Source organism: Lactuca serriola, chromosome 3, assembly GCF_051521515.1.
Source record: "Lactuca serriola cultivar US96UC23 chromosome 3, Lser_US96UC23_V15, whole genome shotgun sequence".
NCBI lineage: Eukaryota > Viridiplantae > Streptophyta > Magnoliopsida > Asterales > Asteraceae > Lactuca > Lactuca serriola.
This window is the reverse complement of record NC_136410.1, coordinates 163,746,427-163,818,515: the sequence shown is the minus strand read 5'-3', so window position 1 is coordinate 163,818,515 and position 72,089 is coordinate 163,746,427. Positions and strand designations below refer to the sequence as shown.

Genomic DNA, 72,089 nt, shown 5'->3' with positions numbered 1-72,089 from the left:
GGACGGGACAGCGGGTCGGACGGGTCGGAGCTTCGGACGGGTTAGATTTCTTCGGATAGTGCGACGTGGATGATCCGAGACCCTCGATGTCAGTACGCGGGGCGTACGAAGGTACGCAGGGCGTACTTCGGTCCAATCCGATGACTCCCCTTCGGATATTACCGGGAATTTATAATTAAATTCAAATTTATTATAAATAAACTTCAAAAATTCATATCTCCCTCATACGAACTCCGTTTTTGACGTTCTTTATATCCACGCGAAGGTGAGACCATGATCTACGACTTTCGTTTAGATTCCGTTGGCAAATTCCGAAATTATTTTTATTATTTATTTATTAAAATGACGTGATTAAGGAATTTCTTCAAAATTTCATAACTTCCTCATCCGAAGTCAGATTTGGACGTTCTTTTTATGTACGCAAACCTTGATATGATTCCTACTACTTTATTTAATCCGAACAAGATTTTAGGAAGGTTACATTTTGACCTAAATTTGATCGGTTTTACATTACATTGACTCGAAATATCGGGTTGTCACATATAACAATCAAGGTATGTTCTTAAACCTAATTACATGTGAATTCTGATTTCCATATACTAGAATTAGGGTTTATAGTCTTGGATTCAAAGCATGTACAATAGAGAAACCTAGATCCAAGCATTAGGGTTTGTATGAGCACATAGGATGTCTTATGACCAAAACCCATCAATAACTTCGGATCCATAGCCTTAAAGGGACCTCATGACATAAAGGTGCCAACTTTGTGGCCATGGGAGTCCCATGCGTCATAAAAACCTCTTTTTAGGACCATTTGAGCCAAATACCCCATGCATGAACGTCAAGTGTGTAACTTTACGTGTACTATGGACCCTAGTATAGCTTCTTAAGATCCAGATACATCTTATCTGAACCTGGGTGGAGGGAATACCGAGTGTTGTGCGCCTCGGTCATGACCAAGTCTCGGAAACCACCATGTTTCGGTGTCCAGATCCGGTTCATGAAATATAAAGCTCCGTCACCCTTGGCTTCTAAATTCTTGTCCATTCCTCTAAGGGATTCACTTGACACATTTTCAGGTTTCATGGCCTCAAGTTGAGCCGCCTGAATTTGCTTAGTCAGGTGTGAATGGATGGTTATCGATAATGACTTGACTTTGCGACCAGAATATTCCTTCCGACTTAGGGCGTCTGCTACTACGTTGGCTTTACCCGGATGATAACGAATATCGCATTCGTAATCACTGAGTAGTTCGACCCACCGTCTTTGTCTCATGTTGAGCTCCTTCTGATCGAAAATGTGTTGTAAACTCTTGTGATCGGTAAAGATAGTGCTCTTCGTTCCATACAAGTAATGTCTCCAGATCTTCAGAGCAAACACTACTGCTCCTAGTTCAAGATCGTGGGTCGTGTAGTTAACCTCGTGTGTCTTCAATTGTCTCGAGGCGTAGGCGATGACCTTACCTCGCTGCATCAGAACACATCCGAGCCCTTGATTCGATGCATCGCAATAAACTACGAAGTCTTTTATTCCTTCTGGAAGGGATAGTATTGGTGCGGTGCACAAGGCTCGTTTGAGCGTTTGGAACGCTCTTTCTTGTTTCTCTTCCCAGTCAAAGGCCACGCCTTTCTGGGTTAGGGTTGTAAGAGGCTTCGCTATTCGTGAGAAGTTCTGAATGAACCTGCGGTAGTAGCCAGCGAGACCTAGAAATTGACGAATTTCTGTAGGCATCTTCGGTGCTGACCAGTTCTCAATGGCCTTAATTTTGGATGGGTCCACGTGGATTCCCTCTTCGCTTACCACGTGTCCTAAGAATTCGACTCTTCGGATCCAAAATTCACATTTCGAGAACTTCGCATAAAGTTTCTCTTTTCGTAATGTCCCTAGAACTTGTCGTAGGTGATCGCCATGTTCTTTCTTACTTCGGGAGTAGATTAGGATGTCATCAATGAAAACGATGACGAACTGATCCAAGTAGGGTCGGCATACTCTATTCATCAGATCCATGAAGACTGCGGGCGCATTGGTCAATCCAAATGGCATCACCACGAACTCGTAATGTCCGTAACGAGTTCGGAAGGCGGTCTTCGGCACATCCTCCTCTAGCACTCGTAACTGGTGATATCCGGATCTCAGATCAATCTTAGAAAAATAGCTCGCCCCTTGCAGTTGGTCGAATAGATCATCTATGCGTGGTAGAGGATAACGATTCTTGACCGTCAGTTTGTTGAGTTCTCTGTAGTCAATACACATACGGAAGGATCCGTCCTTCTTCTTAACGAACAAGACCGGTGCTCCCCAAGGTGAGAAACTCGGTCTTATAAAGCCCTTGCTGAGCAGTTCGTTAAGTTGACCAGAGAGTTCCTGCATCTCAGCTGGTGCTAAACGGTAGGGCGACTTGGCTACTGGGGTAGCTCCTGGGACTAAGTCGATTCTGAACTTGACTTGTCGCTGCGGAGGCAACCCGGGTAGTTCTTCTGGGAAAATGTCGGGGAAGTCGCTCACTACTAGGAGGTTCTTTAGTTATTTCGTTTCTAGGTTCGTGTCGACGACGTGAGCAAGGAATGCGTGGTATTCCTTACGCAGGTATTTTTGTGCTTGAACACTTGATATGATGCGAAGACTTGCACCTGGTTTGTCGCCATAGACTATAAGAGTTTCGTTAGACGGAAGGTTTAGACGGACTGCTTTCTCAAAGCACATGATGTCGGCACGATGAAGGCTTAACCAGTCCATGCCAATGATGACGTCGAAACTTTTTATTGAGACTGGCATGAGGTCGATTGGAAATGAATGGTTATCTAGAGTTAGGGTACAACCTAAGTATATGCTACTCATATTTTCAGTTTTTCCATTAGCCATTTCTACTGTGAATAGTTCTTTGAGTGCGTGCGGTGGTTGATTAAGCATGCGAGCAAATTTATGGTTTACGAAGCTTCGCTCCGCTCCACTATCGAACAGAATGCATGCATAGGAGTTATCGAGGAGGAACGTACCGGTCACCACTGTCGGGTCAGCAACTGCTTCCCCGTGGCCAATATCTAGTACCCTCCCTGCTCCTCCCGCATTCCTCGCTTTGGGGCAGTCCCTCTTAAAGTGGCCTGTTTCACCACATCCATAGCAGGTTGGGCTCGCGCCAGAGCCAGGGACTTGGTTGATAGGTTGTGCCGGGAACTTACAGAATCGGACGGTATGTCCTTTCCTGTTGCAGTTAGAGCACTGCAATTCACGGCAGGGGCCGTTGTGGTGGTAGCTGCATTTGTTGCACTTGGGCGAACTTCCAGCATACCGACTCACCGGAGCAGTAGTAGTAGCAGTAGGGGTTACTACGGCATGAATTGCCACCAATTGCTGCTTTTTGGCAGCCTGCTGCTTCTTCCTTTCATCCCAGAATTTCCGCTTAGTATCGGCGGGTTTGGAGGGTTCCGGGATGGCTAGGGTGGTTGTGGTTGCAGGGGTTTTGACTCCATGGTCAATGAGTCGTTGTGCCAATCGTTTGGCACTGTCGAAGGTAGCAGGGTTTGACGCTAGCACATTCCCCTGATACGGAGGCACTAGTCCCCAAATGTACCTCTCGATCTTCTTCCCCTCGGTGGGAACCATATTGGGGCAGAGGGCCACCAGCTCGCTGAAGCGGGCAGTATAAGCGACCACATTGGTGCCCTTCATTGACAGGTTCCAGAGTTCCTGCTCCAGTTTCTGGATCTCACCCCTCGGGCAGTATTCCTCAGTCATGAGGTCTTTCATTGTTTCCCAGCCCATGTCGTTGGCTACGACGAGAGTTAGGGCTTTGACGTGGCCGTTCCACCACGTTAGGGCTTTACCCTCAAAGGTGCATGCGGCATATTTCACTTTGCACGCAGTAGGGCATGAACAGATTTCGAAGACTGATTCAGTCTTCTCGAACCATTGTGAGAGAGCAATGACTCCGCCGGTGCCATAGAAAGGCTTCAGCTTGTAGTTTGTAAAATCCTTGTAAGAGCACTCCCTTGAGCGCACAGGGATTTCGATCGGAATAGATTCCACAGGGGTTCCACCTCTGCTGGCATCAGAAGAGTGATACTGAGCCATGGCAGTTGCCACTGCTGCAACTACGACAGCATTCAGGGCTACAGTATCGATGACCGGAGGCGGAGGAGGTGGTGGAGGTGCAGGATTATTCCTATTCCTGGGAGATTTGCGAGGAGGCATCCTTCAGCTAAAAGTTTATAAAGATAAGAAAGATGGTAAGAATCAATTTGTAAGCAACGTGAGAGTGACATATGGACTAACTAAACATAGTCCAACAGTTGAAAGAGTGCTTGAAACCACAATAAGAAATATTAGAAGGAAAGCATAAGTGTATAGATTTTTCCCAGATAGATAGATCTCAAGAATACTGGCATTACTGATGTAATAAGTTCAGGGAAAATCGACCTAACAGTAGGTCATACATCATACCGTATAGAAAAGTTTGATAGTCCTTAGATTTCAAATTTTGAGTAAGGAAAGTTAGAAACATTTTACACACAAGTGCTACTTGGAGACCAGATGTTAAAGGCTATCCTTTAATTAAAAGACGAAGATGTACTAGACATCAACCAACGGCGATGGGAAAGTCCCAGGCGAGTACTGCGGTCGGCTACTTGACGAAACACCTCTTGAATGGGTCGATCCTGAGTCCTCTGACGAGCTCGAAGTTCCAATATTTCAGCTCGTGAGGCAGCCAACTGCTACTGCAGGGTTTTATTTGTCCTCCGGGTCCGTTCCATGTCTTCTTCAAGACGGCGGATGCTGACTGTGTTGATACCTGAGTCGGCATCAATCTCTATGACCTGGTCGACGGCTACTCTACCTTGCTCGACAATACGAGCTATTCTGCGGATAAAGACAGGCAGAGCCCGGTCAGTAGAGCCACCATTGCTGACGTTGTAAAAGGTTCGGTCCCCAAAGTATTGTAAGGGTTGACCCTGATCATTACTCCAGCGGTTCAGGTTGTTGATTTTAGGCTCGGAGTCGGATCCATCTGAAAAGCCTTCTGCAAGGTGATCACCCAAAGGGATTGGATGATCAACTTCGGGCTCTTCATCGATCCACCCGGCATTGCCTTCATTGGGAAAGTACGGGTCGCCATGATGGATATCTAGCCATCAAGATCGACGCGAGAATAGAGGTATAAGAATATAGTATACGTGTAACTAGTAGCGCAAAATACTCCTATAGTATTTTAAGTTTAAGTTCTTTTGATCTTCTTGTGGTATTGTTGGTAAGTTTTTAGACTTGTTAACCTATCACAACCATTCTAAGGCATGTGCTAATCATTCCTAGGATCAGCATAGTTGATCAGGCTATGCCATTCCCAAGACTGACCATACATCCCCGAGCTCACTTGTGATATTTAACAATCGTAATACTTTTGTTCTTGTCATTGTGACGCTTATTTTAGTATGAATGCAGACTAGTATACTTAGTTAAATATTTTATTATTTAAAGTATAGACTCTTGGTCAGAGTTTAATCCCTAATGGGTTTATAGTTTAGTATATCTTTTATGGGTTGATATACTCAATTCACTATAAACAATGCTCTGATACCAATCTGTCACACCCCAAAACCAAGAACGGCGGAAACGTTCTGGGGCGGAGGACGTCATGTAAGGTAATCATAACACAGTAAATGTAAATAGGCAAACAACATCATCCATTGCATTAAATATAAAATTTTAATACATGCGTGTTCTGTATAGTTTTAGACACCAAAAATATAACATAAATCAAAATAATAAAATGATGAGTCTTGAGTACGCTCCATCATCTCAAAAGCTGGCATCGGTACCTGTCTACTGATGACCTGAGAATACAAGTTATTTTGAAAGAGTTTATCAGCATTAAGCTGGTGAGTTCATAAGCATTTTAGTGTCAATGTTTGTTGTCAAAAACGTTTGAACCTGTCTCAATGTATAAGTTTGTAAAAGTTTGAATCTCTCAGAAAATCCTATATTTTCTATAAAAGTAACCTTCTACCAAGGCTAAACTGTTTTGTAAACTCGTCTGTTGTAAAAGTGTGTAATTACCCAAGTATAAATATAATTTGTACATTAATGCTTAAGTGAGATTATCACCAAAATATGTAATGGGTAAATCATTGTAGAACTGTAGCTTTGTATAATAAGAACTACTGTTGTACTAATTACTACTACCTTAAACCGGATTTATATTAAGGTATAATGTGATAATTGCACCATACTATCGACTGATAACAACGACATAAAGAACGGTCGTAATAACGGAATGACGTTTGGCACCCGCAGACCTGCAGGTCCGGCTGTAGCTAGCAGCAAGGTGTAGGATAGTCAATCCAATATAGATCTTTACGCAAACTCAACGCTCTCCCTCCAAGAGAATTCTGGCTACAACTCGGGCCATGACATTTAAGGCATGTTCCGATACAGTGGATCACATTTGTTATCGTATTCTTGCATATTTGATGAAATGTTTCTTGTTCTAGTATAGTTGTATATGTTCTCGTAGTATAGTTGTATATATTCTCTTCCTAGTATAGACTCATGAATGAACTGACTCATTGATCTAGCAGTTGTAATAGTATGATTTTGTGTTACCCCGATGGTAACTTGTTAACAGTGCGTTTAGTACGTATGATTATGGAAGTACTTTTATGTCTATATATGTATATTTGATATATAATTAATATGGAAACGACCTTCGGATGGTCACCCAAAATCCTATCAGACCACATCCAAATCGAGGAAAAGGAAACAAGGTGGGTAGCCTTCCTAAGTCTTTTAAACATTACTTATATAACTACACATATACGGGCATGCAATTTATAATATAAAAGCATAAATAAGTATTTATAAGGCATTTGAAACATAAGTATTATTTTTAAAGAAAGATTGACTTGATGTCAATCTATAAAACAATTTGAAGGCGTAGATTTGATTAAAACAGTTTAAGTATAAGGAACATTTGTTTAAATCACAGTTGCAGTGTAAATTCGAAAAGTAAATGGGTTTGGAAAACATTTAGAAGTAAAACAGTTTGATAGATAGTTTGAATAGTGATAAAATCACTGGTTTCCCTAGTTATTAATCACATGTGATTAATGCAATCACATGTGATTGAAACGATAACTATAAGTATTTAACTTGTATTCCCCCCCTTGAAAGCATATAAAAGCATTTAGGATATTTAAAAAGGTTGATTAAGGGGTATGAAACTCACTTGATTGATTGAAGAAAGTGAGATGGAAAACCGGGCAGAGTTTTCTCTCGGAAAACGGATTTTTCTCGGGATTCTCAGGAATCTCGGGAGTAAAAATCGACCCTCGGGACTTGAGCAAAAAGACCAGAGCTTCGGGTTATAACGGGCACGGAAAACGAGACAAGGTTGTGAGAGAGAGGAGAGAAATGAGCAACATTTTTGGAAAGCCTCGCATCCTATTTATAGGAAGGCTGAACCGCCTCCGAACGCGGGGCGTACGCTCGTACGTAGCGCGTACGCGTACGTCACGCATGACCGAAGCCTCGACTGCCTCGGTTCGGATGGGACGGGTTGCTGGGTACGCGGGTCGGATGGGACGGCGGGTCGGACGGGACAGCGGGTCGGACGGGTCGGAGCTTCGGACGGGTCGGACGGGTTAGATTTCTTCGGATAGTGCGACGTGGATGATCCAAGACCCTCGATGTCAGTACGCGGGGCGTACGAAGGTACGCAGGGCGTACTTCGGTCCAATCCGATGACTCCCCTTCGGATATTACCGGGAATTTATAATTAAATTCAAATTTATTATAAATAAACTTCAAAAATTCATATCTCCCTCATACGAACTCTGTTTTTGACGTTCTTTATATCCACGCGAAGGTGAGACCATGATCTACGACTTTCGTTTAGATTCCGTTGGCAAATTCCGAAATTATTTTTATTATTTATTTATTAAAATGACGTGATTAAGGAATTTCTTCAAAATTTCATAACTTCCTCATCCGAAGTCAGATTTGGACGTTCTTTTTATGTACGCAAACCTTGATATGATTCCTACTACTTTATTTAATCCGAACAAGATTTTAGGAAGGTTACATTTTGACCTAAATTTGATCGGTTTTACATTACATTGACTCGAAATATCGGGTTGTCACATATAACAATCAAGGTATGTTCTTAAACCTAATTACATGTGAATTCTGATTTCCATATACTAGAATTAGGGTTTATAGTCTTGGATTCAAAGCATGTACAATAGAGAAACCTAGATCCAAGCATTAGGGTTTGTATGAGCACATAGGATGTCTTATGACCAAAACCCATCAATAACTTCGGATCCATAGCCTTAAAGGGACCTCATGACATAAAGGTGCCAACTTTGTGGCCATGGGAGTCCCATGCGTCATAAAAACCTCTTTTTAGGACCATTTGAGCCAAATACCCCATGCATGAACGTCAAGTGTGTAACTTTACGTGTACTATGGACCCTAGGAGGTCAAATCTATGTTTTGGATGCATTAAGACCAACTGAAATCGACTGAATAGTTTTGGACATGGGGGGACTCGGCGATTCGCTCATACGACTCGACGAGTCGGGCCGCAATTTCCCCCAAACCTCTTCTGTTAATGGACAATGTGTTGAGTTGGAAGAACACTCAGCCAATCGGGTTCATTATGGACCTGAAGATTATGGAACTCGGCGAGTTCAAGACTAAGCCCCAACTGCATGAAGAAGAACTCGAAGAGTTCATGGAGAACTCGACAAGTCCAGGACAAGATGTACCATCTTGCATGATGAAGGACTCGAAGAGTTCAAGGATGAACTCTGCAGATCAGTTGTAGAAGGTCCCGACTTTGTTTAAAGGAGAACTCGGCTAGCTCTTGAAAGAATCGACGAGTAGGGTCGAAGTTTTAGCTTTCTAAGGATTATGGAACTCGGCGAGTTATTGGGTCAACTCGACGAGTTGAGTCAACCAGATGTTCACTTTGACCAAGGTGTTGACCTTGACCTTGACTTTGACCTGAATCGACCATAAAATGATAATTAAGGAAGATTGTTATGTGTAGGAATTAAGGGGAGTTGATTCCAATAGCAAGGATAGTTCATACACTTTACGACACTGAGGTGAGTTACCTTCCAATAGAAGTGGGTCGAAGGCACCAAGGTCGGCCCACTAATAAGAGTTATAGTAGAGATAATTGTCTTCGTGATAATTATTTGGTATATTGTTATATGTTTTGATTATGTTCTAGTATGCTATGATGTTATGTGATATGTGATAGAAGGGGTAGGATAGACCCCAGTACCGGTCGATAGGGTCGAAGGGGTATACCAACACCCAGATAAGTCAGGCATTGTATGACTTGTATGTTTATGCACTAGGATGCTATGTGGTAGAGTAGGGGGTGAAATAGTCCCCACTACCGGTCGAAAGGACCGAAGGGGTAGGCCAGCACCATGATACGCTAGGCAAGGTTACCAGTTGACAGGACCGAATGGGTAGGCTAACATCCTGATATGCTAGGCAAGGTATCAGTCGACAGGACCGAAGGGGAGGCCAGCACCCGGATATGCTAGGCAAAGTACCTGTTGACTGGACCGAAGGGGTAGTTAGTACCCAATGATGTTATGTAGTATGTGTTATGTATGGTACGTGGTGTGATGGGGGAATTCACTAAGCTTCGTGCTTACAGTTTTCAGTTTTGTTTCAGGTACCTCTTCAGCGAAAGGGAAGGAGCTTGCACGGTAGCTGCGCATCACACACACACACAGGATTTTCGTACTATGCCATTCTTGGGATTGTACTATGATGTTATGTTGTTTTCATGATATGATTTGGAACATGTGATTATAGTTTCGATGAAATGATATGACTTGACGATATTTTCTTATAAACGATTTTCTAAATTGTTATATCAAAAATGAAATTTTTGGTCTTGAAAATTGGGATGTTACAGCTATTTATATATTCTAAATAATATTTAATTTGAGATCTTATACCGATTCAAGAAAATAAGTTCATCTAATTTATATTTACTTGACATTTATAAAATGAATGTTTTCTTCGTTTATCGTTCTTACATTCATAAAATTGCATTTTATTTTATAAAACTCTCGACATCAAAACCTATGGAACTCACCAACAATTTTTGTTGACGTATTTTTAAAATGTGTGTATTCTCAGGTAAATAAGAAGCCGAATGTATGGCGTCGGTGCTAAGGAAATATTATTTCCTTATTATTAAATAAGCGTGATATTTTTCTTTTTCTATCGTTAAATGTTAAAGTATTGTAATGCTTTCTTTTTAAAAATTTGAAAGATTGTAATACATTAATTATTGTACTTTAAATGTTGAACATATGTGGTTGAATGTGATTCAATTTAAAACGTCGCGACTCTGGCATTTTCCGCCGTTGGTCGGGTGTGACAAAAAGGAAGTGGCTTCTTTGGGATCAGAAGTGTGAGGAATGTTAGAACCGGGCTTTCCTTTAGGTCCATTGCTTGACGACCCAACATGAGATTTTCTTTTACAATTCTATTTAGGAGGACCTTTCCTCTTCTTCCCCTTTCCCTGTCTAATAGCCAAAACGGGAGCAGTAGCAGGAGTGGAGGGTAAACCTTTTGCTTTCATTGCTGCTTCAGCTGTCCGTAGTAGCTTGTGAAATTGAGCCAATGTGGTCTCAGTGTTGTTCAAATGATAAGCCATAATGAGCTGATCATAACAACTTGGTAAAGAGTTTTGGACTATTTCAATAGCCAACTCCTAATCAAAGTGCACATTTAGCCTAACAAGGTGCTCCACGTATCGTTGCATTCTCTACACGTGGCTACAGACAGATTCTCCCTCTTTCGTTGCATGCCATGAGGGATTTGACCACTTTGTACTTATCTTGACAAGAAAGCTTGTGGAACTTTTCCACAACGTCCTTGTTCATCTCATAAGTCCAGTAGTCCTTATAAAATCTCTGCAACTCAGGGGTCATAGTGGTTACCATGATGCAAGAAACTTTTGTTGCATCATCGTAGTCTTTCTTGTAGGAGCTAGTTTTTCAGGAGTGGCCTTCTCTTTGTCGATTTCATTTAGTTCCTTCTCAAGGTCATACTCCTTGTTCTCGAATCGAAGGGTCATCTTTATGTTGCTCAGCCAGTCATTATAGTTGGTGCCATCCAATGTCATATTTGAGAAGATCGACAACAAAGAGAAGTTATGGTGGTTGGAGGAGGAGGAAGTAGATGCATTGGCTGGAGTAGACATTTATAAAAGAAGGTAGTTGTAGTTAGACAAGAATAATCCTTAATATATGTTGGGTTTATTAGATTGCGTCATGGGCTCGGTCCTTAGCCCAGTTTGATTGCCGGTATTGGGCCTGTCCAACCGTGCATATTTTTGTACTAGGGTTTAGTATATAAGCTGCATGCATGCAGACTTAGAGGTTATTGCTTTCATTGTTTATTTTCTCTAAAGTTTTGTAAACCCTAGCTCGCCTCTACAGCGGAAGTTCTTCATCAAGCTCTGCTGAGGCGTGACTTTATTTTGAATCATAAGCATACATTTGATTCTATTCTGTGTTCGTTCTTTTACTGTTCTTGACTTGTTTGATTTCAATATTCATACTTGTGAAATATCTAATCGATCAGAGTTTTATTCTCTTCAATTGGTATCAGAGCAGGAGACTGTGTAATTCATACACATCTATTCTGTTGAAGAAGTTATTAGGGTTTTTAATTCCACATTGATTGATATTTATTGAGTCGCCACTCTATATTGACGTATCTCATTAATTGTTGATCTAACCCTAACGATATATTACAAGTCTGATCTTTTACAGGCTATAGATCAAAAGTCTTTACAATGTCCATGGATGATTCACAAACCAATCCGATCAATATCTCCAACATCATAGGGTCTACAACAAGAATACCAATCTTGTATACACAAGACTATGAAGTTTGGACGCATCACTTTGAAGATTACGTGATTGGATCGGAGGATAATGGATACTTAATCTGGGAAGCGATTACTGCAGGCCCATTCACTCACTCAAGCCCATCTAAGATTGTTAAAACACAGAAAGAGTACAATCAGCTTGTCAATGATGTCAAAGATATTCCTCAAGATGAGAAGGAGAAGTTTCAATGCAACATCAAGGCCCTGAGGATGATAAGCTTTGCGCTGCAGTCGGATACATTTCATTTAGTGAGTTCTTGTGCTACAGCTAAATAGATCTAGGATAGATTGAAAGAATTATATTCCACTGACAAAGATTTGGAACATTCAATCCAAACTCTCTTGCTGTCTGAATTTGGTGACTTTAAGCAGAAGCCTGAAGAGAAACTTGTTAAAACTTTTGATCGCTTCAATCATCTTTTAAGTAAGATGATAAAGCATGGGATTGAAAGGAAAGTTATCGAACAAAAGGTTACTTTCATGAATGGCCTCAGACCTGAATGGATGGCTGTTGTGTCAACAGTTAAAGCTCATGAACAGTTCAAATCTTATTCTCTGGCAAAACTAGTGGGTATTTTGAAATCCCATGAGAGTGCTCTATCTAAGGAAACGAATGTGGTTTCTAGTTTGGGTTCTTTAGCTCTTGTCTCTAAAGAAAAAAGTTCGGTTGAAGAAGAAGAGGAATTGGATCTTGCAAATTATGATCTAACGGGTGAAGAATACGCCATGATGGTGTCCAATCCCAGAAAACTCATTAAGAAGAAATTTCCAACCAACGAGAACCGAAACTGGCAGGGTAGTTATAGCACCGAAAGGATCAAGGAGGAACCGAAGATGGGATCAAAGTCTGAAGAGTCAAAGAAGGAAGCAAAAGTTGGAGGAGACTCAGGATTCAACTGCCATTACTGTGGAGGCAAGAATCATTTTGCTAAAGACTGTATGATGAGAAAGAAAGAAGAGAAGACAAATGAAGAAGATGAGGAAGCGAGCCTCCTAAGAAAATTGGAGGAAATAAAGAAAAGAAAGTCTGCTGCTAATAATACTACCATGAATGCTTTAATTGTGCAGGATACAAACAACAGTGATGAATTTGGTGGCGTGGAGGTCTGGTCCACAGATTTTGAGGATGATGAAGTCAGGAAGCCTACTCATGGAAAGGCTATGCTGGCAAAAGAAGAACATGCAACAGGAAGATGCTTTGTGGTGACAGAGGGTGTGTCCCAAATGAGAGGATATACAACCGATGGGGGAGTTGAAGATGAAAGGGAGCGAGAGGATAGGTGTTTTGCTGCCAAGCCTGTCAGTGCACAGATCAACGAATGTGATGAGTTGATCAAAAAGGTACAAAATATTCTTGCTTCTCTAAAAATTCATGTTACTAATTATGAAAAGGAATTTAATAACTTAAAGTCAAAATTCTCGAGCATAAGTAGCAGTCTCACCCAAACCCGTGTCACAAATTCTAACCTAACTGATCAAATCAGCAGGATTTCATCAAAGAGTGAGGAACGAAGGATGTGGATCGAGAAAAAGGAAAAGGAGTTAATTAGATCTAAGGATGATTCTATTTATTTTCAAAGAGACAATCTTAAACTTCTTAAACAGCGAAATGTGTTTTGTTTAATTGCTAAGAGACTCTATTTTAACGTTACTCAGTTGCATCTTGATTGTGAAATAGGAAAGAAGATACATCGCATGATTTTACCCTTCCTTGAATTAAAGGAGGATGAAATCGATGCTGAAGCCTACAACTGTGAAAGCGTTGTATCTTCTGACGAAGTTTCTCCAGCGTATAAAATAGGTCTAGACAAAATTGAATCCTACATAAACTCCAAAGACCACAAGGACATGCTCAAAAATTTGTTAGACAAAATGATAGATTGAAATTGAGAACCGAAACTGTACAAAAATTTGACTCTTTGAATGCCAAGTTAAGTTCAGAAAATAAAATTGATGTTGAAAACACATCTGAACTTAATGAGGATGATGATCTGAGTGAATTCTCTGTAGAAGATTTGGTGGACTGTTCTGAATTAGCCAAAAACGAACCCAAGTCAAATAAGAACCTAATTTCTGAAAACTCTGTTGAGTTTGCTCGTTCGTCTACTGACAAAACCAAAGTTCTCAAAGCTAAAGTTGTTATATACCAAAAGGTTCAAAATATCCCAAACCAAGTATACACTGTACCGGGAGTCACTCCACAACAAACTGTAGAGTTAACGGCTATGGTAGAAGAAGACAATGCTAGAGGATGTGACGAATTCTTCTGGTCGGCTCCAATAGACAACACAGATAAGACGATGGGTCTTTCTCAGAAAACTTCATGGAGAGTGAAAGGTAGATACATACCTGAACCACTAAATGAGCCTACAAAATATGATGTGCCGAGCACGAGTGGCACAAAACCACCATTGGACGAACCGATGCAAACCACTAGTGATCCCTCTTCGGCAAAAAGTGAATGCTGTGCTCATACTTCGAAAAGAAAGGCCAACATTCACAGAAATCCAAAACAGGTGGCTGATAGAAAGCATCAAAGAAATCTGAGATACAAGAAGAATCTCTCAGAAAGAAAATAGTTTTGGAATTCCCAAAATCCTCACTTTATAAGGATAGAAAAGAAGCACAAATCACAAGAAGACTCAAGGAACCGGAAGGGAAGTTTCGGTCCCACGTCGGGAATAAACCAAAAGAGCAGTTTCGGTCCTCACCACAATATCAACCGAAAAGATGGTTTCGGTCCTTCGACCAATATGAGCCGAAAGAGTGGTTTTGGTCCCTCGACTGAAAACAACCGAAAGGAGAGTTTCGGTCCTTAACCCAATAACAACCGAAAGGAGAGTTTCGGTCCTTCACCCAATAACAACCGAAAGGAGAGTTTCGGTCCTTCACCTAATAACAACCGAAAGGAGAGTTTCGGTCCTTCACCCAACAACAACCGAAAGAACGGTTTCGGTCCTTCATCCCATAGCAACTGAAATAGTGGTTTCGGTCCCCATCCATACTAGTCCAATCAGAAAAATAGGGATTCCAAAGTCACTTCTAAATTCAACTCTTCCCATTCAAATTCTTGTCCTTCAATTACTTCAAAGGGAAAAGGAAAACTCTACCCTAAAGATAACAATCTTCCAAAAGAGAATCAAAAGAATACTAATGTCAACACCACAAACTCCAGTCCTACTAAATTAACTAAAATTAAAGTTTTCACAATTAAAAGAAAAGACGAAACAACTTTTGTTAAACGCACATACATGGTTGATATTTCTCTTACTATTCCCTATCCTGTAAAAGGCTCACAAGGACCCAAGAAACTTTGGGTTCCTAAATCTGCTTAATATTTTGCAGGTTATTCGTGACGAGCAGTTTGACGAAGAATGGTACATCGATAGTGGTTGCTCACGTCACATGACAGGAAGGAAGGAGGAGCTGAGGGAGTTTTGTTCTCTCAAAGATGGTGGCATTGTAAAGTACGACAACAACTCATTTGGAATTATCAAAGGCTATGGAATGATCACTAATGGCGATTTCTCTATAAGGAAAGTAGCTTATGTTAAAGGACTTCAACAAAATCTCATCAGTGTATCACAGCTGGTGGTTGGCACTGGATTAAAAGTATCATTCGACGATGAAGGCTCAGAAATTGTCGAGAAGAGATCAAACAACATTCTGCTGAAGTCAAAGCGAAAGGGGGAAATGTATCCTTTGAACCTCAACCCAATTCGAGGTAAACCAGTTGTGTGCTTGCTCACAAAGGCTCACTCTGATGAAAGCTGGTTATGGCATAGAAGACTATCTCATCTGAACTTCAAGGATATCAACAAGTTGGTCTTGGGTGATCATGTTTGAGGTCTTCCAGTTCTAAAATTTGATAAAGAACATCTTTGTGCAGCGTGTGAAATGGGAAAGTAGAGTAGGTAGAGTCATCCATCTATTATCAATACTAAGGTGATAGAACCATTGGAGTTATTGCATATCGATCTATGTGGTCCATCGTCCATCGAAAGCATTGGGGGAAACAAATACATTCTGGTTATTTTGGACGATCTCTCAAGATTTACATGGGTTTTCTTCCTCAAACAAAAGTCTGAAGCCACTCCAAAGCTTAAGCTCTTTATTAAACAGATAGAAACGCAACTAAGAAAGATAGTTCGTAATGTGAGGAGCAACAATGGCCTGGAATTCAAGAACAAAGACTTTGAAGATTTTCTTGCTGAAAAGGGGACGACTCACAATTTCTCAGCCCCTCATACTCCACAGCAAAATGGCATTGTTGAAAGGAGAAACTGATCTATGTGTGAAGTTGCTCGAACTATGCTATGCTTTGCGTCCTTACCTTTGTATTTCTGGGCTGATGCAATTGCTGCTGCATGTTATACTCAAAATAGATCATATTTGAATAAGCGGTTCTCCATTACCCCTTACGAGATTCTGAACAATCGAAAACCAAATGTGAAATTCTTTCATGTGTTTGGTTCAAGATGTTTCATTTTCAACTCCAAAGAGAATCGAAATAAGTTCGATGCTAAGGCTGATGAAGGAATTTTCTTAGGCTACTCTCTGTACTCCAAGGCGTATAGAGTTCTCAATAAACGCTCAAAGAAAATTGAAGAAACATACTATGTCACCTTTGACGATAGTTATGTTAAGATAATGAAATCAACAGAAGATGCATCGCAAGAGATCTTTCCAAAGAATGGACAAGTTACTATCTCTATCTCGAATCTTTTCGACCAATTCATGTTCCTGTTTGATGAGCCTCTAAAGGCGATTGACTCTGAATCAACTGCAAAAGACAACAAAGTTGATAATCTGAAACAAGTTATCGACGACGCTGCTAAAAAGATGGCTGATGATCAATCCAAAGAAACCGAAAGAGCAGACGAAAGCGAACCTTTAGGTGACCATCCTAATGTCCATGGGGAGGGTCCAACTCCTCATCACAATCAAGGATTTTCATTCCAGGGGGAGAACTCATCGCCAAATACATCAAGCTCTACTGAAATTCCAACCAATGAAGGGGATACAAATGCTGGTCCTGAACAGGAGTCATTCTTCGAGGGGGAGAACACCAATGTCGGTGATGATGACATTCTGTCTGAACTAGAGGAAGAAATCAATGCTAAATTGGATCTTATCTATGATCCAAATTTTCCTCCACTTATCAAATGGACCAAAGATCACCCTCAAAGTCAAATTATCGGGGAATCTTTAAACACAGTGTTAACTCGCTCTCAAATCAAAGCGAAACAGGCTGCACTCATTTCAAAAGTCGAGTTTTGTATGTTCAATTCCTTCGTTTCCAAAGTTGAACCGAAGACTGTTAACTCAGCTCTTGATCATTCCGACTGGGTTCAAGCCATGCAGGATAAGTTAAATGAGTTTGAAAGAAACAAGGTATGGCGTCTTATTCCAACTCCAAAGGATGCTTCAGTTGTCGATCTCAAATGGGTATTCAGAAACAAGATGGACAAAGAAGGGAATGTCATTCGTAACAAAGCGAGGCTGGTGGTCAAAGGATATTGTCAGGAAGAGGGAATCGATTATGAAGAAACCTTCGCTCCCGTTGCAAGATTAGAGTCTGTTCGTATCTTTCTTGCATACGGCGCTCACAAGAACTTTGAAGTCTATAAAATGGACGTCAAATGTGCCTTCCTCAACGGTGAACTTGAAGAAACTGTATATGTTGAGCAACCACCAGGCTTCGTGAACGAGAAGTATCCCGATCATTGTTATATCCTTGACAAAGCTATATATGGCCTCAAACAGGCCCCCAGAGCATGGTATGAAACTCTCACTTGTTTCTTAAAAATGTCTAAATTTAAACAAGGTTCAGTTGACCCAACCTTCTTTTGTAAGCGAGAAGGTAACCACCTTATGATAGTCCAAATTTATGTTGATGAAATCATCTTTGGCTCCACGAATCCTAGCTTAACAGCTGAATTTAGAAAGTTGATGGAAACTAAATTTAAGATGAGCTCAATGGGTCCAATTAACTTCTTTCTTGGATTGAACATTAGACAGGGACCCGAAGGCATTTTTATTAATCAGGAAGCATATACCAAGACTCTGTTAACCAAATTTGGGATGACGGGAGACTCCAGAGTGAAAGTGCCTATGGCCTTTGGAACTAAACTTATGATGGTTTTTGGTCATAAGAACATACTATGTGCTCATACAAACCCTAATGCTTGGATCTAGGTTTCTCTATTGTACATGCAAGTTATCCAAGACTATAAACCCTAATTCTAGCATACAAGTAATCATATTAACATAAGAATGGGTTTAAGATATTTCCTTGATTGTTATATAGCAATAACAATCCCAAATCCTTCTTCTATTGACTTTAGAAAGCTTAGAGTCACAAATGTCACTTCTCTAATGGTTCACAAACACCATAAGCAAGAGGATGAAAAGGAGAGAGGATGGAGGGTGCCCTAAAATGTGTGAAACCCTAGAAAAAGTCTTAGCCACGTTTTTAGGTCATAAGGGATCTATATATATATATATATATATATATATATATATATATATATATATATATATATATATATATATATATAGGAGGCTATTAGGGTTATCTAACAAGGAAACCCTAAATTGGATGCTTAAGCCCTAAGCAACCCATAGATTCCTTTCCTTAAGGCCTTGGACGATTTCCTCATGGGATTTCCCATAGAATTCGTCCACTCCTTAATATAAGGCAATCCATAGCCCAAATTGCAATTATCTTATAATTACAATTCCAGTCCCTTAAGTTTAATTAATCTCTTTTAGTCACAAAACTAATTACCAATTAATTCTTGACTAATATTAATTTAAACAATATGATTTCTCCTTTAATATATTATTCTCATAATATATTAATAAATCATATTTAATCATTTCTCTCCATAATTCATCCTATCAAGTTGCTTTGGTGAAGGCAACCCAAAAGGACCATGCACCATCGGGTCAAGTACATACCAAAATAGTTATGGACTTAGACACTAATCCAACTGTCTCCCACTTGGATAAGTCTAATAACTATTCTGCGTATGACTTCAGATCCTGATTTGCAATCGTAGCTTTCTAAAGCCGCTGTCAACTCTGATCATATCAGATACGCGTGTCCTTTAGATAAGGGATCATATATTCCTCCATTCTAGATATCATATGAGATATGATTTCAAATCATTCTCTTTGTACTTTATCTCGATTCCCGATTTATGACGACTGACTAATTGAACAAATCAAATTAGCCCTAGACCAGCCGAGCATTTACGTTTTTCATCACTAAATCATCGAGGGGCCCAAAGATATCACTTTTATCCTACTTTGGATAAAAGGAACGGATAAACTTTGATACAATGCTTGCTTGCACTCACTCACCGAATCACACATAACAATATGTTTTATAACACCAAGTTACTACTGCGTTTACATATTATCAATGTGCAACCGATTTGCAAGATACGACTCACACATCTCGGTTTCAAGAATATAAGATGTTATCGTCTCACCAATCACTCGTGATACAATTCATGGAGTGATCCAAGTGAGCGGGGGTTTAATCCAATGCTCAAAATCATATTCATAAGCACTCATGAACGTTGCAACAAACATTTGCTTATGTCTAATGCTCTTTAGACAATCCACACACCAATTCACAACAGTCTTCATTCATACCTACTTCCAACATATGAACGACTGTGGCCCGTTCGAATAATTTAACTGTTCTTAACCAATTAAATTATTCAGGAAGTCAAGACATGCAAATGTGAAACACAAGAATAATACTAATCCCATATAGCCTCAAACCTTTGAGTATAAATAAAACACCTTTTATTTATCACCATATTGATTACTCATTATTTGTCATTTCGGGTAATCAACTTCTTACTTGAATTATTACACTTGTCCCATGCTCTTAGAATGCCCGCAATGTTTACCTATGGTTCTTACTTTGTGAAATAGACCAAATTGAGCACATTTCCAATCATTCTCATTTCACAACTCCTAATCCATTTTATAAATGTAAGAATATCAATTCTTGCCACTTATAGAATATGCTAGATTTTATGCAACGATCCTTTTGTAATATCACTACACTAAAGTCACAAAGACTATTGCCAATGAAATTACAAAGTTCTTTATCGGAGATTGTTACAATACAATTCCTTAGATATGATGTCTCTTACTCAAGGAACATTCCTTTGAACATCCTTTTGCATAAAAATTTCTAATCTAGTCATAGATTTTCAATATTCAATTCCCAATATGGACACTCTTCCATATTTTCCATATGACAACTCATTCTTAATAGAATCTTGTCTATTCGTAATAATGTCGATGTGGTCCATCCAATATGGAAACATTTCCATATTTTCCAATACTATACTTCCAACTACTCACAAGTGATCAATCCTCGACGAACTTTGGATTGTCCTTTGATAGTTGTTTAATTATTTTGGTCAAAAAAACGATTCTAGTCCCTTTTCCCTCTAAATGCGCTAAACATTTGGAAAATTTTAGAATGGTCAAATATTATAGCATTTGCAATCGATCCTGTACCCGAAGCGTATGGGACATGATGCAAAATGTCTTACATAAAGATTTGATACTTTATCAATCTTTTGCCATAATGTTTCATTTGCTATGTTCTCAAAATTCGAATTATGAAGAGGAATGCCATAATTATAATCGAAATTTTAAGAACACACTATGTACTTTTGACTAAATTTATTAACATTCCACAACCTAAGCCTTTAGATTTGAAATAAAGCATAATATTCTCTCCCTTAATTATAGCAAAACAACTATTCCATCCTTACAACTTTGCAAAGAATGACTCTTGTTTTCTATAATTTATATTGCCAACTTGCAATACTTTCCTTAATAATCATACAATCATAACATTTATGCTCCCACTATCATGATTATTATTATAAAACATAACACTTATGCTCCCACTAGCTTCGACATGTATTCATAAACATCTTAACTTCCAGAAAAACAATACCTATTGAATTTCTTAAGTCCATGTTTCTAATACTTAACGCTTTGATAATCTTTTATCAAGTCCTCTTAAACTTATACACCTTTGTCTTAGATAGTTCATATGTGTGTCTAAACAATTAAGACTAATTGCCAAACCTCACAATTCAAATCATGGAAAGGGATACCGTAACCATAATCGAATTCGAGAATGCAATTTTACAATCACTATCTTCTTAAAATCTTTATTAGTGAAAGTATTTCCTCATAATCATTTTCATGAAGGAGGAAATCTTATGAAACTTAGATTTAAACGGTGTATGTGTTCCTATCCATGTGAATTTGTTAAAACCAAAGTTTACGGCAAATTCAAACTCATATGGACCGAACTTTCTTAATCTTGATTTCTTGCCATATGGTAGCACAGCTGCCCACCATGTCTTCCAAGTAGTTAAGCAGCTCACCTTTTCTTATCAATGTACTTTCCATTGATCAAGGTCCTTGCCTTTTATGCATTCAAAATGAGAACTCATAGAACTCACATGCATAATTAACTCAATTGGAACAGCACAGAAATAATGTCAACACGATAGGTTGCAAACCTCAACTTGTGTGCTAGTGATGATCGATAAGGTTTATTTGATTTGTTCTTGAAACCTTTCAAGACCATTAAGACTCCCACTGACTCCTTGACATATAAGATTTTCTTGTCAATAACCATTTCTTGACGAACAAATATTCAAGAGTTAGTGTAGCTTTATCAAAACACTTCGTAAATTGGTCCTAGTTGGTCTTTGTCTTATTCAAGACTTCACAAGTTTCCACATTTGATGAATGTTATAAACCTTCTTAATACTTGTCACTTATTGCCACAATCTTAACTTTAAGACTTGTTATTGGAACGTAGTAGGATTGACTTTTTGATTTAACCATTTATTTAATTCTTGATTCATCTTCTTAGACATACAATTGTACTAAGACTCACTTAGAGTATCAATTGAGATATGGTTCTTAATCATTAAGACCTATCATAAAGCATAAAAGGTACTCTCCCTTCTTCTTAGAATGGAGAAACTTTTATCTTTCTGCCTACTTGATTCTTCTTATTCGTTTTGCTATTGATTTAAACTTTTTCAATCAATTCAGAATTACACTTAATCTTATGAGTATAATCATATTCACTAAACTTTTAGTAAACCATGACGAATATCTTGTTATTCTTATGGTGGACTTTGACCAACACACAACTTTGTGTACTCGATCTCCTAGTCCCTCACTTGACACTTTGTCAATGAATTAGTCTAATTTCCAAATATGAAATTTCTCATTCTTCGTGCAACCAAGTTGCATGATTCCAAATTTCTGTCTAATTGAAACTTGGGCGATCAGAAACTCTCCCTATTTGGTAAATTCTCGACTTTTCCATAAACACCATAAATAAGAATCATATCCATTTGTTGTAGAAATATGCAAACACCAATTTTCATAACGATTTCATTGCAAGGAAATAAACAAATAAATAAATAAGTCAAACAAAAATTTATTTTATTTATAAAAGCAGCGAAAAACATTTGTCCTTACAATGAAAAATCCATTGAAAACTATGTATTTCAAAAGGAAAATTTCTAACAACTCTATCATAACTATCTAAGCTCAAAATCTAATCTTCAAGTCCATGCGATCAAGATCCATTCCTTGTGATTAGATTCATCTTGCTCTTTCACCAAGCTTCCTTTCTTTTCACCGATCCTGCAAAACATTCAAATGCAATCTTATCACATCATGTATTAAGAATCAATGAATAGGAACTTAACGGAGTTAGATAGTGGATTTTACCTGAAGCGCAGCCATACTCTTTGACTCTCCCATCTTCTGGACTCTTCAGGCTCTTTGGGCAGACTTGTATCCAACGCCCTTTCTTTTGGCAGCAAACGCAGGTCGGTTCTCCTAGAACGTCCTCGGAAGCATGGTTGGTTGACTTTCCCAACAAATACGCTCCATTGCTTCGCCAAATCATTTCTGATTCAGCAGCAATGAGCATGTAAGTTAGGTCAATGAGGTTGTCGTCATGATCCATCATATAATACTTTCTTTTGAACTCATTATATGATTCAGGAAGTGACTGCAAAACCCAATTCACAGCCAACTCATCTGGGAATGACACACCCAACATTATCAACCTATCAATGTGTGATTTCATTCCTAGAACGTAGGCACATACGGGTTTACCATCTTCATGTTTCATTTCCAATACGGCTTTAGTGATATTGAACCTTTCAATTCTTCGATCTTGTGGGTTAAGGAGAACAATCGGAGGAGGTGGAGGAAGTGAAGCATGATTTCTTGTTCCTCGATCAAATCGTGGAATACCATCTTCATGTGGAATGCTTGTTCCACGGGATTTGGGAAGACCATAGTTGTCAAACTTAGACATCTACAAAACGGGAGAAACAAATTCAAGTTAGTTGATTGATTGAGTCTTTAGTAAATCACCCAAATGAGATACTAAGACTAGGACCCAACACAATATTCTACAACTCGGGAGAGGGATGCCGTAACCCAAATTGCAGAACATTTGAAGGTAAGTGAATGACGATTCACTAATTTCCACCATAAAAAACGAAAATGAAATTAAGTTTTGAATTTATGAAAACTCCTAGATCCTTTGAGATTCATTGGACATTTCAATGGCATGTTTTAATCTCGATATGCCCCTCTTGTTTGTGACTGGGATGTCGAGGTTCGCAAAGAGGGTGTGAATAACCATGCAAACTTACATGGTGCCCTCACATGTTACAGTCACCTATTCGATGTGCCGGTAAACCACACACGCTCCACCGAACTATGAAAAACATTGAGTCACCCATTGCTACCTTTGCTTAGAACCATTTAGTGTGTCGGTAAACCACACACGCTCCACTAACGTCTTCGCAAGGGCACAAAGTGTAATTTCATGGAATTGCATCAATTCACTTTGCCTAAGTAACTAAGATTGGGAATTTGTAAAACATTTAGTTACTTTTGTATTTCATTATACTTATAATGGAAGGTTTCGTCCTATCCTACCCATTCGGCTAACGACCCTCCACTAGTCAAGAGTGCGGTGGGTAAGAGTAGATACCCATTCAATCGCCATTTTATAGGCAATTTCCTTAAACACCCCTTATAGACCAGCTTCGTGAATGAGGCCTACTAACGGTAAGACTGACTTTTACTCATACATATATATAATGTTAGACTTTTAATGTTATATATAGTATAGGGTGTATTTCACACTTTGAAAATACTAGGTGGTCAAATTTAATAATTATACCTTTAATTCAATTAAATTGTAAACCAAAACTATTATGGATTTATTAAACCTCTTTTAATTATACTCCTTAATTAATTAATAAAACCATAAGGGTGTAATTTGAACTTTTTCAAAACAATACTAGGGTCTTAGAATTTAACATCCCTAATTAAACTTTTAATCAACTTTTAAATTCCAAAACTTGAGGGCAAGTTTTGAAACATTTCAAAACATTAGGGTTTAGAATTTAAATATACATCAAAATTAAACTATTAATCAAAATTTAAATTCCAAAACTTGAGGACAAGTTTTGAAACCTTTTTCAAAACATTAGGGTTTCAACTATTTAAATTTCAAAACAACAAAACTTTTGGGTTCAAATTTAAACTATAAAACCTAAAAGGGAAAATATGAAACTTTTCATAACAAGGATCAAATAACAAATAATCTTAATTAACATTTAATCACATAATTATCCATATTTGATTTATTTAATGATTTCATGCAAAACAATTTACCAATTTAACGAAAATAATTAGTCAATTATCACATAAGGAAACAAATATTTTATTAATTGATAAATATCTTCAATTAGATCAAGAATATACTCAAATATATCAAAAAAAACGGATTTATATTGATCTAATATGATAAGGCAAGTATCCTCAAGCAAAAACAGCAAGAAATCCCGTTTTTCCCTCTTTCTGACCAACTGACTCGTCGAGTTAGGCATGGACTCATCGAGTCAGCATGGACTCGGCGAGTTCATCTATAGACTCGGCGAGTTCAGCCCCCAGAATCCCAAAATTTCGATTTTTAAGCTTGAACGTGTGAAACCCTAGAAAAAGTCTTAGCCACGTTTTTAGGTCATAAGGGATCTATATATATATATATATATATATATATATATATATATATATATATATAGGAATGAGTTCTATGGAAAACAAATAACTAGGGCAACATCTACCGGAACCAATAATCAAATGACACGTGTCCATTTCTTTCTTCACAAGTAATGTATTGTGGAAGTTATTGTGGAAGTGATGTGTTGTCATGTTTTCATTGGTTTAAATATGTGTTGCCCTAATCATTCATTTTCCATATAACTATTCCCTATATATATATATATATATACATATATATATATATATATATATATATATATATATATATATATATATATATATATATATATACAGGAGACTATTAGGGTTATCTAACAAGGAAACCCTAAATCGGATGCTTAAGCCCTAAGCAACCCATAGATTCCTTTCATTAAGGCCTTGGACGATTTCCTCATGGGCTTTCCCATAGAATTCTTCCACTCCTTAATATAAGGCAATCCATAGCCCAAATTGCAATTATCTTATAATTACAATTCTAGTCCCTTAGGTTTAATTAATCTCTTTTAGTCACAAAACTAATTACCAATTAATTCTTGACTAATATTAATTTAAAAAATATGATTTCTCCTTTAATATATTATTCTCATAATATATTAATAAATCATATTTAACCCTTTCTCTCCATAATTCATCCTATCAAGTTGCTTTGGTGAAGGCAACCCAAAAGGGCCATGCACCATCGGGTCAAGTACATACCAAAATAGTTATGGACTTAGACACTATTCCAACAACTTACACCCTCATTGGAGAAACCAGCAGTTGATATAACGCTTTATCGACAAATGATTGGGTCTCTGATGTATTTTACAGCCAGTAGACCTGATATCATGTTCTCCGTCTGTTACTGTGCACGATTTCAAGCCAACCCATGCGAACCTCATCTTCAAGCCGTGAAAAACATCTTTCGCTATCTAAAGCGAACCTCCTCTCTCGGTCTGTGGTATCCAGCCAACTCAGGATTCTTTGTTCAAGCATTTTTAGATGCTGATTTAGGTGGTTGTGGATTAGATCGTAAAAGCATCATTGAATGATGTCAATTTCTAGATGGTAAATTAGTCGGTTGACAATCAAAGAAACAAACCTATGTTTCGCTATCCACTGCAGAAGTTGAATACATTGTTGCAGCATCCTGCACATCTCAAGTCGTATGGATACAAAGTGAACTCAGGGATTACGGCCTAAACATGAAGAAAATCCCACTATATTGTGACTCTGAAACTGCAATTAGGATTTGTCACAACCCAGTGCAACATTCGAAGACCAAGCATATTGCACTGAGGTACCATTTCATCAAGGATCATGTCGAAGATGGTAACGTAGAAATTCACTTCATCATAATGACTGATCAATTGGCAGACATATTCACGAAGGCCTTACCTGAAGCAAGCTTCAATAAGATTCTACAAGGCCTAGGAATGATGCAAGACGAATTTGTACCATAATCGCCTTTGCATCCATAAAGGTAACAAGAGAAATAGAGCGAAACGAAATGAAATGAACGTTCGATCTATATTGGGTTCGGTCTATTTCGGGTGAAGTTTGACCATGAACTGAAATGAACCGAGCGTTCGGTTTATTTCGGGTTCGGTCCTTCGGAACTCGTTCGTTTTTTTACAAGGCATTTTGACTGTATTCCTCTGTGCACTTTTTAAATACTTCTTTTATATTTATAAAATCCAAAAATATTTTTCTCTTTCGTTCAATTGGTCAATTCTCACAAAATACATATATATATATATATATATATATATATATATATATATATATATATATATATATATATATTATCTAATGTTTTTTTTCGTTTTGTATAAGTGTGATTCTCGTTGGCGAAATTAAGGCTGGTAAATGGTTTTCTTAGTTAGGAGTCCCTAGAAGCATGCTGCTGTATGTTGACTAAAGCCTCGAAAGATTTTGAGTGAAGCCTTAATAACATGATATATACCAATCATGTTTTCCCAATCCATGCTATCAAATACACTCTAATCATGAGCTACCTTACTCTACTCAAATTGAGTTTAGAGTTTTCTGCTTGGTCCTTCTCTTCTTTAAAGCGGAGGTACATTCGCTTCTTATACCATCTCCATCATCTTTCTCCATTATAATTCGTTTCATCAATATAACCCCTGAGACTCTCAGTTTTAACCACTGAGGTTTATGGTTATACCAAAACTATGTTCATGATCTTAGTTTCATGCCACTATGTACTGAGTGAAACCCAAAGTTCAACACCACTAATGAATTGACGGTGAATTCACATATTCAAGCTCTTACTTGTTACCTAATGAAATCTCTTTTTTCTTTAGAGTGATCTTTATGAGCTTGCCTTTTACCAAGGCTTATCTAACCCTCAAAGATCTAGTTTAATTTTTTTTGAGATTTCCTTACTTCCTTAGTCACTCTAAAGTTTATCCTACCTACTTGTTCAACATATCACAATAATCTCATAAGTACTTCATTCAGTTTCGGTCTTATGTCAAGTATCAAAATTTTGAATTGAAGCGAAAGCCACCCTTTTTAACCTTCAAAAGATGCCTTTCAATACTTCTCAATAAGTTATTGATCGTTATTCAATGGGAAACCACGCAAGCACTTTAATGTCTCTCTTGACTTTGAAGGAAGTGATTTTTGCCCAGAATCAATAGTCTTATGTCTACTTACGACATCACAGATTATCCCTTAAATTTTGCTTTATTTCTTTATCTTTTACACCCTATGCACGAAATTTTTTAATTTTTCAAACTCTAGTTCTGTTCAGATTGGTCAATAAAGTGTTAAAGGCAACAGAGATTCAAACGTATTATGAAGAAACGCTTGGGATAAAGTGGATGCTGACTCAACGGCTATCCAAACGGTTTGGCGATTTGAAAAAGTGCATTTTATGGAATGGCATGTAAAAAGGAAGTGCCCTTTCTCTTTCCTGCGTCATCTTCGGCATGCCAACTATTCACCCATCAGGTCAGGCACTATTTTTGAGATAATCCAAGATTTCAGCCAGATTTTTCTCTCTCTTCCTTGTACATATAAAAGGAATTGGAACGGTACTCTCTCAACCTTTATCACTTACCAAACTCTCTCAAAGAACACCGGTGATTTTCTCCAACTGTTCATCATCTTCTTCAAGCTACTACAATGGCAGACTCGTCATCAGTTCACGATACTTCAGTTCATCAACCTCTTCTCACCATCAAACCCCAACAGAACTTGATCATCGATCTCACCCCGTTTATCTATGAGCCCTACATGCTGTATGTAGTTGAGTGTCTCAAATACTCACCGCTCGTCGACGCGCTGACTAAAGTCGAAGTTGTTCCAATGTCGTGCTTGTCTCCTATCTACTCTACTGCCTTCTACGACAAGATTAAGGAACAAATTCACTTTGAACTCCATGATGAGAAGACCTCCATCTCTAAGCATCGATTATGTGCCCTAATTGGTCTTTCTTAAGATCCATCTCTGGTAAACCCTGACTCCATTACAATTGGTTAATTGTTTTCAATGTTCTATCAGATGGGGTATATCGAAACCCTAACCACCATTACAAATTTCAAAAAGTCTTGCCTTCCTCCTCAATGGAATGGCCTTTTTATGTTGTTGTTCAAGGGACTTTCTGAGCAAAGCGTTGGCTCAGATGGTGCAAGCAAGTCCTTCATGATGGTGTTGTATGGGCTGTACCATGGGATTGACCTAGATTATGGGTCTATTATCTAGCAAAAGTTGGTTCAAAGCTTGGTCTCTTCATCCAGGCATTCTGAGATCTCATGTGGGCGTTTCTGGTCTCTCATCACCAACTGGGCAATGGAACGCCTTCGTGTTCCAATAATGGTGGATTCTTTGCTCTCATCCATTGCTACCTTTCATACGACAAAAATCATTGTCACTGATCCATCCAAGTTTTCTTTTATTGGATCCATTCCTGAAGCAATGCTCGGTCGTATCTCTGCGTCGAGTAACATTCTCCAACAGTACAGGAAGCTTCCATCGGTTGGCCCAAGAGAGCTTACGCCAGCTATGATTCGCTCTATTGAAGAGGCTCACAAGCCAGCCAAAAGGGGTAAGAAGCCTGAAACACAGAAGGAAGGCCATGTCATTAAACCAACTAAAGGGCAAACCCCCAAGAAGCGAAAGTATGATAAGGCTGCAACTTCTTAAGCTCAACCGAAGAAGCAGAAGAAGCCTTCTAGGAGGCTTATTCTTCAATCCTCAAGTGATTCGGATTTAGAATATGTCCCTCCTAAGCACAAGTACGCTCCTCTTTCAGAATCTGAGAGCGAAAGCTCTGATGAAGAGGCTTTGGGCCCCGGTGATACTCCGCCTTGCTCCCCTACCCCCAAAAATTCCAGTTCACTCTAATCCTCCTTCACTTCCACCCGTAACCATCCCAGTATCCATCCCTCCTATATCTCCCATTACCACCACTCAACCATTCACTACAATTCCTATCCCCACTCCCATTTTCACAGATACCACTACTACCACTACTACCACAAAACCTCACTTTACTGTTCCTAATCCACCTGTAACCGAACCACCTGTCACAACCGAACCTCCACCAACTTCAAAACCCTTATCTCCTACATAATCCACTGAAACAACCCTTATTCTAGGCGGTGAGGACTTGGAATTTGATTCCACGTATTTCAGTCCTTACCGAGTGCAGAGCGATGAGGATGACGATGAGCCTGTTACAAAGCGTCATCTCAAGGCAGTAAATGAGAAGCTTGATCAACTGCTTTCATCCTCTTCCTCTGGTGCCTATTCCAAAGCTGCATGGAAGGCCTTGTTTTCCTCTGTCGTTACCTAACACAGTGCCACTTTATCTGCTGCAGCCAAAGCAATCAAAGCCTCTACTTCCCAATATCAACAAGCCTCTCTTTCTGTTGATGCCTCTACTAAGGAGTGCAAGGAAGCGACCGCAAAAGTCGATAAACTAGTCTCCGAAGCTCATTTGTTTTTAGATTCGTTGCAGGCTGCTGCTGTTAAAAACGCTCAAACTGTCAATGCTTCAGTAGAGAACCTTCAAAGGTCTCTTCAATCTGAACGCTCAAACCTTGAAGCGGCATGCCAAGCCATTGAAGAAGCCAACGAAACTCTCCATGCTAATGTCAATGACCGCTTAACTCAACTGGAGGCGGAGTTAGCTGTACAGAATCGCATTATGGATGAGCTAGACAGACGTACTGCACAACTTAAATTGCAAACACACAATCTATTTACTGCTAATGTTGAGATTAATGACCTCAAGTCCGAAAGGGAGGTCATTAGGAGTTCTGCTGCAGATGTTCACTCCATCCTCCTTCATCTCATTGAGGCTCACGATTAGATCATCACTATAACTGTCAGGCGTCATCTGGCAGACAAGCTCAGACCGGCATTGGACATTCTTAGCCGTATCAAGGGTGTTCCGGTGATCGGGGTCCAACCGAAACAAGAAGGAGAGAAAGTGGCAACTCAACCTCCTCCTTCTGGACCAAAACCATCTACTAAACTGAAGGGTAATGAAGCTTCGGTCAGCAATAAGGAGAAAAATAAGAAGAAAATTGGCAAGGACGACACAGACAATGAAGATGATGTCTATGCCGAGAATCCCAAGAAACCCTTCCAGAAGGTTAAGACTTCTGAAAAAGAAGTGGAGGAAAACATCAAGAAACAACAAGTTGAGCTAGAGCTGAAGCGAAAGGAGGCGGAGCTCCTAGAGAAAAAAAAGTCCATGTTTCCTGTGTGGACCATAGACTCGCTTCAAAGATGTGCAATTGATGAGCCAAGCATTCTCTGGCTTGAGCCAATAATGTCCTTTGGCCTTGACAACTCTAAGGATGCACATTTCGATATGCGAATCACTCGAAAGGTATTTATCTTCCACTGCTTCAACTCGACTGCTGCTATTCCGTCCCCAGACCCGAAGGTAGACAGGGATCTTCTAGAGTTTTAATTGGAGTTTGCTTAACCCCAACACCTGACTTGGAGCTCAAAGAAAATTACTACTGTCAAGGTTATGAAGCCCTATTCAGCAGGGAAATTTATTAATGTCAAATTCAGGGTGACTCGAGGAACCGAAGGCTCAGTCTACCACTCTACCCTCGTTGATCTACCAAACCTTAATCCCCATGACTGGATACTCTTCAATAACATTCTTCTGTCGAATCCTCTGGAGTATCAGCCAATAATTGATCATGTCAAGCGTATGCTTGTTTGCTACATACATGAGGTAGCGAAGATGGACCAGGAGATTGCCTCTGCCATACACAAGCGAACAACGATCAAGACTATGGGCAGAGCTGGCAATGTCAATACAGTGATCAAGGGGAAAATTGATTCAAATTATCACATACTTATGTTCCTCAGAGGCGAAGGTCAAAAATGCCTGTTCGCTCTTGTTGACAAACACCTCTTCTCAACGTCTTGCCTGGAGCACATCTTGGAGATCATTCAGAGGTGTGATCAGAACAGTGCTGCCGATAAGAAATTATTCACTGACATGCTGAGGTGGTACATACAGTTTAGACAGACACTTCTTGCTATAATTCCTCATTTGTTTAAAGTAATAAAGACGGTGAAGCCTACTCAGAGGAAATAATCTCTTGCCTCATTTAACGCAAAGGGGGAGATTGTTGGGTCTATTAGATTGCGTCATGGGCTCGGTCCTTAGCCCAGTTTGATTGCCGGTATTGGGCCTGTCCAACCGTGCATATTTTTGTACTAGGGTTTAGTATATAAGCTGCATGCATGCAGACTTAGAGGTTATTGCTTTCATTGTTTATTTTCTCTAAAGTTTTGTAAACCCTAGCTCGCCTCTACAGCGGAAGTTCTTCATCGAGCTCTGCTGAGGCGTGACTTTATTTTGAATCATAAGCATACATTTGATTCTATTTTGTGTTCGTTCTTTTACTGTTCTTGACTTGTTTGATTTCAATATTCATACCTGTGAAAGATCTAATCGATTAGAGTTTTATTCTCTTCAATATAGTAACCCAAAATAAAATACAAAGGCTATGATCCAATTATATAATTCACAACTTAGAAAATGGATGCCGTAATCTGATTGTTAATTTTATGAAGGTAGGTAAATGACGATTCACCAATTCCACCACAAAAGAAATGATAATAAGTGAAATTCCTATGCCTTTTGAGATTCATTTAAACTATTCAACAGAATGTTTATCTTAGATTTTGCTTTGCTATTTGTGTCTAGGATACCGAGGATCACAAAAAAGATGTGAATAACCATGAAAATGTACTTGGTAACCTCATTGTCATTTATCATCCCTTTTGATATGATGTTAAACCACACACGCTCCGTCAACAATGATAATATATGAGATACCAATTACAACTCTTTTTTAGTCCTTATTAGTGTGTTGGTTAACCACAAACGTTCCACTAACGACTTATAATGTACAATTTCATGGGTTAGCACATACTAATTCACATTTTCCCTAAAGTAACTAGATTTAGGAATTTAAATAAAAGGTTCTAGTACTTTTTAATAGCATTATACATTTAATGAGATTTAGTTGTCCTATCAAATTCGTTCTGCTAACGACCATCCACTAACCAATGAAGCAGTGGGTGATAGTGGACACCCATTCAACTACCATTTTATACGTAGTATCCTTATACCCCCTTATAGACTAGTTCCGTAAATGAGGCATACTAGTGATTTGACTGGTTGCTTCTTATACATATAATATATTAACAATTTATAATATATATAAGGTGTATTTTAAACTTTTCAAAATACTAGGTTTGTTTAATTTTAAATTTCAAACAATAATAATCAATTAATTTAAATTTAAAATAAACCAAAATTGATTTAATATTTATCTACTAATTAACAATTAATTAAATATATTAAATCAAATTAGCATGAACTAATTAAATTAATCAAACAATTTAATCATAATCTTAACCCTCAAATTTTTGAAAATTAGGATGTAGGAGTTATCCAGTTTTATAATTATCCATTTTAATCATATTAAACTAACAACTATTTAAAATAAACCTTAACAACGAAGAATTATCAAAAACTTGGGGAGGAAGGCTAGGATTTCAAAACCCTAACCCTAAATTTCGAAATCCAAGGTAAGGGTCTAGGGTTTCGAAAAACCCTAACCCTAGTCAAGATTCTTGGCTTTTAGGGTTTAATTTCTATAAACCCTAATTGATCTAAATCTACAATTATATAAATTTAATTGAAACAAACCAAATGCTCTGATACCACTGATAGGATTTAGGTATAACAAATTGTAACATCCCAAAAATTTTGACCAAAAATTTCTTTTTAAAACATTAATAAAACCATAAGTATCCAATTAGTCCAACCATAATTAAAGATAGATATATCAATTACAGTATCTATTCAAAACATGATCTAATTATCAGAGTAAAAACATCCCAGACTAAAACTTCTTGGTGTGTGCCATGCAATAATCTCGAGCTCTTACCTCCGCTACCGGAAGTACCTGAAACCAAATCTGAAAACCATAAGCATGAAGCTTAGTGAGTTCCCCAACCTACCACATACAATACATAATTACATATTGCAAGCACTGGGCCTCGCCCGCTACGTCGGGCCCCGCCCGACTCCGGACGAATTTGAAATCAAGCCCCACCTGACCCCAGGCCCCGCTTGGTTTCGAGCCCTGCTCGGTAAACATATATGTTTCTACTAGGCCTCTCATTTCTCCAGGCCCCGCCCGCTATACACGTACAAACACTATCACATAATCTTGCTAATTCACAATAAACAATCACTATACTATAACTGCTATATACTCAAGGCCCCGTCCCTACTCTGCTACTAATGAGTTATGAAAACCTGTCCACACTCAACTAGTGATGAGATACGGGCCCTCGCCCACACTCATCTCCCTACTAGGCACATACAAGTATCACACATCTCACAACTATAAACGAACATACAAACATTCCCCGGCCACCCGCCCAGACTCGGACCTTGGTCCGGAATCACATACATATAACCCTTCCTCGGGCACCCACCCGACATCAGACCTTGGTACAGAATAACATATTGGCATACAGTGCCTATTACTAACCCCGAGTCTTCCTACTCATAAACTACATGGGCCGGCATTGTGTCCTTAGACCCATTCACACAGTGAGGAGACCCGCCTCGCACTGCTGAACCCCGTTGATACTCCTCTGGCTGTTGACTGGGACTTCCCAAACTGCTGACCCTTCGGCTTACCGAACTACCAATACCAAACATCACTTAGTCCAAAACAATAATGCTTCTTAAGGTAAAATGACCATTCTACCCCTTGTCCAACTGGGTCCATATCTACGACCTAAAACTAAGGCCCAATACTAAGAAAGCTTCCCAAGCCCACTAGTGGCCCACTAATGGCCCAATTTGCTAAATCGAGCCCAATCCCTCTAATGGGACTTACCCTAAGCCCAAACATCTACTTCACCCACATCATCCGACTTCTGTTGGCCCAATATGGCCAAAAGTCCAAAGCATGGCCCAATCCGAGGCCCAATAACATGAAGCCCAAACTGACAGAGTACACGGGGCATACATTCACGTATACTAAGTGTACCAGCCCATGGTGTGTACGTTGGGCGTACCTGCACGTACGCTCAGCGTTCTCTCCCTGTTAAGTCACTTTCCCATTAAGTACTTAATACTCTACTCCAGAAGCTACAAATACAGATCCAAGTCCTTTTCCATGTCTTAGTCCATAAAGTCACTGACTTGGTGAGTTAACTTGGCCCAAACAAGCCCAAACTCCCAAGAATGATATTCCTCTTCCATAAAGAGGGCTAGATCTAATGCATGAACCCATTAAGTCATTCAAGATGGATACTTTACTACTTATGGGACCCTTTTTGCTCTGAGGGTGGCAACCCTAAGGTTACAAACGAGATTTCATAATAAAGGTCCATTCTTGGGACCAAAATAACTTCAAAACCACACTACACTAGATCTAAGCATTCTTAAGTAAAGTTATGAACTTTATACCTCCAAAGAGTTCCAAATGATGATGCTATTCCATATCTGTAAGCTCCAACTTCCCAAGTTCTTCCTTTCCAACTTCCTCTTTTCTTCTTCCAAGCTTACACCACGAAAATGAGCTTCTTAAAGTAAAAAATCACCCAAGGATGAAGAGATGAGGTGTTCTAGGGTTTCTCTGAGGTTGGGGGAGAGATAAGGAGGCTAGGGTTTGAGCCATTATGTTCTTTATATATTGGTTGGCCTTAAAGTTAGGGTTTATGGACACTGGACTTATGCTGGGCGTATGCCTAAGGCACCCACGACCATTTCCCTTTTATAAGCTGAGCGTACCCACGCGCCTTCCACTTTGCATTCATGGTCCTTCCTTGTCAACTTAAGTCATTCAAGATGGAGACTTTACTACTTATGGGACCCTTTTTTCTATGAGGGTGGCAATCCTAAGCTCATAAACGAGATTTCATCATAAAGGTCCATTCTTGGGACCAAAATAACTTCAAAACCACACTACACCAGATCTAAGCATTCTTAATTAAAGTTATGAACTTTATACATCCAAAGAGTTCCAAATGATGATGCTATTCCTGATCTATAAGCTCCAGCTTCCCAAGTTCTTCCTTGCCAACTTCCTCTTTTCTTCTTCGAAGCTTACACCACGAAAATGAGCTTCTTGAAGTCAAAAATACCCAAGGAGGAAGAGACGAGGCATTCTAGGGTTTCTCTGAGGTTGGGGGACAGATAAGGAGGCTAGGGTTTGAGCCATTATGTTCTTTATATAGTGGTTGGCCCTAAAGTTAGGGTTTCTGGACACTGGACGTACGTTAGGCGTACTGCCTATACGCTGGGCGTACGCCTAAGGCACCTGCGACCATTTCCCTTTTATATGCTGGGTGTACACACATGCCTTCCACTTTGCATACATGGTCCTTCCTTGTCAACTTTTTCCATTATGGACCATTAATGCCTATAACTTCCAAGTGTCATATCTTCCTTATTCGAGGTCTGTTTCCAACGAACTTTATATCCACGAAAAGGTGGCAAGAAGCCCTACGCTTCTAATGACCCAAATCAGCCCAAAAATCTTCCGAATAAAACTTCTAAATCCATAAAAGACCAAAACGCCCCTAGCTTGGCCTCTGAAATCCACAACCAAAGTACTTTCCAAAACAGGGTGTTACAACTCTCCCCCACTTAAACTAGATTTTGTCCTCGAAGTCCGCTACGGTCAACTATCCTGCAATCTACTCACAACATTCCTTCTTGATGCATACATCACCTGCTGGGTCTGATCCTCGAAGGACCACTTCCATTGACCTTTCGTCCAGTCTCTTCACAAATAATCCCTGAAGATAAGAACCTCGAGAGCACTCTAATCACCAACAATCCTGAGAACACGATTCATATCCAACTAACAATCATTTCGGTACTCCCCGAGTACTTATGTTGGACATCCTAGTGGTTCACTCGTTTTTTCTGTGCGTTCACTGGCCTTCCCAAGGCAACTTACAAAAAACAACACCCTTTCCTTTATATGTGAAGGACATAACCTTTGCTGTATCTACCTCTCCAGCCACCCCCAGTGCTGGTCACATCACTAATACCTACTGAATGCTTTCTTTTACTATATCTTGGTGTTGAACACCCAACCCCGCAACCGGATCAAATAATCCTTCGAGTAAAAGACTCCTCCTTACAACAGTTAGACTCAACCGAGAGTTGCGCAACAGAGTCAAAACCTTCACTCTGAGATTATTTAACCCTGTTGTGACTGGCGTAGCACCTCTCAGTCAAGTAACTACTTCATACAAAAACTCCCTTATCGCTACCCCTGTCCGAAGATCCTGCTATCTCTTATCCGCTTTTCGGATGAACTGAGACCACCCTGCTCCCAACTAATCTGCCATTTTCTGGTTTATCGGACTCCCACCGGTTACTAAACCCAACTCAAACTCTCAGTCGCTACCAACGGCTTCCGAAGAAACTATGGCTATCTAAAACTGCTCCATTTGCCTTGCCACTCTGCCTCTATAAATCCTAGAATCCTCGATCCCCTATCTTGACCCTACGGTCTCTACCAGGTCCCACCTGCGCTGCTACGATCATACGGGCCTCGTCCATGGGTCTCAACAAACTATCCTTCCTCAATCTCTATCTGGCTAACTAGTAGATACGGGCCTCACCCACACTTTGCTAACTGGGAGATACGGGCCCCCACCCACACTCCTCTAACTAAACTGCTAATGAATGCTACGACTATCCCGTAGTCTTACAACACTTTCCCACATTGTCTAACTACTAGCTACCAGCCTGAAAACATCCAACAACGAGCGCTCCACAGTCTAACATCATGATTAACTCGCGTGCTACCAGCGAAAACATCAACCTGGTTTCCCAAACTAGTACTCCACTACTGCGAATACATGAACTCAATGTCAGGATGTTTCTCAAACTCCCGACTTCCCTGTTGCTTTATCCAAATGGCTACCTCAACTGCTTTCCTTCTTAGCAAGCATGCGAACGCATCCAAGTTGCGCTCCTACCTCAGCTCCTGACTACTGGAATATTACTCCCCCACTTCGATTCAACTAGTTCCCTACAGACCCTAGCTTGGAAAGGATTCACAATCCTTTTCTCCACCTAAAGGTCGATCTGCAGACAACCACGCTTACAACCGCTAGAGCTCCAAAACTAACCAATACCAAACCCGAACCTCTCTTTCAGACTAACAAAACGCCTCCCGATCCCTACTCACACTTGCTACAGTGACTGCATCCTGAGAACCTGCTCTAAAGGGAAACATCTTCAAACTACTACTCTCAAATTCATGGTATGCAGATGGCATATAACTAGATCTTAAACAGGAAACATAATATTATGAAATGCACTTTACTAACATCAATGCAGTACCATAGCAATTAAAATCATAAACAGAAGTTGAATTTGAAATACATACCAACGATCTATTGCGGCTCGATCTTGACTTCCTGCGGAACCCTGGACACTAGAACCTGAACTCCCTCTCTCTGTCGAAGTATCTGTGATGAAACCTGAGCTGCCTTAACTACTATACGGGGGCACTTTACTTTGAAATGCCTAGGCTGATGGAAACGGAGGCACAATTCTTCCTTTGATGTGCATTCTCGGCGGAGGTGACCCTTCCATCCGCACCTACCGTGCTGCGACCTGCTGTGATCATTCTCATGTGCCCTTTTACCCTTTGAACATCCAATACGATAACTCAGGTCTCTGGTGTCAGCTATGGCGGCGTCCGACTGCTCCGCTAGTTGAGCTTAACTAGAAATTCGCTTCCTCATCCCTAACTGCACATCTAACCCAATCTCTTGCTCCCGAGTTACTCTGACTACCCCATCAACCATCTAAACAGCCGATGTCTGAACCTAAAACCTAGCGGTTACCCTATCAATAACACGCTCAATAATGTCGGGTAACTCCTCGCGTACGGCTCGCGAGACCTCCATAGCGATCCAGTCATGTAATGGACCCTCCTGGAGACAAGGTGTGTAACCCACCTCCGATTCCTGATGACAAGAGCTAATAACAGTATCCTCCCTACCGAGGGATCCCAGACATCCATAAACACTAGGCTCCAGAGGAGCGCTTAACTTCCTCGCAACAATCTCGGCCCGAAAGGCCTCGAGGCGGCTCTCCAAAATCTCCAAAATCCCCTCCTTGACTGTACTGAAGATTAAAGGGGTCTGGTCCAATATACTGCACATAATCTCAGCTGAAATAAACTCTCTCATCTGCTCCCCGAGCTGCTCGGCTCCTGAACCTGAGCCTGATCCCTCACCCGCACCTGAACTGCCCACTGGCCTACCCCGTAGCGTCACCATACTACATGAGTCATATCACAACTATCATCAAAATAATCATCACTACTGAGGGATCACACACTCACTACAAGTTCCCCGGTTTTATCTTAGCCCCTCTCGAATCGAGTATGGATCCTCTACTTTCAGTAGTACAGGCCCATACTACCATCCACATATATCCGTACTTTCCTCGAGAACTTCCTCGACTCCACTAAGTCCCTTTCACTACTTCTATTGCTCCTAACACTACTCTCATCCTAGGCTTGCTCTATGGTAGCTCCCAACCCGAACTCAGTCCTCAACTACTGAAGGTATCTTCATAATGCCAATTAGCCACTACCTGAATACCATTACATGTGACGAGGCTCAGATAATCCTTCGAGTAAAGGATTCGTCCCTACAACGGTTAGACTCAAACGAGAGCTGCGAATTAGGGCCAAATCCAACACTCTAAGATTATTCAACCGTGATCACATGTGACTTGACGTATTCACCTAATGGCTAACTCCTATCACACAGAGTCCCATAAAGCACAAAGCAAGTATCATTTAGACAAAAAGGAAAATCTAACCACATAATCCAATCATACTGCTCTATCCCCTACTCAGGAATCTATACCAGCATGCAACTCATAAAGCTCATTCTCATAACAGGCACATAAGGCATCCTCCTAGATCCTTAGTCCTAAACTAGCATGCAGTTCTCATAAGCATATCATATCTAAGCAAACATGTATGGGTAATTTGGGGGAACTTACGTGAGACTGGCTGATTGCATGCACCATACCCTTTTCTTCTTTTTCAAAGTTCTTTTTCTCTTTTCAAAACTCTTTTCCTTTTTCTCAAATCTCGTTTTTATAAAAAAAATTGATTTTCTTTTGAAAATTTTCACACCAAGTCCTCAGTTTGAGTTCAGACACACTTGAGAGTATGACCGAATCCCTCAAACCAAGGCTCTGATACCAACTTGTAACATCCTAAAAATCATGATAAAAAATTTCTTTTTAAAACATTAATAAAACCATAAGTATCCAATCAGTCCAACCATAATTAAAGATAAATATATCAATTAGAGTATTGTTTCAAAACATGATCTAATTATCAGAGTAAAAACATCCAAGGCTAAAACTTCTTGGTGTGTGCCATGCGATCATCCCGAGCTCTTCCCTCCGCTACCGGAAGTACCTGAAACCAAAACTGAAAACCGTAAGCACAGAGCTTAGTGAGTTCCCCAACCTACCACATATCATTCAAAATTACATACTACAAGCACTGGGCCTCGCCCGGCTCCGGACGAATCCGGCATCAAGCCCCGCCTGGCTTCGAGCCCCGTTCGGTAAACAAATCTGTTTCTACTAGGCCTCTCCTGTCTCCGGGGCCCGCCCGCTATACACGTACAAACACTATCACATAATCATGCTAACTCACAATAAACAATCACTATACTATAATTGCTATACTTAAGGCCCCGCCTATCATGGGCCCCGCCACTACTCTGCTACTAATGAGTTATGGAAGCCCATCCACACTCAACTAGTGATGATATTTGGGCCCTCGCCCACACTCATCTCCCAACCAGGCACGTACAAGTATCACACAGACAACAAGTATAAACTAACATATAAACATTCCCCGGGCACCCACCCGACATCGGACCTTGGTCTGGAATCACATACATATAACCTTTCCTCGGCCACCCTCCCGACATCGGACCTTGGTCCGGAATAACATACTAGCATATAGTGCCTAGGGCTAACCCCCGGGTCTTCCTACTCATAAACTACATGGTCCGGCATTGTGGCCTTAGACCTATTCATACTGTGAGGAGACTCACCTTGCACTGTTGAACCCTACTGATACTCCTCTGGCTGCTGACTGGCACTTCCCGAACTGCTGATCCTTCGACTTCCCGAACTACCAATACCAAACATCACTTAGTCCAAAACAATAATCGTTCTTAGGGTAAAATGACCATTCTACCCCTAGTCGATGTTGGTCCATATCTAAGGCCCAAAACTAAGGCGCAATATTAGGTAAGCTTCCTAAGCCTACTAGTGGCCAACTAATGGCCAAATTTGCTAAATCGGGCCCAATCCCTCTAATAGGACTTACCCTAAGCCCAAACATCTACTTGGCCTACATCATCTGACTTCTGCTGGCCCACTAAGGCTCAAAGTCCAAAGCATGGCCCAATCCGAGGCCCAATAACACGAAGGCCGAACTGACAGAGTATATGACGCATACATTCACGTACGCTACACGTACTAGCCCATGGTGTGTACACTGGGCGTACCTGCATGTAAGCTCAGCGTACTCCCCCTGTTAAGTCATTTTCCCATTAAGTGCTTAATACTCTACTCCAGAAGCTACAAACACATATCTAAGTCCTTTTCCATGTCTGAATCCATAAAGTAACTGACTTGGTGAGTTAACTTGGCCCAAACAAGCCCAAACTCCCAAGAATGATATTCCTCTTCCATAAAGAGGGCTAGATCTAATGCATGAACCCATTAAGTCATTCAAGATGGATACTTTACTACTTGTGGGACCCTTTTTGCTCTGAGGGTGGCAACCCTAAGGTTACAAACGAGATTTCATAATAAAGGTCCATTCTTGGGACCAAAATAACTTCAAAACCACACTACACTAGATCTAAGCATTCTTAAGTAAAGTTATGAACTTTATACCTCCAAAGAGTTCCAAATGATGATGCTATTCCATATCTGTAAGCTCCAACTTCCCAATTTCTTCCTTTCCAACTTCCTCTTTTCTTCTTCCAAGCTTACACCACGAAAATGAGCTTCTTAAAGTAAAAAATCACCCAAGGATGAAGAGATGAGGCGTTCTAGGGTTTCTCTGAGGTTGGGGGAGAGATAAGGAGGCTAGGGTTTGAGCCATTATGTTCTTTATATATTGGTTGGCCTTAAAGTTAGGGTTTATGGACACTGGACTTATGCTGGGCGTATGCCTAAGGCACCCACGACCATTTCCCTTTTATAAGCTGAGCGTACCCACGCGCCTTCCACTTTGCATTCATGGTCCTTCCTTGTCAATTTTTTCCATTAGGGACCATTAATGCCAATAACTTCCAAGTGTCATATCTTCTATAACACATAAATTATATTCTTTCTAAAACTACATTATATTTCTGAAAGAACCAAACTTTCATACTTCACAATATTCTTACTCTAAAACATGCTACATGCATATTTATAAAACAATATATTACATCGATAGTTTATTTACATAGACTGGATACAAACCAACTATTAAGATTTTTACAAAGTTTTATATATATTACATACATTCCTAGGAATACAATACAAATGTTTTAATATTATCTATTCTACATCTTCTACCAGTACAAAACTATACTAGATGCTTATCACCTGCAATAGTTTAAACATTGAGAGGGATAAGCGGGTGACGCTTAGTGAGTTCAATAACAGTTACAATATAACATTATGCCATATACATATCAATATGACAAAAGCAAAGAGGGACAAGAAACAAGATAGGCAAATGAGTATCATATGACAGACTTTCCATATCAACGAATAATCAAATTCAAAGATTTGAATTCAATGAGACATAACAATTTCAACACTTGATATACATCAATAAGACTCCAGCCCAATTGGAAAAGAAACTATATAATTTTAGAATATCATTTCACTAGAATACACAGACTTTTAGCCATGTCTTTTTATTCTGCTATGTCAAAGTGATGCATATGCCATACACTTCATGACCAAAGGCTACATACTAGTACCCAAGTGATGTTTATGTCATACACTTCGTGGCCTATGGTATAGCTCATTATCATAATAAAATGGGAAAGCACACTGAACATATAACACATAACATACAATTGTCCTTATATTGAAACTCACCGTGAAATAACTGGATATTAAATAATAATTTGGGCAGCACTTCGACTCTAAATATAACTTTCTGTGACGAAACGGGGTTTTTATCTAAAAACCGGGCTTTACTCGGGCAGAGTTTCGACTAGAAAATATGATTTTCTCGGGAACTTCGGAGCGTCGGGACTTGCTTCGGGTGTCGGGTATGATATCGGGACTTTGGGGGTGTTTAGGGTAAATTTAGAGAGGGTGGAGGGTGCAAGAGAGTAAAATTTGTAACCAAAAATCGGCAGCCTTCACATCTCTTATATAGGGTCTGAAATTCGCATTACGCTGGGCTTAAGCCCTCGGTACGCTAGGCGTACTGCGAGGCGGCCAACTACGTGAGGCGTAGCCTCGTACACAGGGCGTACATGCGAGGTGTCACTTGTTCGGTTCCCGGGCTCAGTTGTGGTACGTAGGGCGAAGAGTGAGAGACGTGGCTGCTGATTCCGGATCGCACACGTACGCTGAGCGTAGGCTCGTACGCTGGGCGTATGGCTCCAGATAATATTTCGATTTTTCATTTATTTTTATTTAATAACTTCAAAAATTCATATATTTTGCGTACGAGCTCCGTTTTTGACATTCTTTATATGCACGCGTAGGCGAGAATATACTCTACAACTTTCGTTTAGACTCCATTGGTTAATTTTGACTTCATTTTTATTATTATATTTTTAACGGGCCGGGACAGGAAAAGTCCGTTAAAAATTCATAACTTTTTCATTCGACGTCCGTTTTCGTCAGTCTTTTTACCGTTGTGCTACTATTGACGAGACCTTCGATTCTTATTTAGGTTGTTTCGGCTAAATATCGCTCGATCTTTATTTTGAGTTTTTAGCTGTTTGCTGCTATTCCAAAACTTAGAAAAATCATAACTTTCTCATACGAAGTCAGATTTTGGCGTTCTTTTTATCAAAATTCTCGGTTTAACAAATACTACGACTTTCATTTAGATCATAAGGGATAAAAAGTAGTTTATCGAAAACTCACTTTTTACATCATTCGGCGTCGTGCCGGTTTTGTCGCGAAACTTCAAATAATCATAACTTTTTCGTTATAACTCGGATTTCGATAAGGTTTTCGCATAAACGTCTCTAACGAGATTCTCTACAACTTTCAATAATAAAATTTTACTTATTTAAAATTTTATATTTTCGTTAAATTTCAATATTAGATTGGAATATCGTAATACTTCCAATATTTTCTGAGTGATTCTATATATTATACTTTACTTCTAGTAAAAACTATCTGTTAGAATTCAATACTCAAAATCATATAATATTTCATAATATTTTTCATTATAAAACACGAAAAGGTGGCGATAAGCCCTATGCTTCTAACGACACACCCCGGCCCAAAAATATTCCGAATAAAACTTCAAGACACATAAAAGACCAAAACGCCCCTAGCTTGGCCTCTGAAATCTACAACCAAAGTACTTTCCAAAACGGGGTTTTACTAATGAACCTATAACTAAGAACATCAATAAATAAACCCTAGGTATATTTCGAAACTCATAAAGGGTTTAGATTTACATACCTTGTTGTAATTATAGTAAATAACAAGAATTCCTTCACTTGTAGATCTCTTGGATGCAAGCACGACAATTGTCGTGTCTCTAATAGCTCACACCCAAACTAGCAAGAATAAGGCTTAAGAAAGGGGAGAGGGGAAATTAAGAATTTCGGCTATTCCTTAAGAAGATGGAGTGACCAAAAATCTAAGGCCTAACCCTACATAACCCTTATTTAAATATTAAATTAATATTTTAAATCTATTATTTATCTCATTCCTTATTTATCTACATGAGATATTTTAGAAACCCTGAAATATGCTCCTTGAAATCGTCCACCCCTAGGGTTGCAAGGTTCTAAAGCCTTTTGTTTAACTATTAAACAATTATACTTTATACCCTATAGTTTTGATTAATTATAATAATCACAAAATTAATTATATATATATATTAATTCCAACGGAGCTTAGTATTAATACTTTTTTTACCTTTAGGTTTTTGCCACAAGAATTTAGTGAATTTGACATTTTTAGTCCTTAAAGTCAAAACTTTTATATTTTTATGTTTTGATTAAGTTTTTGTGTCTTTAGGTTTCTGCCACAAATATTTAATGACTTTGACATTTTTAGTCCTTGCAGTGAAAATTTTTACATTTTGGTGTTTTTGCCACAAATCTTTAATGAATTTGACACTTTTTGTCCTTGTAGTCAAAACTTTTACATTTTGACATAAAAAACACAAAAAACCCCATTTAGAATTTTGCCACCATATTTTCCCAACTTTAACAAATTTAACACTATTGTCACAACATTTTTGGATTTTCTCCACCAGTGTCCCCTTTTTTTTTGTTGTACAAATTTTAAGGGTGTCAATTTACTCCCCTATAAGTGGTGATTTACAATTTCAACACATATCTTTTAAAATTTGGCAATTTTTCCCATATTACCCTAAAAGCGGTGTAGCCGCTGGTTTTAGACTAGTTCTAATTAATTTCTGATCAATTATTAAAAATAATAGTTTTTCTAATTAATATATTATTTTCATAATATATTAATAAACGTTTTATTTTAATTTATTAATTACATAATAAATTAACCTCTCTCTATAAAAGTCATCATGTCCAATTGCTAAGTTTGAGGGCAACCCAAAAGGTCTGTGCTACTATCAATTAAAGTATATACCAATTATAGTTATGAGTTTAGACACCTAATCCAACATACACACACATATGGTCATGTTTTCTTTCATTTGCTTGGTATTGGTTGTTGCTTTTACATCTTGACATATTTAGTCCCTACGACAAAAGTTATATATTTTGTTAGATTTAGTCTCTCAAAACCTTTTGGTATATTTAGTCCCTGCAACAATGGTTACATATTTTGATAGATTTAGTCCATGCAACAAAGGTTTTAAAATTTGACAGATTTACTTGTAATTTTTTCATTTATAGAAGAGGACCTCGTAAAGTTTTTTTTCACGAACAGTCCATATGTGTAACATTTTTTATATTTTGGCAGGTTTGACCCCTGTGTACAAAATAAATTAAAAACATTATCCCCGTAATTTATAGAAAATATCTATGTACTTCACAATCATGTCACCATATTTTGTGGAGTTGTCGCTTCTACTAACCGACTTTCACTAAACTGCTAATCACATGACTGCATTTAAAAATAAACAATAAAAATTATATTTTATCAGAAGAAAAATAAAATTCATATATATTCAATTCATCAAAGAGTATTGCAACACTATAGAAAGTCGTCCACGCTTTCTAAGCTTCGCAATATCCGGCAACGTTTGAAAAAGTAAAGGCATGTAACAACAAGATGCAAATAATCACTGCCTCCCTCCACGAAGAAATCAAAGAAGCAATTGCCAACCACAAGCAACACATGAAGGAATACCAATTGTTCCCTCTTTTCTGTTGGTTATGTCTGATTAGTCAACGTCTAACCAATGTTCTCTTTTGCTATTCTCTATGTAATAGTTTTCTCATCCTTTGAATGAACTCCATGTTTTAAAATAAGACGTTCATACCACTTTAACTTCTACTTTGTCATTGGAACTTATCATCACATGCAAATATACTTACAAAAGAAAAAAAAAAAGACAAATGAAAACAGATACACCTAAATGCACACTTACAAGTAGAAACATTTGCTTCTGATAATGAAAAAATATCAATGTTTAACGTTTTTAGGATACATTGTCTAAACTGTAAAAAAATAAAAACACAATCTCAACCATTATACAAAACAGAAAAAAAAATTATCTAACCGGAGGCGAAGCCCGGGATCTTTTTCTAGTTTCTATTAATATTTATTTGGTAAGCTAATAATATAAAATGGTAGAGAAAAAATGGGTTTTACAATCATTTTGGATCTACCAAAGACTATATATATCCAAAGCTCAGGGCCGGCCGAATACATGGGCTAGCTGGGCTGAAGCCCAGGGCAGCAAAATTTTAGGGGCATAAATTTAGTCCATTCATCTATAGTATATATAGTATTGGTCCAGAAAAATTAGCCAGTAAACGTTGAGTCCAATTTCTGTGGTGAGAAGGGCAGTGTGTGTGAAGCAGCTAAATAGACCGGTGATTATCAACGTCGCATAGAAAAACGAAACGTCAATCAATATTCGACACCTAGAACCACGCCCATTTGGTGCTTGATCGGAGAACTTAACGCCTCGAAGCACACCCATTGATTTCGAATGCCGATACTACTTTTCTTAATCGTCGATCGCAACTCTAATATAAGAAGTAAGAAGCAATTTCTCTCTAAATCTGATATTCAGCTTTCAAATTTCTCATTCATCGGTCTCCAAAGTGTTTATGAGTCGATTTCTGACTCAGTAGCTAAATCTATACCTTCATCGTTTTTGTGATTGGGGTTTTTGTTACCATCTATCATCTCCCTTATATTCTTTAATTGTTAGAGATGGAATTGCTTTGTTTGCAAAAACGTTGGTAGTCACTCTAACTCAAGAATTTCTCATTTTAAAACATCCTCTTTGTGTTTTCATTACCTAGTTGTTACCATATAAAAACAATTATTAATCATTGGGTGAATAATTGATATTATATATTGGTTTTAATGGTTATTTTGAAACAAAAGTATAAGCGTATGATAAACTCAAAGTTTTGAATAGGGCCTACTACGATCTTTGGTTGGTTTATAGTTTGAGATTTTTCAACAACATGTTTTTAAAAAACCCAAATATATTACCAAAGGTACTCTACCTATTTCCTTTCAAATGATACTTTTCAACATTTTAATGACTTTCTTCATTGATTCAGATTAATGTTTAATGTATTACACTTTGTAAATTGATGATTTAAATCAAGAAATTTATCATATTAAATCCACAACAATGTGTTAGTTGGTTAGCTACAAAATATTAACTTCAAAATGGAAGAGTTACTCTAAATTTCTAATATCAAATGCCAGCTTCCCTTGTTTTTATGGTATATCTTTGACAATTATTGTGGATGGATGAGTCGGATAAGTGCAATTATGTTATATAAATCCTCATATTGTCATTCTTATATTCATTACAAAAACATGAGCCATCTATTTGATATTGCATTCTATTTGTTGTCCTTCAAGGGAAAGGAAGTTAGAATAATGACTTTGATTAACCTCCATTTCAGGGACAAAATGTTTCTGTTTTGATAGTTCAATGCCTTCCTTCAAATTTGATATTTTAGTCTTGACCAAATTTGTACATTTGAAGATCGTAGGAGGGTAAGCACTCCATGCTTACTTCTACGATGAGGCATGACTAGGTTTTATGATCCTTAAATAGCAATAAAGTTGTATAGAACAATTAACATTTTTGGTTTTTAGTCTGAATATGCTTTTTAGTTTGTATAAATATGATTTTACAAATAAAAAGATGTATTTATTTTTGTTTTATGAATTTTCATTATATAGTTGTGATGTATATATAGGGGCATTGTTAAGCCTTTTGGCACAGGGTAGCAAAAACCTATGGACCGGCCCTGCCAAAGCTGAATCAAACTTTAGGCTGATTTGGGTTAACTTTTTTTTGACCAGTCACACAAATAACCCAGAAACCATGTAATTTACTCTAAAATATATGATTTATTAATAAACCAAATGAGAATATTTCAAAATTTTATCATAGCTCGTCTTATTTATATCTTTTCCTAAATATTTAATATAAATAAAAGGTTCATCAAAATATTAAATTCATCAAATTTTTATATAGCTGTCTAACAATTTGATTATAAATTTGTCAAATTCCATGAAAACCGTTTATGTTTTTTTTTTTTTTTTTTTTTTTTTTTTTTTTTTTTAATTTAAATAATTTTTTTTTTTATATATAAAAAAACCATGTATCCTCCTTTGCCAAAAGGAATACAACACACGCAGCCACCTGTGACGTTCATGTCATGTATGTCGCATTTCTCGTAGGCCATACATGGGATATATGTCCCATGTGCACGTCACATATAACATTGAACCACATAACTTTAACGTCATGATTTCTCGCAAGGTGGGGCTAATGAATTTTAGTAACATGTTTTAAAGTGTCACAAGGTTTACAACATATATTCCCTGAAATCCCATTATTTGCATGCATCACCATACAATCTCTTGCAAAAGTTTTATTGACAATTCCATTATGTTGCTAATTAAAACACTTCTAACCTTTCTTCTATTATCACACGCATAGAAAGGTTTTACATTTCACAATAAGATTTATAAAACTAAAGCATTACACCAAAACGACAAATACTTATACTCGAGTTTTTATTCCAACTCAACAATCTTTATTCCATATGAGGGGTACAAAATACAGGAACATGGCCTAACCGATTTAGTACAAAATTGAGGATCTTACATTTTCCTCAATATGACCAAACCTCTATCTTCTACTTGACATCGCTCACAAGTATTGATACCATTTAGTAAATTGAGTATGAGTATTCCATTCAATAAGACAATAAGTGGCTCGATGATTAGTATTATTAAGCCATTTCTATCTTATATATCCTATTTCATTTTGAACAATAACCAAAGCAATTATGCATAAACAAAGAAACTGAACATTAATTACCAAATGTTTATCAGTTGTGGTCGAGTCACTTGGTGATTACATAGACAGCATAAATAATTCCAGGGATCCACCCAAACAAGGTTAGAAGCAAACATATCCAGAATTCCACCTGCACTTGGTATATAAATAAAAGTAATTATTGATCTCTGTTATATATGTCACTGATGCATGTGTGCGCGGAAGTGAAACATAGAATAACTTCAAACAATTCTAAATTTTGTCCCAATAAGTGAAGTTATGGGAACACATGCATTCGTATGACATGTGATATTATGTATACGGTTGATCACAAATTCATAATTGCAAAATATAATCAGATCATGCATTATTTTAGTTGATCCTGAGCTCAGACGTCATCAGACATGGCGTTGTTATGTAAGAAGGATGAGACTGGGACACACGTACCTTGCAGCCAAACTTGAAAATAACACCAAGAGGAGGAAGAACAATGGCTAATAGGATTTCTACAAAAGTTTGTGTCGACATCTTGGTATGCGGATATCTTTGATCAGAATGGAATTAATACATGGTGAAATGGTGAATATCAGGTGGTGGTAGGCGGATATCGAGAGGTGAGTAGGGTGATCAGTGGGGTTGGCCGCCCAACAAGAAAAGTAGAAAGTGGTTGATAATATCGTGTACTTTGTGCGATATATATTCCAAATTTTATTTTATTAAGGCACATCAATGAAGATGTTTACTGAAAATGTCTCGGTTTGGGTTGGTCCTGGATTGATCAGTCTTGGGCCGGTTTCGTAACTATACAAATTTTTTGAACCAATCTAATAATTTTCCGATCTTTTCTTAGACTCTATTCATTTTAGACTGGTTCGGTCTTGGTTTTTTGGGACCGGTCTATTTGTGCACTTAACTCCTAGAGAGACCGCCGTAAGAATGTGGACAAGTTGGGCAACCAGAACCAATGGTGGAGCTAAAAACATAAATATGAGGTAATCGTTGAAGGCGAAGCTGCTGCTAACGCCGATGGATTTGTTTGTTGTTGTTCGTTGTGGCCTAGGCCGGCTTCCCTAGTTCCTTTCCGACTCGTAGCTGATGCCGCCATCCCCATTTCTTGCGGTTGTTTCCCTTCTAGTGAGATTTAGTGGCCACTGTGAGCATCCGCAGCCACCATATATGTTCCCTTCTTTTGTTTCTGCCGCCACTGCCGCTGCCACCTATGCAATTCCTTTGCTGCTCTGGTCACCGCTTACCACCCCGAAGGGCTGTCGTGTTCATGTGGGTACAAGTGTGCTATTGTTTCAAGTTTGTGTGGTGTGTGTATGTGTTTTATTTCATGTATGTGGGGTTTGTTTGGCCGAAATCCACGAGAACAGTCACCACCACCACCACCATGAGGTAGTGGTTGCCACCATCTACCACTGCCGATCACCACAAGGGTAGTTGTGTGTGTGTGTGTTTATCTTAGTATGTGTGTGTGTTTAATTAGTTTTTTTTGTTGTATGTTGTAATCAGTAACAGAATAATCAAAAGAAAAACTCATAACCACCACCGTGAGGTGGTGGCTGCCGCCTCCTGCCATCACTAGTCGCCATGTGCTTTTTTTTTTTTTTTTTTTTTGTGTTTAGACTTCGTTTGAGATGCTTGGACAAAATGGACTAGAACCAAAACCACCACCGTAGGGTGGTGGCCGCCGCCGTGAGCCGCCATTGACCACCACTACTATAGGTGGTAGTGGGTGGTGCCCGACTTGTTTAACTCTAATGTGTCACACCCCCGAACATGGACGGCGGAAACGTCCGGGTGCGGACGACTTCGTGTCACTACTAGAAAAATAGCCTTTTACGACGCGCAAACCACGACGCTCATTGATTTATGTTACACAAAAGAGAGTGACATTAAAAAAGTGTCATCTCTTCAAAAAATTTAAGGATTTACGTCACGCATTATTGTGTGCCCTTAAATTAGTGTCTAAACAAAAAAAAAAGAAAAAACACGCAGGGCACCTGTAATATAATGCGTGTTGTCTATGGACGTCGCTTTATAAATTTTAATGGAACGCGCGTTCCATCCCTTAATAACCAGGGGCAAAAATGAAATCTAAAAAATTAAAAACCCCGCCTTCCTTTTTTCTCCTTTCCCTCTTGCCCTAATTATCGACGCTCAAATGAAAACGAACGACTAGACGCAAAGTTGAAATTGGTCGGAGAATACGGTCTACGATGCAAGCGAGAGCTCTGGAGGATGCAATATGCACTCAGCAAAATCCGTAATGTTGCGAGAATGCTTCTAACTCTTGAGGAGAAAGATCCACGAAGAATCTTCAAAGGCGAAGCTCTCATGAGGAGGATAAACAGGTACGGTTTGCTGGATGAACGTTCTTGCCCTCACTGTTGAAAACTTTATTGAACGTCGTCTTCAAACCCTCATCTTCATTGAACAGACTATTTATCTTATCAAAAAATCATAGGGACCATTATCTAGGGCTTTTTTCAAGGAGTGCTCTCTGCAACACTCTTTACCTCGGCTCTCCTCACCTGCAAGCAACCTGAACTCACCTCTTTCAACCGGAGACCTCAGGCTCACCTCGCCTCACCGGAGACTGGAACGACTGCACAAGTTTCCAAGCCGTAGAGTTGATTAAGGTATGTTTATCATAATCTCGACACACCTCAACAACACCACTACAACTCATTCTCAGTCGTCGACTTACTCTGTTGACCGATGTTCTTGGTATCGCCAACTTCCTGCCTTCCAAGGCTCACCTCACCTCACCGGAGACTGCGATGAATGCTCAGGTTTACAATCCCTAGGTCTGAATAAGGTATGTTTTCGTTTCAAATTTTGTGAGTTATCAGAGATGATGGATCAGTTTTTTTTTTGTTTCGAATTCCGTTCATTTGTCGTCAGATCTACTTCTTTATAGCGAAACAAGTACTGCATCAATTTTCTCTAATGTAAGTGATTCAAGATCTTCCCCCGGGCCACCATTCTGAGGGTTACAACGCATCATTATTTATAAAAAAACATCTTGATTTGAATTCAACTCGTTTGAAGAGACATATTTTCTCTCTTGTCAAAAAATGGAACTACCTTTGCTTTGATATCAAATCTGGTGCTTTCCACTTCATTAAAGTACCATGTATTGCATCTGAGTATAAATATTCTAGCTTTCGTTTCCCACAACTTCTTGTTTCCAACTATGTTGTGACAATATGTATTCAACTCTTTGTATTGGCGCAAACTGGAATATAATCGTGGGCAAAGAAAACTAAAATTTTCCATTATCACGAATCCCCTTTCACTTTCCTTTCTAATCCATCCTCATCCCCATGGTAAAATCGATTCCATGTTTCTTATAATTTAGTTTGTTTCAGGTTCTTTATTAGGCTGGCGAATCAAGTTCAATTTTGGGGTTAATCGGTATCTAAAAGCTGTTTTCCTGATGTGAAATTGGGTTCATGGTTTTTCCATTCGTTTGTGTGTTATTTGTTGTAGACGGAAGTCCCAGCAGTTGAGTTGTCAATTACCTCTTCCAAGCTGCCAACAACCTCCTCCTAATGAAAAGTAATTTCTTTGTACCCTTCTTTTTTCATAGTATTGAGGACATCAATAATTTTGGGGAAATTCCATTTTAATTTTAGAAAATGGTCATCAGCCTCTAAGGAAATTTAAGTTCGATTTTATATGTTCTAATGTTATCTCCATTTTTATATTAATGCTAGCTAATTTTATATTAATGCCAGCTAATTTTGGGGTAATTCCATTTTAAACAGTAATGCTAGCTAACATTAACATATGATTGCATATTGTTGAGGTTTTTTAATTACATGCGTTGAGTTCTTTTTTAATTTGGAAAGAAAGAAATATGTATCCATCCTCCATCTATTGCTGTTATTTTCAGCAAGAATGAGACGCCCATAAAGAAGTGCCAAAAATTAAGATATTATCTTTTATTGAAGAAATTTAGATTGATTTTAGGTTTGGTAATTCCTCTTTGAGGTATGTGCTTTAATTTGTTGGTAAAATCAGTACAACATTGCATACCCTGATTCAACCGCTCCAAGGAGAAATTCAAAATGACCTAAATGTATATTCCTCTTTTATCCTTGATAATTTTACTCTTTTTTTCACCTTGAGATATTTCAAATGATGTAGAATATTGAACCAATTAGGGGTTGTTATTTGTTTTATGCCCTGTGTGTGTCAATTGGGTTTAAGATATCTATTTGTATGCCTAATTTTGTGCAAATACTAATTCCTTTCTTATGTATCCCTTTCAGATTCTATCTTTACCCACCCACTTGATGTTAGATTGAAAAGAAAGTTTCAGCTGCACACCAACTGCTTGATGAAATGCTTGAACCATATTTCTGAAGTTTCATTTTGGCTGCTTTACTGTTTAACAACAGGTTGTTGTTTGATTTCAAGGGCTGTCCATCAAATCATGCAAGTCGCTTAAATTCAAGATTGAAAGCTCTTAAACTCAACTTTGGTAGCTATCATCTCCTGTGATCTAGATATAATGAAGGATTAGGCTAACATCTCAGGTCATAAATGTACTCTCAGCAATAAACCCAATTTATATGAAGAATCCTATGTTTCTAATCAAACGGAAATTGGATTCAAGAACCTGAATGAATAGAACTCAAGTAACAGAAAAGATGCATCTTCAAAAGGCAAAGCTAATGCATTTTCACTACTTGGAAAATGTTTTAATTAGGTAAATTAGTTTTCATTATTTTCAAGTACATTTGTTTCTGGGTCTTTTTTTCATTAACATCTTCTTTATTTTCAGTTTTTTTTATTTGAATTATCTTGAGATTCTACCACTTATAAAAGTTTTTTTCTTAAACTTCTTAAACATTACTGACGTTGCCTATATTTTCACTACTTGTATGTTGCTGTAAAATGCAAGTCGTTAAGGGTGTAAAGCTTTTGAGTGCACATAGTATTTTGAATAATCATGAGTGTTATTAACTTGAAGTTAATGAAAACAATTCACCTTTTGAAAGAACCTTCTTCTATTTGTCAAGTGTCGGGTCATGGCAGGAATCCGGGAGACAGAAAGAGCATCAACAAACAAAAGAACAAACACCTACCATTGTTTCATTCTGAGAGGTGGAAGTGCATCAATAAAAGACATGGTATCTAGTAAACAACCCTACCAATGAATAATTATTATCATTATAATCACCCAGTTTTAAATGTATTTAGATTTATTTTTCAAGAAAAAAATTATCCAATTGTAGAAAATGGCATCCAAATACCACTCTACTAGATATATAATTGGGTAACTTTTTCAAAGTAGAAACAATCAAATGACTTTCTGGAAAAATAGGGAAAGCAATAAACATAATCGAAAGTATGATAAGAAATAAATGAAAGTAGGTTGTAATTATATTTACCATCATGGATTCAATGGTAGAAACGGGAGTGGGAAGTCTGAGATGATGAACTAAAATTTTTAAATATAAAACAGTTGCAAAATTAATCTTGTTTTTCTAGTTGAATATGGAGGATTAGGTTTAGGTTATTTATATCACTGCATAGCTTTGGAGGAGATTAGCTATGCTTCATGATCAGTTAGAAGAACCTTTGGTGCGCATTCTAATCTTTGTATTGATCAATTGGTAACACCAAAAACTCTATACTTGTAAAATCATGAAAACCCTTCACACATGTTTAACTAACATAACAAGTTTGTTAATCTCGTAGGTGAGAAACGGAAGTGCTGCACAAAAGGAGAAATATTTACCCAAGGTTTTATTTTAAAAAAAACTAATTGTTCAGTGAATTTCATCTTGTTTTATGTATGTTCTTTCATGAATCCATTTCAATTTCTTTTTCTTTCTTTCTTGTAGTTAATTAGTGGGCATCATGTTGGAGCTCTTGCAATGAGTGAACCTAATGGTACTTTTTATAATTTTACCGTTTTAGATTATCTTTAAGTCTCTACTTATGAATTAATTATATATATTTTTTCTTTTTTAATATCAACAGCTGGTTCAAATGTTGTTTGAATGAAATGTAATGTTGAACGTGTTGACGGTGGTTATGTTTTAAATGGGAATAAGATGTGGTTCACCAATGGCCCAACTGCTCAAACTTTAGTAATATGATCTTAACTTTTAAAATAAAATATCTTAAAATTTGAGTATATTTTAAAGATATTGACTTTGTCAAAATTAGGTGGTTTGTGCTAAAACAGATGTAGCTGCTCGTTCAAAATTAGTCCAGGCAAAGCTCGAGAAAGAAAGCCTGCGAGAGTTGTCTTAATTTCAGCAGACCGACCGTCTGCCAATACAATTATCCGCGGATACTCCTTCCCATTAACCTTAGGTAATGTAGTTAGGTGAAAGACCTGTTGTCATCATTTTTCTGTTTTTATAAACTCATCCATTTTTTAGTGAACTCATATGAAAAGCACTTTAATTATCTGTCTAGTTGGGTGGGAGGCATCCGTGTGTAGAAGGACATTTATGCTAACATTGAGTTGTCTCAAACAATAATATGCCATTTGTTTTTTTTCTAATTTATGGAATTATTATTTTTTGGAGGTCTCCTTGCACCTACAGTAAGTTTCTTTTCCATATATAATACAAAAAATCAACACATGTACTATGTAGTTTTTCTCTAAAACTATATGAATTATGATCTCAGTTGAGGGACATCATATGTAGTTTTCATTTCTAGCATGCATCTTCCTATGCAGTTGAGGTATACAATATACATATTCCAATATAATAAAATTATGCAATTCAGTAAAATTAAATTCGACTGTTTATCATTTTGATTCATAAATTCAGTGATGTTGATCAGCACTTGGTGTGATTTCAGCTTTGATGGTGGTTGAAATAAACAATGTAAAACAACAGGAGCATAAAAGATGTTCACTTGGTTGTTGGTGACTGCATGTTAGTTGGCTTACAGGTAATTTCTTTAGCAGTGATATACTTATATCCCTCGCAAGTCTCAAGGCTATAGAGCTTACATATGTTTCATATACTGTAGTTTTCTTTAAGAGAAACTTGTGGCATCTTTTGTAAACTTTGGATTTATATCTTATTTAGATTATTCCCAAATTCCTAACAGTGGAACATAGATTCCTGAGGGAACTTCACCATGGAAAAAAAAGTATGATAGAATCTGCCTATCTACTTTCCTTTCATAGTCCCAAGACTATATGAGTCGGATTTGTCATTTTTTGTATGCTATGTAGGCATTTTGTTCATGCATGATAGTTTTCTAAGAGAAACTTTTGTCATCTTTTGGGAGCTCTCAATTTATATCTTATTAGAGTAGAACATATATCCAATTATGGTGAGAAGGATGTTGATGGTATAATATAATCTTTTTCTCCTCATTATCCTGGAAGAAAAGATAAAGAAAGTGTTTTGTATATCTATTTATAGTACATATCTTTCACATAACATAAACAACTCTTTAAATTCCATGCATCATTGACTGGATAATATTTAGGTATAGTTAGTTGTGTAGTGTTTCCATGTTACATAATTGATCAATACCTCACTAAGTTGATCATCTTTTACAGCCGATTTTGGTGTACGTGTCCAAGGTTGATGGGAAGTTCAATTTTAGCCCCATCAGTGTTAAATTTCTAACAGAAGTTCCAAAAGTTATCTTTGCACTTGTCATGCTTCTAATACAAGTATGTTCTTCATTTCTTAATTTTATTGTATTTATCTTCTACTTTTGTTTTGGAGAACTTTTTTGTGACCTAAGCTTATCTTTCATCTATTTACACCAGAATATATGATGCTAACTTGTTGGCTTGGTTATTAGGTATTTTGCTCTCATTATTTGCATGTTATCTTAATTGCTTTTTAAGTTCTGAACTTATTGTAGTACTTTCTTCCCTTATTCCTTACAAGTTGGTAAATTCTTTGTTAATTTTCAGGATAGAAATCAGAAGATTGGAGAGAAGCCACTTCTTTCTGTCTCCAGCTTTGTACAGGTAAAGTTGCCAAATTTTCGTTTTTGCGTCAACATATTATGAAATGGTTAGGCTTCTTCCAACAACAAAGTACTCATTGTATTCTTAATGATTCCAATTCTACTTTATGTGAGCTATAGAATGCTTAAAAGTTAAAAATTTATACCATATCTTCTAACCTATAGAATAAGTTTAGTTTTTATAAAAGCAACAACAAAGATCATGCTCATGTCTTTATGTCTGCCATGGTTTTCTGCAGGCAACTCGCAACAATGTGCTTCTTGCTGTTCCAGCTCGCAACAAAGCATTCCTCTATGCTTTTAATTACACTCTAAATTCCTTTGCGTTTTTTGTTCAATGATTACAAACACCAATTTCTTTCAAACAACAGAAGATCTAGAGTTTAATTGGGTGATTGAAGGTGATGGATGTAAATTTGATTCTGGAACTCTCAGTCTACCAACATCAGAGTTTAATTGGGTGATTGAAGGTGATTTTGGTTCTTGAAACGAGACTCGGGATATCATATTTTGGCATGGCTAGAAGCTTTGGAGGAAACGAGACTCAAGCAAAAGTAAACATAGAGAGTTGTTGGCATATAGTAAGCTAGATGATGCAATTGTATATAAATGAGTTCATTTTTTTATAACATTTACTCACTTTTGGAATAATTATTTGTATTTGACATATTAGTGAAATGAATTATCTTTGTTATTTATGGTATTTTATTTTGTATTATGATATTTTTAATGTATTATTTAATTTGAAAATTAGTAAATCTATAAATAATATTTTTTTTAAACATTTAAAATTATGATACGCAAAAATGTGTGTCATCTTCATTTATGACATGGCCTTTCTTGACAGGGGCTTTCTTGATACGCATTGCGTGTCATTAAGACGCGCGTCGTAAGGTTATGACACGCGAATGCGTGTCGTCTTCCTTTATGACAGGGACTTCTTTGATACGCATTGCGTGTCGTAAACGCGCGTCGTAAATGAGCGTCGTAAATGCGCGTCGTCTATAGACGACGCGCAAAAGCCCGTCGTCTCTCTTTATGACAGGGCCTTCCTTGACGCGCATTTGCGCGTCGTCTGAGCCTTTTACGACGCGCAATGAGCGTCGTAAAAGGCTGTTTTTCTAGTAGTGTGTATAGTATCATTACAATTGAATATGGATGAAACATAGCAACCAAACATCATACATTGAAGATACACGCTTAAATAGTTTACATATTAAATTTGTTCATCGTTTACACAAAAGTAAGAAAGTAAAATTTCTTGAAGTTGCACCACTTGACCTCATAGTCGAGCTTATTACCTGCTACTGGAATTCCGGAGAATACAAGTCGTTTTGAAAAACGTCAACTAACAAGTTGGTGAGTTCATAAGCAGTTTTGAATAAAAATGGTTTTTGTACTTGTTTAGAATCGTTTTCATAGTGCTTTCAAAAATTCAATATTTTCTAAAAAGAAATGGTTTGAAATATTTGTGTCCAATCTTATATTAATGCATGTCTGTTAATGTTTGCGAAAATAGAAAGAGAATGATTTCCAAACAACCCGATGTTGTCTGCAATAGATAATGCTGAAATCTCAACTCTGGTGGTTGACTACCGGTGCTTATAGATTGTCGTTTTATCAAAAAGAAGGTTTCTCGTTTTATCCCAAAAAGAAAATAGAATGGTTTCCTGTTTTATCCCAAAAAGAAAATAGAATGGTTTCCCGTAAATCTTATAACGTTAATTCCTCTAAGTGAGTCGTTATATCCATACTAAATAATGACAATTTCACCTGTCTTTGCGTCTTTGGGATGCCGACGGAAGAGGATAAGGTTTTTGTCACCCTAGACTGGCCTAGTCTAACTGTAGCGAACAGCTCAGGTGTGGGGTGTCACCCCCGTATATATCTATACACAAACTCCCGCTTTCCCTCCAGGAAACTCTGGTTATAATTACAGCCTATGATTGTACACTCAAAGGTGCCAACCGACAAGTCTCACTAGATCCTTAATCGAAAATTTACACAGAAAAGAAAGGACACATATAAAACTCATTCCCATGCCCAATAAAGATGTAAGTGGACCATTAAGGCCCACTATACGTGTCTATTATTTCAAGGCTCAAAAGGAATATAAATATATATCCTGAGCCCAATATACATGTAAAAGAACACTAAGGTCCACTAAACATGTATATTATTTTCAGACTCAATAAGGATATGAATATCATTTTTAACCCGTTTGTTATTGTTTTGTTTATTTTAGCTTGATTATTTACAAAAATGGTATAAAAAGCTCAATTTTTCTAAAAATGACGTTCTTGGCCCAATAAGCCACAAATTCTCAATTAAGGCCCAATCATAGTAAAAATAACACTTTAGTCCCCATTTAGTTCAAAACTTGTGTTTTTGACTAGTCTGTGGTAAAAATAACATTTTAAACCCATTTTTGGCTTGATTTTTTTTGTGAAATACATATTTTTCTGGTTTTTGGCTTTTCTGACCTAGTTGTTGGAAAAATTTTAGAAAAATCATCGTAAGTCGAAATTTGAATCCGTAAGTTCTGAAAGTTTGGAAATTTTGTCTACTTTGGTCACAATTTTTATCATAATTTTTATTGGGCTCTAACAAGTGTGAAATTGCTCACCTTCACAGGTTGGTTCGAAATTATTTCAAATCTGATAGGCAGTTTTGTAAAATACGCCAAACATAGTAGAAAAATCGTATGAAGACGTGAGCATAGTCATTTTAAAGGTAATAACCTGAGCTTTTTTCATGTAAAATATTTTTGAAAAATATTACCATTAAGGAGGTCAAAACAGTTCGATATTGGACTAAAACTTTTCTGTCAAGGGCTAATTTTTTAGTTTAAGTTATCTAAGTTTGTTCGCAACACTTGTTTTTGCTATTTTAAGTGGATAAATCCCAGATCTACAAGTTTACATGTATTATATGTGATGACACATACTTTTCTCAAGGTTTTTATGAAGATCCAAGTGATAAACTTCATTTTCAAGTAAAGATCTAAAAGTTAAACACGATTTTATAAGTGTAGGAGGATATGAAGAAGAAACTTGGAGTCTAGCTTGAGCAACTTGGAGAGATCTTGAAAATATGGGTGTTCTAAGGGCTTAATCACGAAAAATGGAGTTGTAAGAGGAAGGATCTTTTTAAAGCTTGAAACAAAACAATGGAGTTAATCATAGACTTACCTAGGATCTTAAAAATCCCTCCTTGATGATGAAAAGCTCGAAATTTTTGAAGAGAAGAAGAAGGATTGTTCTTGAGAGTAATGTGTGAAATTTGGAGTTGTGAAGTGTGTGTATTGTGTTTGTATAGGCCGAGAATAAGAGAAGGGAGGGAAGAAAAAGGTAGAGGTTGGCTTCTCCAAGATGATGAGATGTGTCTAGATATATGGGAGGTAAGGACTTGGGAACATGTTGGTTAATAATGTGGCGGCAAGCTTATTGTCCACCCTAATCTTTTCTTTCTCTTTTTTTTTCGGCCCAAAGGTGGCCCAAAAGGATAGTAGGCTCCGATCTTGTCTTGGCCCAAAGGAGTTTTCGGCCCAATGAAAAGCTTACTAGGAGTTTTTGGTTCAAAATAATATTTAATAAAAGTTTTTTGTCCCATTAGGGCCCAATGAGAGGTTATCGGCCCAACTAAGGTCCTAGTATATGTTTTTGGCCCAAAAGGCCCAATAAGAATGTATTATGGCCCAAAAGAACTAAGTTGATGGCTTATTGGCCCGCTAGGGCCTAATAAGAAGGGTTCGGTCCATTAAGTGTGTTTTAACCCTAAAAATGCTAAGATGGAGTTTTGGGTCCACTATGACCTAATAAAGGTGTTTACATCTTAATCTAATTTTTGTCAGTTGTGACATAATGTGCCCAATAAAACCTTGATTAACCTAAAAGCCCAACCATGTGACTAATGGGCTACTATTGGGTTGGAAACCCTAATTAGGGTTTGGAAAACCCTAATGTCATGAAACCCTAATTTCGGGGATTTATTGGGACCCGCACTGGAATTATTTAATAAACTTAAAATATTAATTAATAATCATTGGCAATTTAACCTAAGGCAATACTGGACTTAATGGATTAAGTCCATAATGGGTTAAGTAGGAACACTTAACCCTAATCATCATTTCATGTGAAAACCCTAATTTCACTAGGGCCTTAAGTTGGGCCTTCGAATTGGGATTTGGTGATTGGAGTATTGATGGGCTATCCAAGAACAAGTGAATGGATCAAAATAATTGGATGGGCTTTAGGATAGGGCCCATGTGAAGGACTTGGGCCAAATTTGGAAAATTGGGCCATAACTCGGCCTTGATGATTATGTGATATTGGGTCATGGGAATACTAAGAGTTTAGGATGGGCTTCAGAAGACCGAAAACTTGAGGAATGAAAGCACCAAACTTCAGAAGACCGAAACCTTGAGGACTGAAAGCACCCGAAACCGAACCACTGAGACGGAAACCAAAACCCTAAGCGAACTGAGAACAGCCTTCGGACCGAACCTTCCCTTCGCCTTCGCCTTGCTACCTTCGCTTTCGGTCCCTTCTTCGTGTTCGCCTGCGAGATTTCTCGGACCGAAACCCTCTTTCGGTTCTCATCACAACCGAGAATCCCTTTGGTTCTATGCTTCCAAGGACCAAACCTTTGGCCCTAAATCCGTATTTTCGTATATTTCGCATCTTTTTCCTGGTTTTCGACCCCGACTTCGTTTTAAGCTCGTTTTTCGTGATTTTAACGCGGGATTTTCACCCAAACTCGTATTTTGGCATATGAGACCCTATATATTCATATTTTAATCAGTTTTGTGGGCAAATCTTAGTCTAAGGATAAAATCTATAAAATAAGATATTGAGGTGGAGTGTTGACTTTTGCATAAGTCTATGACACAAGCAACCTCCCATACCCACTCCATGTCATTATTCCCACCTTGATCTAGTCAAATCGAGATCTTCCCATACCTCCATCAAATCTCATCCATTAGCCACTCTCTAATCCTTCACTCTTCCCACTCTCCTCCTCCCAAGATACACTTTTACTTCCTCTTATATTCTCTCTAGAAACTCGAGTTCCTCTAGGAGACCCAAGTCCTTCCCCTGTTGCTGGTAAGTAACTTCATCCTACACTTGAATATCCTACACTCTTTCACTCAAATAATTGCTCCCTTACACAAATATCATCATATTGGTTCATAAAATCTTCAAATCTTCAAGCATCTCCTAAGTGTTCTTGACTTGGAAACTTCATCTCCTCACCATTCATCCTAAGAGATCACTCAAGGTGAGTTCATACCCCCACATTTTCATATTTTCTTCAAGTTTTAGGGGGGGAGAATACAAGTTAAATTACTAAAAACTTAACAAAACTCAAACATTAGCTTTCCATAGAAAATATTAGTTTCATTCATGGACTGTTTTGGACAACTTAAACATTTTTGTTTTCAAAACTGTACTAGATAAAAGTAGTTCAGTTTTATACCTTTACAATGACCACTTGCACATATTCACATGATTTTTCTATAATTTATGGTGATTTTTACAAAACGGCCTATCACTGTAGCTACGAATTCGGACCACTCTGTGAATATGAACGTTTTCATACCAGTTAGAGACTCCTAAAAATCATAATAAAATTTATGAACAAGTTAGACACATTTTCTAAACTCTCAGAGTTTATGGATTCAGTTTTCAACATCGTATGATTTTTATGTGATTTTTCTAAAACAGTGCGTAAATGTTAAAAACGAATCAACAGCTTATACTTTCACAACACTTTGTAACATGTTGAGTGAAGTGTTAAACTTTGATGAATTCTTATTTTGTATGTGTTTCCTGTTGTGATATAATTATATAACAGAAAAAATTCATTGAATAGTAAACGTCCTTTATTATTACAAATAATACAAGATGAAACATAATAAGCAAAGTTATGTTTTTGCTAAAATACTACATACTACCTAAAAAGGGTATCACTCCCGATACAAATGGTTTTTTCATTTACTACACAATAAACTATCAAGGGTATAGTTTGGGGATTTCACATTTTAAGCATACAAAACAAACGGGGATTTCAATCCCACCACAAAAAAAAGGTTTTTACACTCACACTACACGTAAACTTGTTATCGTAAATTGTGAGACTAGTCTTCATTATACTCTTAGAGTATGGATTAAACCGCCAGTTACTTATAACCAGAGTCTCTTGTAGGGAGAGCGTGATAATTGTGTATAAATCTATTTTGGGATTGACAACACACACCAATTCTTGTTTCCAATAATCCGACTGGCCAGTCGGGGGTGACAAATGTCATATCTATTTCTACGCCTGGAGAACGTCGCGTGCAGGTCATCTCTGTCATAGTATGGTTATAGCGACTCACATAGGGAGATAACGACACACATATAGTTTACGAGAATTTCTACTTTAAAAAGGGGTTTAGCCATTTAAATCGACATTCACTGTTACAAGTACGAAATAACATGCATACATTAGGTCTTGGGATTTAAGACTGCATAACGTTATTTAAGGAAAGTATTCGATTTTTCTTGGTTATACATATCATTTACAAACAAAGGTTTTCAAACTCGGGATACAACACTCATTTTATTTTATCTAATAAAACTACTATACTTACTGGCAATAACCGAGGTTTTCAAACTATACATCTAAAAGCTTATGAACTCACCAACTTAATTGTTGACAGTTTTTCAAAACTACTTGTATTCTCAGGTAACCAGTAAAACAGATGACTACCAGCTTTTGAGGATGGAATGCTTCAAGGAAAACATTTTGTCATTATATTGTAATCGATTTTGAAACATGTAAACTTGTGAAAACATGTAACTTTCTCGATTAGATTTATAATGGTTGTATTTACTTTGAACACTATTATACACGTTGTTATGATACTTCACATGAAGTCCTCCATCCCCGAACGTTTCTGCCATCCTTGGTTCGAGGGTGTACTAGATTGGTATGATTGCATTGTTTATAGTGAACTTAATATATCAAATCATATAAGATATACAAACTATAAAACACAATGGGACTAAGACTCTCTGATTAAACCATGTCCACACAAGTATACTTTTAAAAATAAAATAATATTTTTATAAAAAGTATGAGTACATGCATGCATACCGGCATAGTGGCACACCTAAGAAAAATCATGAAAGGTAAAATTGGATGAGTTGTACACTAACATTATGCCTTGGGTATGTAATCAAGTCTAGGAGGAATATAGCCATATCAACTATATTCGTCCGAGAAGTGACTAGCATATGTCGGGGGATAGTAGTAGTGGGCAACAAGTGTGTCAGCCTACCAACACTTACACCGAAACTATAATTAGAGTCAAACCAAAAAGAATAAAATACTATAGGAGTATTTTGTCTTACTAAAAGTACAACATTTCTAGATTCATTATGTGTTTCTTACACCCTCATTCTCGTACAGACGTTATGGTAGGATTTCATCTACCGGAGACCCCTACGACCTCAACCACGGAGGACCGGCTGATAAGGCCCTCCCAATCGTGATCCAACAAATCACGAACTTGGGAAATCAGAATAGGGAAACTGCCAACCGTGTTCAGGAGTTGAGTGTCGTTGCAGAAGTTGCCACGTGCGCACCCACAACACGGAATGAAGCCACTACCCCAGGGACCAACTCATAGAGGACCTTGCCACTACACGGGCGGAGTCAAGGGAATATTGGGAAAGATACCTTGCTCTCAAGTAAAGGGTACCCATAGCCGAGCGACTACTAGCGGAGCTTCAAGGAGACTCGACCTCGTCCCAAAGTCCGCAAGGGACTAGTCGTTGTGAGTAGTGTTCACACTGCTCACAAATCTCTATAAATTAGGTTTATGAGTACGTGTTGGTGCTAATCTTTTCTTTTCTATATGTATGTACAATCCTGCGATTATGTGGTTACGCTAATCGAAGGAGCTTAATGTTTTCAAAAACTTCTTTATCAACGATGTGTTGTTGACCTACGTCAAGGTCAAATTTTTTCCCGAACTCTATGTACGAAAGTCATATCAATGTAAATTTGCATGCTTATTTGACTTTCATTGGCAGTGTATCTATACATGTCATTGCTTATGGTAAGTCTACAACTACTTGGTGTAGGCAATAAAATTGTATGCTATTAAGATTATATCGGTTTAGAAATGGTAGATCCACTTTAGGCTATGTTCCTTGTTTGGTTGTGGACCTGGGGCAGACCCATTAGATTCAACGATCTATTCGATCTTAATTGCATACAACCAGCCTGCACTAAGCAGATGTAGAAGGACCGGGCATGGATCATGTCACAAGTTTGCACTCTAACACTACTAAAATTCATGGGCTTTAAATCATATGAACTCTCTAGCATGAATTACTTACAAATACATTAAAAAGTTGGAACACAACTCAGACAAGTTTAGTTCAATAAAAACCGACTGTTCATTACTATTGAAGGCTTATCAAAGATTTTCTTTTAAATTATGGCAGAAATATTCCACCGCGGAAAAATCGCAAGCCTACTCCCATCCTACCACCCCCTCCACCACCACCTCCACAGTTTGACCCCACCATGTTCCAAGTTGCTGTAACAGCAGTCGTGGCAGCTGCAATGTCACAAATTGGCACCAATGGTGTGGGTGGGTCAAGTTCTAGTGCAACCACCTCCAATCATGGAGACAATCAGGGACTTTCGAAGGAAAGTTCTTATAAAGATTTTTCGAATGGTAAACCCAAATCCTTCGACGAAACCGGGGTTGTTATCGCATTTATGCAGTGATTTGAGAAGACTGAATCATTCTTCGAAATATGTGTCTGTCCTGAAGCAAGCAAAGTTAAATTCGCAGCTTGCACCTTCAGTGACCGAGCCCTTACCTGATGGAACGGTCATGTGAAATCTCTAACTCTTCAAGTGGCGAATGCAATGAGTTGGGAGGATCTAAAGAACCTTATGCTAACAGAGTAATGCCCGAGGGGCGAAATTCAAAAATTAGAGCAGGAACTTTGGGGCCTTAAAATGACGGGCTCTGACATCGCATCCTACACTGCCAGATTCAACGTTTTGGCCATACTATGTCCCGGGATGGTCACCCCGAAAAGCAAGAAGGTGGAAAAATACATCTGGGGATTAACACCCCAGATCCAAGGAAATGTGTTCGCTTGAAAACCAACTACTTTTGATAGTGCCAAGCAATTTCCACAGCAACTCTTCGACCACCGTGCTAGTCATGGCACAGTGGTGGCCACCTCCGAGCAATCAAAAGAGGGAAACATGAAAAGGAAATTCTGGAACAACATGAAGAACCAACCGACTCAGGATTCCACCAAGAAACAACAAATAGTGGCAGTTCACGTTGCCACTACCGCCGCTGCTCCAACCCCTCTAAGATAGTACACCGGGAATCTTCCCAAATGTAACAAGTGCAACTTTCATCACGTTGGCCCCTATCGCGAGTTACACTGCAATATCTGTAACAAGAAAGGGCATACCGCCCGTTCCTGTAGGACGACTACTCAACACGCCAACCCGACCGCCAATGCCGGAGAAAGCTGAGCCAGTTTCGACTGCGGGGAAACTGGGCATTTCAAGAGGGACTGCCGAAAAGCTAGAAACACAAACGCCGGTGGTGTCGGAAGGGTTTTGGCCTTAGGGCAAGGGGAAGCAATGGAAGATCCCACGGTGGTTACCGGTACGTTTCTCCTCAATAACTCTTATGCATGCATATTATTCGATAGTGGAGTTGAGAGGAGTTTCTTTAGCCACGAATTCAAACACTTATTAAAACAAAACCCTCAATCACTAAAAGATACATACGTCGTAGAAATGGAAAATGGGAAGACAAAAAGCACTAAAGACATATACTTAGGGTGTACCATCACTCTAAACAACCACTCATTCAAAATTGATCTATTGTCGGTCTCAATAAAGAGCTTTGATATCATTATCGGCATGAATTGGTTGAGTTCTAATCGTGCTGACTTTCTATGTTACGAAAGGGTCGTTCGCCTCAATCTGCCAAGTGGCGAAACTCTCGTCGTCTATGGCGACAAACCTAGTGCGAACCTACAAATCATCTCCTGTGTCAAAGCACAAAAGTATCTCCGTAAGGAGTACCACGCTTTCCTAGCCCATGTAGTCGATAAGAAACAGGAGAAGAAAGACATCAAGGATATTCCGGAGGTCTGTGACTTCTCTGATGTATTCCCAAAAGATCTTCACAGAGTGCCGCCCGCACGACAGGCCGACTTCTGAATCGATTTAATCCGTGGAGCTACCCCCGTAGCAAAAGTGCCATACCGCTTAGCACCAGCCGAGACGCAAGAACAGTCCAATCAATTAAATGAACTGCTAAGCAAAGGATTCATCTGACCAAGCTTCTCGCCGTGGGGAGCACCAGTTTTGTTTGTGAAAAAGAAAGATGGATCGTTCTATATGTGCATTGATTATCGCAAGTTGAACAAACTTACCATCAAAAACCGATACCCCCGATACCCCCTGCCCCGAATCGATGACTTGTTCGACCAACTCCAAGGAGCGACATACTTCTCAAAAATCGATATGAGGTCAGGATACCATCAACTACGAGTCCAGGAGGAGGATATTCATAAAACGGCGTTTAGAACCCAGTACGGTCACTATGATTTCGTAGTGATGCCCTACGGACTAACCAACGCACCCGTTGTATTCATGGATCTAATGAACCGGGTATGCCGGCCTTACTTAGACAAATTTGTAATTGTCTTCATAGATGACATTTTGGTCTACTCAAGAAGTAAGGAAGAACATGGCCAACACCTACGACAAGTCTTGGAGACTCTGAGAGCAGAGAAATTGTATGCTAAGTTTTCAAAGTGCAAATTTTGGATCTGAGAGGTGTGTTTCCTTGGTCATGTAGTCAACAAGGAAGGGATTCACGTGGATCCTTCCAAAGTTAAGGCAATTGAAAACTAGTCTACTCTAAGGACGCCCACAGAAATCCGTCGGTTCTTAGGCCTTGCAGGCTACTACAGGAGGTTCATCCACAACTTCTCCAAAATCGCTAAAACACTTACCACCCTAACCAAGAAGTGAGTAACCTTCGACTAGGGAGAAAATCAAGAAGCGGCATTCCAAACGCTAAAATAGGCTCTGTGCAGCGCTCCGATCCTATCCCTACCAGAAGGAACCGAAGACTTCGTGGTCTACTGCGACACATCAAACCAAGGTTTCGGTTGTGTACTAATGCAAAGAGGAAAATTCATTGCGTATGCATCCAGGCAACTGAAAACACACGAAGTCAACTATGCCACACACGATCTCGAACTGGGAGCGGTGGTGTTCGCTCTAAAGATCTAGAGGCACTACATCTATGGGACGAAGTGTACCATCTTCATTGAACATAAAAGCCTTCTGCACATCCTCAATCAGAAAGAACTCAACATGAGGCAGAGACGATGGGTGGAGCTACTAAATGATTATGAGTGTGGAATTCATTATCACCAGTGCAAAGCCAACGTAGTAGCTGATGCCCTCAACCGAAAGGAATACTTAGGCCGTCGAGTCAAGTTGTTAACCATGACAATCCATTCACACCTGTCCAAGTAGATTAAAGAGGCTCAGCTGGAAGCCCTGAAACCAGAAAACATAACAAGTGAGGCCTTAAGAGGGATGGATAAGAGCCTGGAAATGAAGGACGACAGAATACACTATTTCATGGATTGCATTTGGACACCCAAATTTGGAGGATTTAGGGACGTCATCATGAACGAAGCACACAAAACTCGTTACCCCATGCATCTAGGTTCAAATAAGATGTACCAAGATCTCAAGACACTCTATTGGTGGACAAACATGAAAGCCGAAATCGCTACCTTTGTGAGTAACTGCCTGACTTGCGCCAAAGTCAAGGCCGAATACCAAAAACCATCAGGCCTATGACAACAACCGGAGATACCCGAGTGGAAGTGGGAACGGATCATGATGGATTTCATTACTATATTGCCCAAGTCTCCGAGTGGGTACGATACTATTTGGCTAATTGTCGACCGATTGACCAAATCCGCCCACTTCATGCTAATCAAAGAAACCTTCAAGATGGAGAGACATACTCGGATCTACATTCAAGAAATAGTTCATCTGCATGGGGTGCATGTCTCCATTATCTCCAATCGGGACAACAGATTCACCTCGAGATTTTGGCAGTCACTCCAGAAGTCATTGGGAACTAGGCTGGACATGAGTACAGCTTATCACCCACAAACTGATGGGTAGAGTGAGAGGACCATTCAAATGCTAGAAGACATGCTTAGGGCGTGTGTGATAGACTTTAGCAAAGCGTGGGATACCCACTTGCCACTTATTGAATTCTCGTACAATAACAGTTATCACACTAGCATCAAGGTTGCTCCATTTGAGGCCCTCTACGACTGGAAGTACAGGTCACCACTGTGTTGGACTGAAGTGGGCCACACACAGCTAGCAAAGGGACAAGTCCCTAACAACTCCATCACTGGCTCGGAAATCATACGAGAAACCACCGAAAAGATTGTCCAAATCCGGGAAAGGTTAAAGGCTTCTAGAGACAGACAGAAGAGTTATGTATATAATAGACAGAAGCCCTTAGAATTCCAGGTTAGAGATCGAGTGCTGTTAAAGGTCTCTCCCAGGAAGGGCTTAATACATTTCGGTAAAAGAGGAAAGCTAAACCCAAGATACATCGGACCATTCGAGATCCTCGCTAGGATTGGTCCGGTAGCATACAAGCTTCAACTACCACAAGAACTCAGAAATGTACATCCCACCTTTCATTTGTCCAACTTGAAGAAGTGCTTGTTTGATGAGACTCTTATTATTCCTTTTGACGAGATTGAAATTGACGAGAGCCTTCACTTCATGTAGAAATAATGGACCGAGAAATCAAAAGAACGAAACAAAGTCGTATTCCCATTGAGAAGGTCCGATGGAATGCCAAATGGGGACCCGAATTCACCTGGGAACGTGAAGATCAGATGAAACAAAAATACCCGCATCTTTTCCCCCGACTCTTGAAGTCCCTGTCAAAGTGTTAAAATTTAGGACGAAATTCCAGGGGGGGGGGTGATGTGACAACCGTCAATTTCTGGTCAAGTCAAGGTCAACAAAAGTCAACAATTTAAACCGGTCAACTCCATTAACCCTTGTATATTAGGCATTGCATTATGTTTAAAGTTGTACAACTCGCTATGTTAATACAAAGTACCACTTGAAAGTTTTATGTGTTCAGAAATTTTAAGCCCTAATCATGTTAAGTGATGGAACTACTCAATAAAAACATTCTTTCATACCTCTCGGGGGTATATATGTCACACCCCGAAAACCGAAGGCAGAAACATTTCCGGGGTTGACTCCACGTTTAGTATCAAATGCAACGCACATAGTAAGTAAAGTAAACAACCATTACATAACATACATAAAGTTTACATTTGTTTCAAAAGTAAAGTTATACAGTTGTGATACATAGTATACATGAACAAAATGAGACGAGTCTTCTACGCACTCCGTCTTCGTCAAAAGGAATCATCGAGTACCTGTCTAATGTGGACCTGAGAATACAAGCAGTTTGAAAATCAGCATAACGCTGGTGAGTTCATAAGCGGTTTTGTTTTCTGAAAATGTACGAGTTCCTTTTCTGTTTCTGAAAATGATACATACCAAGAAAATCCCATATTTTCTTAAAAGTTGGTTATTAAATCCCAAAATGTAACGTAAAAAATGTACACTGAAAACATGTTTACCCTTGTGAATTGTAAAGTTTAGTTATCTGGTTTGTTACACTGTTCTGATTATGTACAAATGTTTCCCCTGGAAAATCCCATATTTTCCTGAATGTTGGTTACCGAATGTAAAATATGTATACTGAAAACCAGGTTATTCTTGTGAAATGTATTAATTTCAACACGTATATAAAACTAATATATACAAAGTAAATTAATTACTTTATTCATTATTACTATTAAGTAAATCTCTGTTATCCTAATTGCGAGTTCCATAACCATACAATAGACTAGATATGGCAATAAGTAGTCCACATCACCTTATGACTTTCATCACCCTTGAACCTTTCGGTTCGGCTGTAGCTAGCAGCCAGGTGCGGGGTAGTCAACCCTGTATAGATCTATACACTCAAGTCACGCTCCCTATATAAGAGATTGTGGTTACAGATGCGGTCCTCCACTCGCATATCTCTGTGGAGTGGTCACCGAGGACGTGTCTCCAATTATATAGGATTAACAAATTTACTAGTAATAATACAATAATCCTCCACTCGTGTATCTCTGTGGAGTGTTACCGAGGACAAAAACAGTGTACTAAGTTTTATGTTCAAAGTTCAAATGTCATGCTTTTAACTGATTTACTGTGGGAAAACTATTTGTGAAGTATAAAACACAACATTTTATAACATGTTTCACAAATAATATGTTTACGTGTTCTGCATGTTCAAACGGTTATCTGTTATGACTATCAGTGTTAAAAGCATATGTAATATAAAACACAACACATGTAAAACAAGTTTTGAGTACAAGTATTCCTTGTACTTTGCTTGTATTCCCCCCTAAAAACAGTGAAAAACAGTGAAAAAGGTAGGGGTATGAACTCACCAGTCGGGATAACGTGACGGTTTGGATGCTAGATGTCAGTTCGGGGCTTGATTACGCGCGAGGTTACTATGTAATATGAAATGATATACAAATGTATCTAATTAGACT

The 72,089-nt window shown here is 38.4% G+C and overlaps 1 protein-coding gene across 1 annotated transcript; it reads right to left on the bottom strand.

Moving 5' to 3' along the window:
* Nucleotides 1–48,807: 48,807 nt before the first annotated feature.
* LOC145094724 (hydrophobic protein RCI2B) lies at nt 48,808–49,981 on the bottom strand. The gene is made up of 2 exons (XM_079032796.1): nt 49,828–49,981; nt 48,808–49,531 (listed from the first exon to the last, which is right to left on the bottom strand). Exons 1-2 carry the CDS (start codon nt 49,906–49,908, stop codon nt 49,448–49,450), a joined length of 165 nt encoding a protein of 54 aa, XP_078888922.1. The 5' UTR covers nt 49,909–49,981; the 3' UTR covers nt 48,808–49,447.
* Nucleotides 49,982–72,089: the final 22,108 nt, after the last annotated feature.

Coding starts and splice junctions, on each gene's coding strand:
- LOC145094724 (XM_079032796.1), bottom strand. CDS start 49,908: ATGTCGACACAAACTTTTGTAGAAATCCTATTAGCCATTGTTCTTCCT. Junction 49,532..49,827: donor TTTTCAAGTTTGGCTGCAAG/GTACGTGTGTCC, acceptor TACCAAGTGCAG/GTGGAATTCTGGATATGTTT.